At 42.7% G+C, this 71,401-nt stretch overlaps 4 protein-coding genes across 5 annotated transcripts; all 4 read left to right on the top strand.

Moving 5' to 3' along the window:
• Positions 1-473: 473 nt before the first annotated feature.
• On the top strand, positions 474-21,177 carry LOC109422078 (uncharacterized). Its single transcript, XM_062844844.1, has 7 exons — positions 474-1,452; positions 1,515-1,748; positions 1,817-1,887; positions 1,939-2,027; positions 2,085-2,332; positions 2,398-2,751; positions 19,990-21,177. The coding sequence occupies exons 1-7, from the start codon at positions 774-776 to the stop codon at positions 20,598-20,600; spliced, it is 2,286 nt and encodes a 761-aa protein (XP_062700828.1). The 5' UTR covers positions 474-773; the 3' UTR covers positions 20,601-21,177.
• Positions 21,178-36,937: 15,760 nt separating this feature from the next.
• Positions 36,938-40,296, top strand: LOC134288629 (uncharacterized). The gene is made up of 3 exons (XM_062854010.1): positions 36,938-37,760; positions 37,820-38,414; positions 40,098-40,296. The coding sequence occupies exons 1-3, from the start codon at positions 36,938-36,940 to the stop codon at positions 40,294-40,296; spliced, it is 1,617 nt and encodes a 538-aa protein (XP_062709994.1).
• Positions 40,297-41,904: 1,608 nt separating this feature from the next.
• Positions 41,905-61,759, top strand: LOC109422075 (uncharacterized). Its single transcript, XM_062844843.1, has 12 exons — positions 41,905-42,865; positions 42,924-43,157; positions 43,226-43,296; positions 43,348-43,436; positions 43,494-43,762; positions 45,816-46,169; positions 59,145-59,735; positions 59,806-60,018; positions 60,082-60,170; positions 60,232-60,320; positions 60,380-60,615; positions 60,678-61,759. The coding sequence occupies exons 1-12, from the start codon at positions 42,190-42,192 to the stop codon at positions 61,043-61,045; spliced, it is 3,279 nt and encodes a 1,092-aa protein (XP_062700827.1). The 5' UTR covers positions 41,905-42,189; the 3' UTR covers positions 61,046-61,759.
• Positions 61,760-66,022: 4,263 nt separating this feature from the next.
• LOC115256855 (uncharacterized) lies at positions 66,023-70,830 on the top strand. 2 transcript variants are annotated; one of them, XM_029855902.2, is made up of 12 exons: positions 66,023-66,956; positions 67,141-67,374; positions 67,437-67,507; positions 67,559-67,647; positions 67,702-67,952; positions 68,018-68,371; positions 68,688-69,275; positions 69,474-69,683; positions 69,746-69,834; positions 69,889-69,977; positions 70,036-70,271; positions 70,329-70,830. In XM_029855902.2, the coding sequence occupies exons 1-12, from the start codon at positions 66,293-66,295 to the stop codon at positions 70,700-70,702; spliced, it is 3,249 nt and encodes a 1,082-aa protein (XP_029711762.2). In that variant the 5' UTR covers positions 66,023-66,292; the 3' UTR covers positions 70,703-70,830. The 2 variants fall into 2 exon arrangements, with proteins under 2 accessions (XP_029711762.2, XP_029711763.2); XM_029855903.2 differs by having other exon boundaries at positions 66,024-66,956; positions 70,036-70,268.
• The last annotated feature ends 571 nt before the right edge of the window (positions 70,831-71,401 follow it).

The following is a 71,401-nucleotide window of genomic DNA, read 5'->3' as shown; positions in this document are numbered from 1 at the left end:
TAACGATAGCGTAGAAGTTGTGCTGAAGTAGAACTCAAGAAAATTATCAGATATTGAGGACCTACAATGAAGATTTTTTTTGGAACTACACCATAGACTTCCATTTTTTTTCATGAAATCATGCATATTTTATTGGAACTTGACATATGATAACGAATTTATTTGAAGATTTGAATTGTGAGACACCTTGGGCGTTAGCGGGTTAAGTTGGACAGATAATAAAGTGTGCCTAAACACTTCTTCAAGCGGAGTACGTCAAATCGCTTTGTGTGTATGGTGCATACTTCTAAATATCTTGCACCAACAGAAACGAGGTAAACATTTTATCACATTAAATATACCGCATTTAGTTCACCACTGGACTGCGAACTGCGACTTCATAAGTGCGAAAACGTAAATAAAAGTGCGCGATTGCATCAAATCAGGTTGATGTCTTCGGCGCACCATTTCTTCAATCTATGGTAAACAAGTGCTCTGAAGACACCGAGTTGATTTGATGCAATCGCGCACTTTTATTAGCGTTTTCGCACTCGTGAAAACTAGTGCGATAGTCCAGTGGTGAACTAAATGCGCTATATTTAAGTGTTTTACAACTTGTGCAACAGTCCAATTTGGTGCGAAACGTACTGTAGGAACAAATCCTTAGATGCGTGGTTAAAAATGACTCACCAAGGCAATCTTCTGATACGTCGTGGATCGTGCGGAAAGAACCAGTGCGTGTAGAACGTTAGTCGCTTTCTGGTTTTGACGAAGATCTGATCGAGCCGAGAGAGATGAACCAGTTGTTTGTGTGCTTCCTAGTTTTATGTTTTCTGTGTTCGGTTCAGTTTTCCGAAGCATCCTACCAATGTGGAATCAGACAACACGGATTGCGTCCACTGATCAAAGACGGTTGGCCGGTGGAAGAGGGTCAGTGGCCATGGCATGTGGCAGTGTTCAATCGATTGAAGAGTACTGATCGGTTCAAGTATGGCTGCGGGGGCACTTTGGTCAACGAAAAGCACACCCTGACGGCAGCTCATTGCGTCAAACGTTTAGCCCGTGGCCATCGACCACCAGTTTTGTACGAGATTGAGCTTCATTTTGGTCAGCATAATCTGTCGAAGGTAACCGATAACGTTGTGATTCGTGATGTTAGTAAAATACATGTTCACCCGGAATATGAGTCAAATAAGAATGACATCGCTGTGCTGGTAATGCGATTGCCAGTGGAATACTCCGACACAGTCATTCCGATTTGTCTGGATCAGAGGGTGGATCGTGATTTACGAGAGCTAGAAGGTAAATCCGGATGGGTCACAGGGTGGGGAATGACGGAGAACGGAACCATTTCGGATGTGCTTCGTACGGCTTCGCTGCCCGTGGTTAGCTATGTGACGTGTCTGAAGGACGACCCGAATCTCTTCGGTAAAAGTTTGAATGAAAAGGTGTTCTGCGCTGGAAATAAGATTGGTATGTAGTATAAAAGCTCTAGATATTTAGGAGCAATTGAATTGAACTCTGTTTCGATTTAGGAGCCAGTCCTGGACCGGGAGACAGTGGCGGCGGCATGTACATCAGTGACGGCGATCGTTGGCAGCTCAGGGGAATCGTTTCGTTTGGAAAGTTCAACGAATTGAAACAGTCAATTGATGCCTCCAAGTACATCGTATTCGTTAACGTTCAATGGTACTTATCATGGGTTAAAGATATTTTTGCGGAGAGCGAACCTCGTCTGGACAAGAGACAGAAACGAATTAGCGAGCTAGGTAACATACATTTTTTCATTGGGTTGTATATGACATGGATGATTGTTTCTTTCTCAATTCCATTTCAGAGTGCGAACGATTCCAGCGACTCACGAGAAAACGACGCAACGGTGATTGCCTCAATAGATATAGACACGACGTAAGTTTTTCACTACGGTACTCTCATTCTCTACATTTCGATTTTCCTTAGGTGATGATAATTGAACCGAGAGGCCTACAAATGTGCAATGGTGTCCTGGTAGATGAGTCCCATGTCATTACCACTTGCAGCTGCGTTCGGTGAGGTTGAGATATTCAATGTTTTACTCTACATATTTAATGTGTTCCGAATTCTAGACCAGAAGGCAATGCACTATACTTGGAAGTAAAAGTGCGACTCGAGGCGTACGGCGAAGTGGCCATTTCAGAAATGGTATGTCATCCAAGGCATACCGACCATAACATACGCCACGACTTAGCGATTCTTAAACTGAATGCAACGGTTTTCTTCAGTAATACCCTAATCCCAGCGTGTTTGGCGAACAACTGGACGGAGAATCTGTACGACATTCTTGTGCAAACGTCCTTCGTAACTGAATCGATGGGTAATTTGAGAGCAATTTTTAGGAAAATTAAACAACTTTGCTATGTATTGATTGCACTCTTGCAGACGATCACATGACCCTTGCTGAGACGGACGAGAACAGAATATCCCTGTATGAAAAATGCATATCTTTACGTAGACCTGGGTGGTTCAACAGGTCTGACTTCATCGGAGAACTGTGCGTCAACAGTACTGATCAGTTGCTGTACAATGCCTATTATGACTTAAAATTCAGTAAATCATCCGGCGCTGTGCTACAGACGTCCAACAGGCAATCGTGTATGTCCACTGTGGTGGGCCTGAAGGTTCATAATGAAGATAGCAATGAATATCCCAAACAGTATTGGATGGAAATTTATGCTCGAATTGCCTACCATTTGGACTGGATTGAGCAGAGCATCTGGAACGGGCAATCCCAAGGTAAGTGACTCATTCTCATCTAACTCGTCGGAGTTCAAACAAAAGATGGCCAAAAGTACAAATGCCACACAAACGCGTTACAAATAACATGTTTAGAGCTGATGACGATTTCTGGAGATTCAGGACAGGGGGACGAAACCGTGCCTGTTGGGGTAGGAGATATTGGCACTCTTTTGAGCCAGAAACCACACAAGACGTAGAATCCAGAAACGCTAAAAGCTTTATATTTATTTAAGGTTAAATATTTTTCTTTTCCAAAATAACAAAGGTACTTACACTGGTTTGACTATACTCCCTAATTATTCCCAACAAAAGATTTCTGTATCTATTAAATTCCTGCGTGTATCAAACTGTAAAGAAAATCTAATAGTTATCCACAATAATTTCCATTTAATCTATTTCCCTACAATTCAGGCGCTAAACTCTTTATATCACCCCTCAACCTACGATATGCAAATTCTTCCTGCTTTGATGACCGATGATAGATCTAAACAATTCAGACACAACTCTCTGTTACATAAGGCAAAAGTCAAAGCAAAAGATACTACTGCAATACACACCTATATGCATGACAAACAATTCCACACGCCAGTGCCTTCTTTTACCGCCTATGGGATTCGGCACAAGTTACCGCAACAGTTCCCCAGCCCGTAAGGCTGGATGGGAGTTCGGCCCAATCCGGCTTTACTCAAAAACTTTCGGAGCATGTGAACTTTGCTGCCAAACTACATTCAATCGCTTCACCAATCACCGCATACTTCAGCCCGTTTCCACTATTAATTCTCATCTACCTCTCCTACATACCTAATTGGTACTTCTACCACATTGTGTTCTAGACTATCTTATTCTGACTCTAATCTTGGCTATTATACCAACCGGTCTTGATTATATCCGTATACTGTCCAACCTAAACGCGTCTTTGCTGCAATCGGCTCCCCTGGTTGCCCGTCACGAATCTTGAGCGTCGACGTTACGTGTGCATTGTCGTTTCCAATTAAAATTTTGGGAATCGCATTCTTATATTCTTCGATCGGAAGTCCTTTCAGGTACGGAAACCTTCTCGCCAATTCTGAAAATCGCAATGATTGCTTCGGTAGATCTAATTTGCTAAAGGTGCGTGCACCAGACAGAAGATGCCTGGTATCAGCATTGGGTCCACTGATTTCCAAATCGACACATTGAGAGTCATTCTCGACTCTCTTCACATTGGCAGTCCACTGCAAACACAACTTTTGTGGTTTCCCTGCTATGCCTAACTCTTCAATCAACTCCGCATCGATCAAAGTCTTCTCCGATCCATCGTCCAGAAAGGCATAAGCTGATATGGAGCGACCATTTCCGTACAGTGTGATAGGAATAATACGGAAGAGTGTAGTCTTATCCGTACAATGGTGGTTGGTGATCATTCTTGGTGAATCACTGGCTATTTCCTCGTAAGGCATTTGTTTGTTCTCATTCTTGTGGTCACCGACTTCACTATCGTTGACGCTGCCTTGCTGCTCTCTCGAGTCCGGCCACGAATGTAATAATGGGTGGTGACGTTTTTGGCATCCTTCAACGTCGCATTGCTTGCGTATTTTACAAGGTCGTCTGCCATGAGCTCCGAGACATAGTCGGCACAAACCGAGCTGTTGTGTTACTCTCCAACGTTCGCCGGTTGTTTTCTTGTCGAACTCTTTACAATCTTCCACACGATGGTCCGGATCTTTGCATATCAAACAAGACGGACTCGCTGGATAGTTGATTTCTTGATTTTGTTCTTCATCGGATATGCTTGCTGGTGTATCATCCGCCAAGTGAGCACCACAGAAGTTTTTCTCCTTACCAAACTTTTCTTTGGTTGAACGTTGCAGATTTTGGGTTGGGTCGTAGTGCAGAGTAACATCTGTTGCTGCTCGCACCATAGTCTGCATGTACTGCGAAAACGTTCGGAGGTTAACTTCTACAAATCGTTGTTTGTATAGTGACCAATCAAGCTTCATATGCGCTGGTAGCTTCTCTACTAACTCAAATAGCAACATCGGGTTGTTGAGATGAGCTTCTTGTCGCCCAGCTTCCAAGTGGTCGCTTAGATTCTGCACGGCTATGCCAAACGCAATCAGAGTTTCTAACCTGTCTTGCCTTGGTGCCGGTACGTTTCGTACCTTTTGCAACAGTGTGTGGATAATGAGCTCCGGCCTACCGTACAACGTTTCTAGCGTGGCAATAACATGCGGAACACTCGTTGGCAATAACAGTCGGCTTCGCACCGACTCTAAAGCGTGCCCCTTCAAGCACCGTTGCAACCTCACCAGATTTTCGACATCTGAGAAGCCGCACGCCTGTGTGGAGTTGTTGTAAGTGCTGATAAACAATGGCCAGTCTTCGGGATTCCCAGCGAATGGAGGAAGATCTTTAGCCATCACATGCCTAGCAGCTAACTGGCGTGCTGAAGGTCCCTCCCAATCTGCAGCTAGTCCATCCTGCCCTTGTTGTGCATTTGGACGTCGATGCGGTGAGTAATATTGTTGTTGCTCTGATGTTACTAGTGGTGCATTCGTTCTAACAGGTATTCCACCACTAGCTCTCTGTCCTGCTGGTACTCCGGTGGATGTAAACTGATCATCCATCGCACCGATATAACCTCGATTCACGGGAACTCGCAAACCATTCGGCATACTGTGGTGTCCACCAGGCGCATTGACGAACGTACTTCCCACCAGAGGAAGACTGTTGAATGAGCTGATCGGTTCAACACAATTCAGCCCTTGAGAGCCTCTTGTCGTAGCTAACGGAACAGAACCACTAGAATTTGCAGCCTGGAAAACGTTAGAGATGAACGGTTCGGTGGTCTTTCCTATAACAGGTGTCACGGGGTTCCCAGTTCGCCGCACTTGTCCTAACGATGGCTCCAAGTATGACCGTTCCAATGAAATACCTGCTAGCGCTTGTTCCAGAACACCCTGTGTGATGCTAGCCGGATGCTGAATGCCTCCCTGCCCAGCTTGCGTTCTAGTCATAGCCGCTGCTTCGTCATTATTCATGTCCATATCTTTAGCCTTATCCGTTGAAGCTACCACGGTAGAACTTAAAGTTTTCCATTTGTTCACTTTGCTAAAGGAACTCTGCTCGGAGACCACACTTCCGTCGTCGTCTTCATCATCGTCCAAAGCGATAATTTCTCGTAAACGAAACGATTCTTCCATCACCGTCTGCTCCAGCTGCAGTTGTCGCTGTTCCAACTCTATTTCTGTCCTCTGTTTCTCCTGCTCCAGTCTATGCTGCAGTAATATTTCAGCTTCCTTTCGCTGATGGTCCAACAGACGTCCCTGCTCCCGGCGCTCCAGTTCTAGACGTTTCATTGCTAGAGCTTTTTGGGCTTCAAGTTGTTCAAGCTGCAGGCGGGCTTTTCGTGTCCGTGAGCTAGCGCTTGTTGAAATGGAGCTTGCTTTGCTTCCAGCCATACTACCGACCTTATTTCGATTTGCCACTGATACAGCTGTTGGCTTGTGACATTTCGGGCACATAATTGTCTGATCCTGCTCTGCAGCAATGTCGTTAACGCTCATGCAGGTTTTATGCCACAGCAAACCGCACAGACTACAGTTGAACATCTGGTCATTAGCCGGTTCTTTGCATGCTTCGCAGCGCATTTTCGTGTTGCGGCTCCGGGTACTTCTGGTGCTATTAGGCATCCTGATTCGATCACAGTCTTTTAGATTGTTGGGGTAGGAGATATTGGCACTCTTTTGAGCCAGAAACCACACAAGACGTAGAATCCAGAAACGCTAAAAGCTTTATATTTATTTAAGGTTAAATATTTTTCTTTTCCAAAATAACAAAGGTACTTACACTGGTTTGACTATACTCCCTAATTATTCCCAACAAAAGATTTCTGTATCTATTAAATTCCTGCGTGTATCAAACTGTAAAGAAAATCTAATAGTTATCCACAATAATTTCCATTTAATCTATTTCCCTACAATTCAGGCGCTAAACTCTTTATATCACCCCTCAACCTACGATATGCAAATTCTTCCTGCTTTGATGACCGATGATAGATCTAAACAATTCAGACACAACTCTCTGTTACATAAGGCAAAAGTCAAAGCAAAAGATACTACTGCAATACACACCTATATGCATGACAAACAATTCCACACGTCAGTGCCTTCTTTTACCGCCTATGGGATTCGGCACAAGTTACCGCAACAGTGCCCGAACATAGGTTGTACGTGAAAATAATTCAAATGTTATTCAACATTATGCTGAATTAATTCGTCATAATAGTGCCTGTTGAATGAGTGATTGTTAGTTGGGTAGTGGCTACGGTTAGGTTAGCTCAGATCAATCTTCAGCATAAACGAACAGCAACAATTAATCTTTGCAGACTTATGCAAAACGGTGCAGCTCAAGTGGCCTTGGTCCAAGAACCTTACTTCCGTATGGGGAATTTCTATCTAGGAAACTTTGTGAACCCGGTGTTTGCTACTTACAGTAAACATGAAATGGCAAACTTGCGTGTCATGCCTCGAGCCTGTGTGCTTGTCAACAACGCAATAGTTGCTACACTCATCTCTGAACTAACCACCAGAGATGTATGTGCTATCATAATTGATGTATCTGTTGGAAACCTCGACAAGAAATACGTCTATTGTTCGGTTTATTTACCGCATGACTAACCATCCCCTACGGATGCTTTCAAACACGTTATCGCATACTGTACTTCAAAAGGCCTTCCGCTAATTGTTGGCAGTGATGCTAATGCTCACCATATCATCTTGGGCAGCTCAGACAATAATTTGAGAGGCTTCGGTTTGATGGAATACTTAAGTGGTACAGGTTTCGTTCAAATATTACATAACGCTAAGAGGGGAGGAAGGGAGTGCTTCCTTCTACATCCTACATCTTTCTGCCTTCATCCTACGTTCTTCATGCTTTATTCTTCATCATCAGCATCATCATCATCATCATCAGGCCCGGATTGTTGGGGCTCGGGGCCCCACGGATGGATGTGGAGGCCCCTTGGAGCTATAAAAGCGATGAGCAAAAAATATTCTTTGTTTTAAAACAGTATTTGAGCATTTTGACTTTGACGGAGTATTTTTAGGTTTTTTTGGTGCTTAAATTTGTTCGCAAAAGTTCACTATGCAAACACTCGAATGGATGGATAGATGGACTGTATCACTTGGCATTTTATTCTAGACTGAATACATATGTACAATAGCGTGGGTCATCGGAACCGTTTTCTCAGATCAAAGCTTTTTTGGTTCCGTTTCGGGCCCTGAGTATCTGTGCAAAATTTGAGCTCGATCGGTTGCGTCTACACTTTGCGCATTGCAATTGAAATTTGTATGGGATTTTGTATGGGAAAACACACTTTTTTGTATTTTTGTCATAAGTTGAAAATGTTTGTCTGAAACTTTTTAACTGATACTGTAAATTGATAGCCTAGGATGTCCTGAAAAACTTTCATGAAGACCGCAAAGCGATCCGGTGCTTGTGAAAATAGTTATAACCAGCGAACCGCATGCATGTGTTTATGTTTTAACATGTAAAGGAATAACAATAGCAACAAAATCATACTGATTCGTCAAGCAATTCCAACGCTATAACTTTTTTCATAAGCTTCAGATCATTTCGCAGTCTTCGACAAAGTTTTTCAGGACACCCTAGGCTATGTTTTCACTTTATCGGTTACATGGTTTAAAAAAAATCGAGCTTGTCATGAGAGAAATGCATGAAAGTGTGTTTTCCCATGTAAAATCCCATACAAACTTCAAACGCGATGCGCAAAACGTAGATATAACCGATCGTGCCCAAATTTTGCACACTTATTTGGGTCCTGAAATGGGATCAAAAAAGCTTTGATCTGATGGGATACCATTGAATTTTTCATTTTTCCATATAAACGATGGCCCACTCTAATGTACAATGTAACAGAATGACTGCTGACCGTGTGCGATGTTTTCTGGACATCGGTTTTCTACCTGCGGTCGGCTCTATCGACGATCGTGGGCGTAGCCAGAGGGGGGCAGGGGAGGCCGTGCACACCACCCCCTCCTCCCCCCGCCCCCTGGCCACCACATTTTTTTTTAATATTTATTCGAACCAACTCAAAGATTATCAGCAAAACAGAGTTCTAGAAAAATTATCTCAGGAAAAAATCAATTCGAATAATTAAGGTTATTATTCATAATTATCAAATCTTTTTTACTCGAAAATGACAATAAATTTCACCAAATAACCAAATGAATTTCGTGAGTCCATCCAAAGATTCCAACAATAATTCGTCCAGAATTTATTTCAGACACGGACTCATGCGATTTTTTTTCTAGATATTCCTACAGAAATTCTTCAAGGAATTTGTTAAGAAAACTTTCCAGGGATTTTCAAAGGAATTCCTCATGGGATGGCTTCCGGGGTTCCTTATAGGAATTCTTCAGGAATTTCTCCTGGTTTCCCTCGAAAAATTCCTCCAGGGATTCACCCGTGAATTTCTTCTGTCTTCTTTTCATGGACAACTCCAGGGATTGTTTTAAAAATTCCACCAAGGATTCTTCTTGGAACATTATTTAGAAATCCTTCAGGAGTTCCTCTTAGAATTCCTTCAGGAACTCCTCCAGGAATTAAGTGCTTCCTCCAGCAAATGTTTGGGGATTCCCTTAAGAATTCCCCTTGGTATAACGTCCAGGATTCCTTCTGGGGTTTCTTCAGGAATTCCTCCAGGAACTGCTACAGGGATCCCTCAAGGAGTTCCTCCACAAACTTCTCTTAGGTTTCCTTCAGCAGTTCTCCAAGAATTTCATTTATGATTTCTTCAGGGATTCTTCCTGGGATTCCTCCAGGAATTCCTTAAGGGATTCCTCCACGAATTTCTACAGGGTTTCCTTCACGAATTATTTCAGGGATTTCTCTGGAAATTACTGCAATGATTCCTCTAAAAATTCTCCAGGGATTCCTACAAAAATGCATCCAGAGATTCCTCTAGGAATTCCTCCAGAAATTCCTCCAGAAATTCTTCTAGAGATTTCTCCAAGAGTTTCTCCAGAGATTCCTCCGTGAATCCCTGCAGGCATTTCTCTAGTATTCCTCCAGGGAGTTTCTCCAAGAATTTCGGCAGGACTTCACTCGGTAATTCCTTCTGTAATTCTTTCTGGAACAACTTATTTTAAAAATTCCTCCAAAGATTCCCCCTAGAACTCTTCTTAGGATTCCTTCAGGAATTCCTCCTTGTATTCTCTAAGAAACTCCTCCAGGAATTTTTTAGCACTTCTTCCACGAACTGTTTAGACATTCCTTTAGGAATTCCTCTTGAAATTGATACCTTCAGAATTTTTCAAGGAATTCTTTCTGCGATTTTTTCGGGAATTACACCTGGTATTCCCCTTCGAATTTCTCAGGAGATTCCTCCAGAAATTTCATCAGGAATTCATCCAGAAATACTACCCGGAATTCCTCTGGAAGTTCCTGCAGGGATTTCTCGAAAAAATCCCCCAGGAATTCCTCCCGATATTCCACCAGAAATTCCTATAGGAACTCCTCTAGAGATTTCTCCACAAGTTCCTCTGGTGTCTCCCTCAGGAATCCCTAGGGTATCTTCAAGGCATCCCTCCGAGAATTCCTACAGGAATTCTTCTAGAAATTCCTCCAAGAATTCCTCCAGGGATTCTTCCTTGGATTCATGCAGAGATTTCTCAATAAATGCTTTCAGCGATTGCTGCAGGTATTCCACCAGATATTCCTCCAGGAATTGCTTCAGGGACTCCTCCAGGAATTGCTGCAGGAATCCCCCAGGAACTCATTCAGGAATTCTTCCAAGGATTTTTCCAGGAATTCCTCCAAGGATTTTTCCAGAGATTCCTACAGGAATTTCTCCTGAGATATCTCCAGGAATGCTTTCAGAGATTTCTCTTGCTATTCCTTCATATATTCCTCCAGGAATGGCTTCAGGGACTCCTCCAGAATTTCATCCTAGAATTTTCCCAGGTTCTCTTCGAGGAATTCTTCCAGAAATAAACCCGGGAATTTCTGGGGAAAAAAACACCAGCAATTGATCTGGGAATTCCTTCATAAATTCTGTCAGCAATTCATCCACAAATTTCCCCAATAACTCCTTCACGGATTCCTTCAGAAATTCGTCCAATATTTTCTCTAGGAATACCTTCTGGAATTTTTCCAGGGATTCCTCCAGGAATTCTCCCAGAATTTTCTCCAGGAATTGCTGCAGCGATTTCTCCAGGAATCCCACCAGGATTTCCGCTAAGAATTCCTCCAGGAACTTCTGCAGGGATTTTTCCACGGATTTCTCCACGATTTTTTTCCAGGGATTCTTTCAGTAATTCCTTCGAGGATTTTCCAGGAATTCCTCCAGAAATTCCTCTAGAAATACCTTCAGGAATTCTCAAGGGATTTCTTCAGAATTTTCTCCCAGAGGTACTCCAGAGAATCCTCCAGAAATTCATCCACTAATTGTTTCAAGGATTTCTCTGGAGATTCCTCCAGCAATTTCTCCAGGATTTCATTCAGAAATTTCTCCAGGAATTCCTCTATAAATTTCTTTGGGAATTGCTCCTGGACAACCCTCAGAAATTTTGTCATCAACTTCTCCAGCAATCTCTCTAGGAGCTCTAGGAATTTCTTCAGAAATGCTTGCAGGATTTTTTCGGGAATGCCTTCAGGATTGCTTCAGAGATTCCTCCACGAATTTTTTACAGGAATTTTCCTAGGAATCCTTCAAAGATTCCTTCTGGAAATCATCAAGAAATTTCTCCTGGAAATCCTCCAGAAATTCCTCCAAGGATTCTTCCACGAAATCCTCTAGGACTTTCTGCAGATATTGTTCTGAGAAACTCTCCAGGAATATCTTCAGGATTTTTTAGGGATTCCTCCAGGCAGTCCTCCAGGAATTGCTTCAGGGATTTCTCCACAATTTTTTTACACGGATTCTCCCAGGGGTTCCTTCAGGAATTCCGTCGAGGATTTCTCCAGAAATATAGAAATAATAAAAAAAATCTCTCAGAATTCCTCTACAGATTGCTCCAGATATTCATCCAGTAATTCTTTCAAGAATTTTGCTAGAGATTCATTCAGGAATTTCTCTAGGAACTCCTTCAGGAATTACCCCAGGAATTTCTTCAAGAATTCCACCAGGAATTTTCCTGGAATTGTTCCTAGATATCTTCCAGAAATTATGTTAGGAATTTTCTCCAAGAATTTCTCCAGGAAATCCTCTAGGGATTTCCTCAGAGATTTGATTTCTCCAAGTATTCCTCCATGAGTTCCTCCAGGGATTGCTTCAGGGATTCATCCAGAGACTTCTCCACGAATTTCTCCAGGGATTTTACCACAGATTCCTCCAGGAAATCCTTCGAAAATTTCTGCAGGAAATCCTCCAGAAATTTCTCCAAGGATTCTTCCAGGAAATCCTCCTGGAACTATTCAAGGGATTTTAGAAATTGCTCCAGGAATTTCTCCCAGAACTCCTCTGGAGATTACGGCTTGTCACTGAAGTGGTTGAACCGTTTGGGATAGGGTACCCATCTCGACGGTACCGGTAACAGTCTCCCCCCGGTAGCACCTTGTCCACCTATGTCGACTACTGCTACCACCTGGCGAGTTTGTACAAGTGCTTGGCGAATTCGACCATCTGCTCCTTCGAAGATATGCGTAACCTTGCCTCGTATCCACTTACATCGCCGAGCGCCGACTGCGACGAGGACAAGGTCGCCAACCTGCAATGGTCTAGTTTCGTTGAACCATTTCGGCTGTCTTCTTATGACTGGTAGATACTCGACCAGAAAGCGTTGCCAAAACTTGTCCAGCTGACATTGCTCCCCACGTGTCATGTAGGCGGTTTTGCGATTCCTCGATGCCTACACTACTTTGCTTAGCGCCCCCTAGACTCCTCAGAGTCTAACGGCAAGTATGTCAGAGGCCTCGAATTTAAAATGCTCTCTGCTTCAACAACCATCGTCTGCAATCCCTCATCGCTCAGCTTCCCCTCTGCATAAGCATCCTTCAAAGCCGCCTTCACAGACTGTACCAACCTCTACCAAGCACCTCCCATATGTGGAGCTCCAGGAGGAATGAAGCTCGACTTCGTGTTTGAGTTGGTGAACGTCGTTGCAAATTCCGTGTCGATCTGCCTACGCAATATGCGTTCCGCCCCCTGGAAGTTCGTTCCGTTATCGCTGAAGATTTCTATCGGCGATCCTCGGCGACCGATGAAGCGTCGTACACAAGATATGCAAGAGGCCGTAGATAAGCTATACGTTATCTCAAGGTGCACAGCTTGCACGGTGAGGCATGTGAAGAGGGTGATCCACCTTTTCACGTTTGAACGTCCTACTTTTGTTAGGAATGGCCCAAAATAATCCAGGCCAACATAGCTGAACGGACGGACATTTATCGCCAAGCGGGCTGGAGGAAGTGCCGCCATCGGTGGGTTGCAAGGGCGTGCCTTGCGAATCTTGCACAGCTGACAGCTATAAGTGACCTTCTTTACGATTCTCCGTAAGCTCGAAATGGCGTAGTGTTGACGTAGCTCGTTGACAATGGTTTCGTTGTTACCATGCCGGTAGCGGCGATGATAGTCTTCTACCAACAGGTTGACAGCAGGGTGTTTCGCAGGCAGAATTATTGAAAACCGGGTACCGTCTACCCCCGTTGGTTTGAACGACACGTCATGCAAACCAACGGGATTCCTTTTTTAATTTGAACTTCTAGTAACCCTGTGGACATCGAAAAATACACGGATGGTAACTGTTTTTGCTGTTTTGTTTTGATTCTGCGTTCCGTTTCACCCCGTTCCATGAGCAGAATGACGTTTGAACCATTTATAGTTTGAACGATGTGCAGATTAGAGGGGGTCAAATTAAAGGTGTTCAGATTAGATGAGGTCAAACCAACGGGGGCAGACAGTATCATAGGTCACGCAGCAACAATACGGTTACGCTGCCGCAATGATCCGAGTTTGTCAAGAGCAGGCATCTGCTTTAGCAAGTGACTTTTCCGATCTAGGGGTTGTTCCGTCGATTCGGATCTATTCCTCTCCAAGGTAGCAATCTCGTCCGGGTAACTTTCTCGCTGTACGAGCTTCCAAATCGTCCGTTCTGCACTGAGCAACTCAGCTTGTGAAAGCGGACCACAGAGTCTTTGAGCCGATTTTGCGACGTTGGAGATGAAACGCAATGCGTAGGCTACGGTGCGTAGCATCCTATTCCATGACGAAAAACGCTCAAAGTCCAGTGTGGGAACGATTGCGAAATGGAACAATACTGACATTGGCGTAACTAGGATTTTTTCCTGGAGGGGGCCCAGGGGGGGCCTGACTTGAGATGAATTTTAAGCGGGATGGGCGCCCGATATGTGAATATGCAAATCGGTATTGTAGTTTTGAGTAATTATTGTGATTTTACTTTGAAGATGAATTCCAATTTGCTTGAGCTGGTTGGGAATCGCCGTTTAATTTCAAGGGGCGATTCAATGCGTTCTTGTAAAATTATAGACTTTTATGCTATTGCTCTTATTACGTTAAACGACCTCTAGACTGATTCTCTGTAAAATAATATATGAAACACGCATTGAAAAGTTTAATGCTGAACTTTGAAACTAGATTTTTCCATATTTTTTATAACGAAAGCTTTTTATCTCGACGAATTCTTCCGAAAACGCATTGGGGCACCCCTCCGACTATGGTCCTCCATCCTTGCCACTAAAGACACTGTATGCTAAAGACACGAAATCTGATGATTGTTGCTATTGATGATGATGTTGACAGGTCTCCTGCTCGATTGGAATAACATTGACAGCAAATTTGGAATTCCAATTGGAACATTTCTTGAATTTGCATATAGTGTCTTTAGGTTTTCATTCAGGCATTTCTTCTTAGCATTAAGCGAGTCGCACAAATTCGTAGGTGGTACAGTCCTAGACCGCTGTTATGAGGGTTGCCTCCTTCCCGTCCGAACCAAAGCACAAAGATTTGGGACTAATGTCTGACTCTTAGACAAGACTGACGCAATCCTCCAATGATCGAGATCTGTCCTGGCCACGTCCTTGCGACGGCTGAGGAAAGGGAAAGGATGGTTAGTTTTGGACACCTATGAAAGATGTAGCAGGCCTAGGTGTCACAGGAACTTGGGTGTTGTTTGTGGAAGGGTAAACTCCAAAGGATACGCTTGGTAAACGTTCAGGCGCACCGTAGTTGGACTTCTTAAAATCAGTTGTCTGCCCGAATCATCCTGTTTTCCTCGTCATCTTGATGGCATTTGGTTGAATTACTAGATTCTTCGGTTGGTAATCTAAAATATAAAATAATATTAACATCGTACGTCAAATAAGCTACATATTAGTGATACGCTCGCCACAGTTACATATTTTTACAATATGTTTTATATCATGCGATAAATTTACCCGAATCCTACTGAAATAAAATGATAATTAGGAGTACATTGAAACAAAATAAACTACAAAACACAAAAAGTGCATCAATCTATGATCTTGGAATATTTAATTATCAAGATATCAAGATCAAAATTTGATTTGGTAGATCTTACACCGCAACGCACCATTCTAAGGTGATCTACCCACGTTACGGGGTACGTTGCCTTGAAACATAGTAGCCATAATTTCTGTGTGTTATCTTTGGTGCCGTGTGCAGCAATGTTGCCTGCTGGAAAGCTTCACGATCAGTGTTAAAGTTTCTTCAGTTGAATGAAAATCGATATCTAATGAACGAGGCGTCTGATTTGAATGTGGTCTTCGGCAAAGTTGTAGTTGAACCAGAAATTCCTTTCTGAGTTCCTCTAAAAATTTCTCCAGGAATTCCTTCAGAAATTTCTCCATGGATTCCTTCCAGAATTCATCCAGAGATTCTTCCAGGAATTCATTCAGGGATTCCTCAAGGTATTCATTTAGGGATTCCTCCTGGAGTTCTTTCATGAATAGTTCCAAGGAATTTCCCCAAGATTTCTTATAGAGATTTGTCCAGGAATTCTTCCTGAGGTTCTTCCAGAAATTGTTTTAGGGATTCCCCCAGGTTTCTTTCCAAGAATTCCTCCAGGGATTCTTCCAAGTAATTCTATAGAAATTCCTCTAAGGATGCTTCCAGGAATTCCTCAAGAGATTTCTTAAGAATTACTCCAAGAATCCCTTCAGAAAGTCCTCCAGGAATTGATCCAGGAACTCCCATAGGAATTCCTTCAGAAATTACTACCACAATTCCTCCAAGAATTCCTCTTGAAATTCCTCCAAAATTTCCTCTGGGAATTCCTCTAGAAAAATTCTCTTGGAATTTCTTCAGAAATTTCTCTTGGAATTTCTTCGGAAATTTCTCTTGGATTCTCCAGTTATTGCTTCCAAAATTTATCTCGAAATTCCTCCAGGAATTCATTCAAGAATTCCACCAGGAATTCTTCCAGGGATAGTTCCACGGAATTTCCCCAAAAATTCCTTTAAAAATTTATCCAGGAATTCTTCCTGGGATTCCACTAGGAATGTGTCCAGAACTTTTCGCAGGAATTTGTCCAGAACTTTCCAGGCATTCCTCCTGAGGTTCCTCCAGATATTGCTTCAGGGATTCCTCCAGTGATTTTTTCAAGAGTTTTCCCAGGGACTCGTCCAACAATTTCTCTAGAAATTTTTCTAAGCATTCCTCTAGGAGTTTTTCAAGAGATTTCTCCAGAAATTTCTCTTGGGAGTTTCTCCATGGTCTCATCTCGGGATGTTTCTAGTAATTCATCTAGAGATTGCTGCGGGAGTTCTTCTAGAGGTCCCTCCCAGAATTTTTCTAAAACCTCCACCAGGAAGTCATCTAGAAATTTATTCAGAGATTGCTCCAGGCATTAGTCCAGGAATTTCTTCAGAGATTCTTCAAGGAAATTTTACAGGGTTTCCTCCAGGGATTTCTTAAAGAATTTTTCGAGAGATTCCTCCAGGAATTGACACAGGCATGTCTCCAGGAATTCCTCCAGAAGTACCTCCTGAGATTTCTCTAGGAATTCCTTCAAATATTTTTTCAGAAATCCTCCAGGAAATCCTCAAGGGATTCTTTTAAAAAAATTCCCCAGAAATTCTTTCCGGAATATATTCAAGAATTATTCCAGGTACTCCTCCTGGCATTCTTCCAGGATTTCATCCAGGCATTTCTCCAGGGACTCCTCCAGGAGTTCTACCACGAATTTCACCATGAATTACCCCAGGTGTGTCGTCAGGAATATCTCCGGAAATTTATTCAGGAATGGATCCAGGTATTTCTCCAGGAATTTCTTCGGAAATTCGTACAGCAATTCCTTCAGGAATTCTTCCAGGAATTCCTCCAGAAATCTTTCCAGGGTTTCCTCCAAGAATTAATCCAGGAATTTATTCTCCACGGTTTCCTCCACACATTCCTCCAGGAATTATTTCATGGATTCCTCCAGAAATTCCACCGATGATTCCTCCAGTAATTCTTCCAGAAATTCCAAGAATTTATTGAAGGATTCCTCAAAGAAGTGATTAAGGGATTCCTCCTGGAATTCTTCCATGAATAGTTTCATGGAATTCCCCCAAGATTTCCTATAGAGATTTGTCCAGGAATTCCTGCTGGGATTCCGCCTGGAACTTGTCCGGAAGTCCCTCCAGGAATTCCTGCAGGGTTCTTTCCTAGAATTTCTCGGGGAATTTCTGCAGGGGCTTCATAAGAAATTATTTTTACAGGAATTATTCAAAGAATTCCTCCAGGGGTTCCTGCATGAATTCCTCCTGAGATTCCTCTAGGAATTCTTTCGAAGATTTCTTCAGGAATCCTCCAGGAAATCATCCAATGATTCTTTCAGAAATTCCTCAAGAAATTTATCTGGGAATTTATCCAGGAAATAACCCAAGTATTCCTCCAGGATTTGATCCAGGCATTTCTCCAGTGACTCCTCCCGGAATTCCGCCAAGATTTACCCCAGGTATTTCTTCAGAAATTCCTACAGGAATTTCATCAGAAATTGATCCAGGAATCCCTTCAGCATTTTTCGGAAATTCCTTCAGCATTCTTCCAGGAATTTCTGCGGGAAATCCTTCAGAAATTGCTGCAGATATTCTTTCAGGAGATTCTTCAGGAAATTCTATAGGAATTTTTCCAAGGGATTCCTCCGGAAATTCTTGCAGGTTGCCTCCAGGAATTAATCCATGAATTTGAACTCCAGGGATTCCTCTAGAAATTCGTCCAGGAGTTATTTCACGGATTCCTCCAGAAATGCCACCAGGGATTCCTCCAGAAATATACCAGAAATTCCTTCAGGGATTCTTCCGTGAGATTCCTCCAGTAATTCCTCCAAGAATTCCTCCTGGAATTCCACCAGAAATTCCTCGTGGAATTCTTCTAGAAATTTATCTTGGAAATTTGTCAGAAATTTCTCTATTGCTCCAGGCATTACTCCAGGAACTTCTCCAGGGATGCCTCCTTCAGAAATTTCTCCAGGGATTCCGCCAGGAATTTGTCCAGAGAATTATCCAGGATTTCCTCCAGAAATACATCTAGGAATTCCTCCTGTGATTTCTCGAAGAATTCCTCCAGGAATACGTCCAGAAATTCCTCCTAAGAATCATCTACATTTTTTTCTAGTAATTCCTACAGGGATCTCTGATGCGGATTCTTCAGATTTCTTTTCCTGAAATTCCTCGCATAATTGCTCTTCGGATTCCTCAAGGTATACTTTCAGAAATTTCTCCAGGGATTCCTGGAGGTATTGCTCCTAGAATTCCTGTAATGATTTCTTCCGAAATTTCTCTCGGGATTTTTTCAAAAAAAATATTTAGCGGTTGGTTAAAAAATTTCAGTAATCCGTTCATAATTATTTTCAGGGATTCACCCCAAAGTTGTTTTTAGGATTACTTGTAGATGTTTTGAATAATTTGAAGGATTTCTAGAGGAATTCCTCCAGCAATTTTTACTGAAATTCTTTAAGATAATTTTATAGGGACACAGAAGCCAAGAAATCCTTCAGGAGGTCATCCAGGAATTCTTTCACAATTATCTCCGAGAAATCTTTGAGAAGTCCATCATGAATACCTTCAAGATTACCCTTTGCAGCACCAGCCTCTAAACTTCTTCAATGACCATTTTAATTTGTGCATTGATTGACGCACAAATACCCCCGGCCCACGAAATAAAAGAAATTAATAGTGACCCTCTAGAAATCACCTCCAGCATGGTTCTAATGAATACACTCGCGTTTACGCTTCAGCTACATGGATAATTTCTTATTATGTGACATCTATTCTCACTAGGAATTCAAAAACTTTTGCTGGAATTCCATTGCAAATTCAAGCAGATTTTTTTTCCACATGATACTTGAATTCCACAAAGAAGCACTTAACCATATTTTGCAGTAATGCTGCTAGAAAATTGAAAGATTCTTAAAAATACCCATCAAAGAATCCCTGGAAATTATCATTTAGATTTAATTTCTCAGCGATTTAAAAAAGAAGATGTACAAAGCATTACTATTTGTATAATTCAGGGTTATATAATATTTCCAAAAAAAAAATTAACTAATTACATAGACCATATTGAACAATGATCTTGTAAAGAGTGACAAGTTGAGAATAGCCTCCAATAACTGTCAATTTAAACACATATTATTCCAAATAAATGTCAATTATAGATCTATGTTTGTCACCACGACAGAGGTTTTCAGGTTTCTAATTTTCATATAAAACTCATGAAAAATTTCTGGGGGGGGGGCTGGCGGATTCTGGGAGGGGCCAGCCCCCCAGCCCCCCCCCCCCCCCTCTAGCTACGCCAATGAATACTGAAGGTCTGATATCTTCGCTCGTAGACTCGGTGGGACTGGCTCTTCTAGGGTTTTCGCAGGTGAAGGACATTAACTACACCGAGACGTACTCTCCTGTAGTCAGGTATGCCAGTATCCGGCATCTGAACGCTACGGCATCGTGGTTGGATTTGCAGATTCATCAGATGGGCGCAGTCATCGCCTTTTCAAAGGGATCTGTCAGGCGAGGAGATTTTCATGGAACACCCGAGTACATAGTTTGTTCAGAACGATCCACGAAAGGGACGCTGTATGTTCTGAAATAGACCAGTTTTATCTTCAACGAGGAGCTGGACACGGTGTTGAAGCGGGTCGGCTTCAAGCGATCCTTGCGTATACTTTATGACAAACTATAAGCGAATCATCATCATTGTAGTTTAGGACGACCTGTTACTTCCTCTTGATCATCTTAATAGAAACGTCTGCTGTACAACTCTGCTTATGCTTTCAGTGGATCCAGAACTTCCTTTGCTGGGAGTAGATGACAAATGCGGAATCTATTACCATGAAATAGGGGTTGAGGAGTGGCCGTGGAGTGTGGCAATTTTCCATCGGAATCAGAATACCGGTGCGTTCAAACTAATATGTAGCGGTACCCTGATCAGCAGGGAGCACGTTCTGACAACGGCACAGTGCGTACTGAATCACACCACCGGAAGACCTTTGCCAGAGGACTCTTTTGAACTGCACTTCGGACTGAATCGCTTGGATCATCGTAGTATAAACGTGCAAATGCGTAACGTCAGAGAAGTTCATATCTACCCGGACACTTCGGGTCACAACGTAGCGCTTCTGGTGACCAGCTGGCCGGTCAAGAATACACCCTATGTGACGTACATCTGCATTGTCCCGGGCAACGATTCGGAGTATTGGAATTTTAAAACACAATCTGCCTACATCGCTGGCTGGCAAACAATGGAAACTGGAAAATCAAGCAATGAACTAGACTCATCAAACGTCTACATTCTTGAACGCCAGGAGTGCTCCAAAGCCGGACTGAAGCTCTCTTCAAATCAGTATTGTGCCGTCTATCGTAATGGTGAGATCGTTTCTCCTTATTGATTATTGTGTTGTGTGTGTGTGCCGTGTGTGAGTTTATTCGCACCCGCTTGCTTCACGAGTATGAAGCAAAACAAAAACAAAAACACTCATGAATTTTTATTCGCGAAGGACAAGTGGAAATGCGGGAATTGCGTTTTAGTGCGATTTTAATTGCAAAACAAGTAATTATCCATCATATAGTAGTGTTTTGTGCTTTATTGTTCCTGAAAAGTAAATCTGTCGGCCGTGTAAATTCATTTTTTCACAAAATTGAAAAATGTTCAGAGTTGCTTCGCGAATCAATCACGAGTGCGACCAGCTTCGTTAGCTCGCGAGTGAAGGAAGTGCGAATATATTCTGGCTTCTGTTGTTCACGAGTGGGATAGCTTTGCGTTTGTGTCTGCTCAGCTGCATTCCTCACTGTTTTCCATCACTGATGACAGGTTGAATAAGGAGTAGAAAGTAAACAAGCGTGCGGTTAGCCATCAGAGGTCCGAGTAATTACTACAAATTGACGACGAAAATTGGAATAAAGCCACAGTTAAATCTATTTGTTTGATTGTTTTCTTTTATTAATTTGTCAAGGCAAACGAGGTGATTGTTTTTTGTTTGGAAGGAGGAAAAAACTCCATAGTAAATAATCCTCTATTCCACGCTACAGTCCGAAGAAGAAAAGGAAAAAGGGTTGTGTTCGAGTGCACTAAACTAAAGATTCTGCGACAAAACAGCAACGGGGGTAGACAGTAGTTAGATGGAAGATGAATATGTATTGCGTTCTTTTTTCATTGTAGGGGTAGGCGGGGCATAATGAGCAGGTGGGGCATAATGAGCACCCTGTATTTTCACTGCAAATTTCCAAATTTTCAAAACAAATTGCTTGATTGTAGCTTAATTATCTCAAATCCAATAAATTGATGACGAAACATTTGTCAAAAAAGCCGTTTGCTTTAAAAAAATAGTTAAAATGCGTGAAGTGGTCATGTACTGGGGATATATTATAAGAATCAGCTGACCTAAAATAAGGTTTTGGAATCGAAATAAGAATTTAGTGGGTATCTATCAAGTTTCTTGATATTTCCTGGGTCAATGAAATGTATTTGTAACATTTTCAAAATATTCGTATAATTATTTTGTTAAAAAAATATACTTTAAAAAGTTGATAATAGGGTGGGGCAAAATGAGCAACTGGTGGAAAAAATATGAAAATGATTAACATCTTAAACAAACGAATTTCACTTTTTGTTTTCTCCGTTACGATGCATGTAGTAAGGTTTTGTTATGAATTTTCAATTTATTAGCTTGAAAAAATCAAAATCTGTGTATTTTCACCGTTTCAAAATGCATTAATAGTAAATTCCACGGAACCCCGCAGTTCCCTACAAATTAAACCCCATAATCCCCTCAAAATCTCATTGGTTGTTGCCGGTATGCTTTATCATTGACAAGAACTGTCAATCAGCAATTGATTATGTATGTACAAAACAGGGATTGATCATCCTGCCCCACCTAGGGTGCTCATTATGCCCCACCCCCAAAACGCAATCCACGAATTTATACGTTTTTTAAAACATTAAATTTTGCAACATTTATAGCTTTATTTAAAATTTCAACGATTAGTTTTTGTCAGTTAAGGTTCAAATGAGGATTATACGTGAAAATTACACATTGATTGCGCTTAATTTACTGGATTTGGTGGCAAAATGCTTAAGCTGCTCATTATGCCCCACCTACCCCTAATTAAGAAACGGTCATCGATTGAGCTAGCTTAGCTACGGCCTTGGTGGCCATGGTGGACTAGCTCCAACAGGTTATGGGTCCAGGAGCGTGTTCCACGGCACGTATCGATCGGGAGAAGGATCGGCCGCATAAGCCGCGGAGTCGCAGCCAGTCCTGCAAAATATCAGTCTCAGTGCCTGTTTTTCAGCCGAAAATGAATGACTGCGGCGGTCGTTTTCAGTTCCTCGATGTGAGAACTGACAGAGTCCGAGAGCTCCATTCGTGAGCGACCCAACAAGATCAATTCCCAATCATCCGCACACTACTCATGCTGAAAGGCCATTCGTCTCAAGCGGTGGCTTGTGAGAGTGAGTGCCCTATACGTTAGCACGGGTGAAAACACTCAATTACAGAAAATTGAATGAAAATTTAGCCCTGTCAGCTCTCGCTTTCAGCACGCTGCGTGCGAGTGTGAGTACCTATTTCATTTCGCTCCCGTGTTGCTGATCGGAAAGCAACTTTGACAGGAAAACCAAAACGGAGAAAATGAAAAAAGCAAAATATCGCTATCATAAAGGCCTGTCGAAAAATTGCAACACTGGTCGCAGCACAGGATCAGCTCCAACATATTAGCGTGATTCACGAGCGGTACAAGGGGTTTCGGCAATCTTACAAAGGATTTCAGGGGCATTAAAGAAGTTTTTATGGACAGCGTTTTAGGGGATCCTACGAAGTTAAAGATACATACATACATTTATTTGCTCAACATCACATTTAATACAAGGCATAATCAATAATAGTACGCCACAATACTCGTTCTCCAATCTCGCCAGGTCGCGCTCCACCTGGTCCGCCCATCGTGCTCTCTGCGCTCCACGCCTTCTTGTGCTAACCGTAGCAGTTGCAAACACCAGCTTTGCAGGATTGTTGTCCGGCAATATTGCAACATACCCTGCCCACCGTATCCTTCCGGCTTTGGCCACCTTCTGGATGCTGGGTTCACCGTAAAGTGCAGCGAGCTCGTGGTTCATCCTTCTCCGCCACACACCGTTCTCCTGCACACCGCCGAAGATCATACTTAGCACGCGTCGTTCGGAAACACCGAGTGCTTGCAGGTCCTCCTCGACCATGGTCCATGTTTCGTGTCCGTAGAGGACCACCGGTCTTATTAGCGTTTTGTACATGGTGCATTTGGTGCTTGGGTGAATCTTTTCCGACCGCAATTTCTTCTGGAGCCCGTAGTATTGTCGCGCTTATCTTTTATTAGAGTCCTGCGGCGGTCATACGCTCGCAAGGCATACCGCCGCCTCGACCGCCGCATGACAGTCGCAAGGCAAAACAAAAGAAAAAGTGTTCCCGCCAAAAACAAAAGCACGTGGGTTTCGCGAAGTGACAGATGTTTTCGAATGTATTTGTGACGAACGGCAAGAGTAGCTCAGTGGAATGAGTGTTCTTGCTGTCAAACCCCATATAGTGGAATTATATACTTTTAAATCTTGTGACGCTGTTATGATTAGTGACTGTCGCGCTGATATAAGAAGCCAGAGGCAGATAATCGCCATATTCTGATTTTTCTTGAGAGGCATAATAGGCCCGACTTCCGCTGATGATGCGTCTCCGAATTTCAAGGCTCACGTTGTTGTCAACCGTCAGTAAGGATCCGAGGTAGACGAATTCCTCTACCACCTCGAAAGTATCTCCATCTATCGTAACATTACTACACAGACGGATCCGGTCGTGTTCGGTTCCGCCTACCAGCATGTACTTTGTTTTTGAGGCATTCACCACCAGTCCGACCTTTGCTGCTTCGTGTTTCAGGCGGGTGTACAGCTCTGCCACCGTTCCAAATGTTCTGGCAATAATGTCCATGTCGTCCGCAAAGCACACAAATTGTCCGGATTTCGTGAAAATCGTTCCCCGGCTGTTGAGCCCGGCTCGTCGCATCACACCTTCCAGAGCGATGTTGAAGAGTAGGCATGAGAGTCCATCACCTTGTCGCAGTCCCCGGCGAGATTCGAATGAACTGGATAATTCACTTGAAACCCTTGCGCAGTTTTGCACACCGTCCATCGTTGTTTCAATCAGTCTAGTCAGCTTCCCAGGAAAGCCGTTTTCGTCCATGATTCTCCATAGCTCTGCGCGGTCGATACTGTCGTATGCCGCTTTGAAGTCGATGAACAGGTGATGCGTTAGGACCTGGTATTCACGGTATTTCTGGAGGATTTGCCGTACGCTGAAGATCTGGTCCGTTGTCGACCGTACGTCGATTAAGTCGGCTTGATCACTTTCCGCGAACTCATTCGTTTTAGATGACAGACGACGGAAGATGATCTGGGATAGCACTTTGTAGACAGCATTCAAAATAGTGATCGCTCTGAAGTTCTCACATTCCAAATGGTCGCCTTTCTTATGAATGGGGCAGATTACCGCTTCCTTCCACTCCTCCGTTAGCTGTTCGATTTCCCAGTTCCTGACGCCATTCAACTACTGATCGAAGTGCTGCTTCCACCATTCGATTACCTCATGTCAAAAGCCTTCGTCCGTATCCCTGCACATTTCGACTCGCGGCACGAAGCCGTTGCGGGATGCGTTGAGCTTCTGGTAAAACTTCCATGTTTCTTGGGAACGGCACAGCAGTTCCATTTCTTCGCACTCCGCTTTTTCCAGGTGGCGCTTTTTCTTCCGAAAGAGGCGAATCTGTTGTTTCCGCTTCTGTTTGTAACGTTCCACGTTCTGTCGGGTCCCTTGCTGCAGCATTACCGCCCGCGCTGCGTTCTCCTGCTCCAAAACCGTTTTGCACTCTTCGTCGAACTATTCGTTCCGTCGATTCCGTTCCACGTATCCGATGATGCTCTCGGCTACGTCGTTGATGGCTGCTTCACTGTACTTCAGCAGTCCTCTAGAGGGGCCTCATCGAGCTCGCCCTCGTCTGGCAACGCGGCCTCGAGATTCTGTGCGTATGCTGAGGTGACATCCGGTTGTTTCAGTCGCTCTAGGTTGTACCGTGGCGGTCGCCGGTACCGTACATTGTTGATGACGGAGAGTTTTGGGCGCAGTTTGACCATCACCAGATAGTGGTCGGAGTCGATGTTGGCGCCACGTAGTTCCTGACGCCGATAATGTCGGAGAAGTGCCATCCGTCAATCAGAACGTGGTCGATTTGCGATTCCGTCTGCTGTCTGCTGATCTCCAGGTGTAGCGATAGGGGAGGCTGTGTTGGAAAAAGGTGCTACGTATGGCACTATTTTTAGTGACGGTGAAATCAATGAGTCGTAGGTCGTTTTCGTTCGTCTGCTGATGGGCGCTGAACTTACCAATCGTCAGTCTGAATTCCTCCTCCTGGCCTACCTGAGCGTTCAAATCTCCTATAACGATCTTGACGTCCTGGCTTGGACAGCGGTAAAATGCGTCCTTGTCATCATCAGTGCATCCGGAGTGTGGGCTGTACCCCAAGTAACAATTATACTTTTGTGGCAATCCTGAAGTAATTTCTAAGACAGAATAATAAAACTTAGCAGTAAAGCTCTTTGTTCTGGAAATCTGAGATAAAATAGGCATAAAACATCCATAAGACTAATCTGGCTCACTCTTCAAGAGATCTTCAAAGCTGCGTTTGAAGACTGCTTTGAAACTAGTTGTATTTATGTACTTGCACTGATGATTGATTATAAGAACTTCATGAAACTTTAACAAGAATAGCTTGAGGCATGTTGATCTTTTAGCTGGCTTTCTCAAAAGTGTCAACAGTGCACAATAAATGAAATCTTTTACCTAAGCATTCATGCAGATGCAAACAAGTTTTGTTTCATGGATGAAATGTTAATTTAACTGTAAATTAATTTTCATCAAATTGAAATGACTAAAGCATTTAAATTGCCTGACAGATCATTGATGACAGGGAATCAAAATTTTCCGTGCCATACCCACTTTTTCGTTGATATGCCGCCCAAAACATACGAAAATACCAAAGCGCCTCAAAAATAATATCAATCATTAATATACGAAGACATAAATGTCCTATAAAAACAAAAGGCTACGCCACTTTTTCAATTCTATCTAAACATGGCTGCCGTTCCAAGCGAACAAAACTCCATGCAGCCGCCATCAATTGTAATTACTTTTAATCCAAAGCCCCTCAAAACAATGATGGAACCAAGTCACCTTGCATGAAAGCTATAGCCTTTATTAAAGATTGTTTTTACTAGTTATGATCTTAAGGCAGATTCGTTCGTCTTAAATGAAACTTTTTCGTTTTATTCAAGAGTAACAGGCTTTGACAATTGTTTGTTTACGTTTTCAATGCTAGAAAGTTGTCTCTGTACATTTCGCGGTGTTTCACGTCAAGATGTGTCAATTCTATTTTGTTTTCCTGTATTTTTGCAATTAATAATGAAGTGCAACTTACTAAAATTACGCTATTTGGCATGAGCTTGAGCAGAGTCACAGTAAGTACCGTGGTAAGTACCCATTTCATTTTCGATTCGCACAGCTGTGGCATGTGTGAGGAACTGGTTGAAGGCAGGACGACAGCAGCCAACTACTCGCATTTTTGTTTGGCCGTAAAATCATTATTTCGTTGACAAGATTACTTTTTAGCACAAGAATGGCTAAATTATCAGTGAGCAAACATGTTTATATGTTTATATTTGCATGAGAACGTGGTTTTTCTACCAATTTGTTACATTCATTATTTGGATTGAAAAATAGTTCGTTGTCTTATTATTATTTCGCATAGTTCTTGTTCCAGAGTAATGGCTCTACCTCAAGAATAGATGGCTTCAAGAAGTTTTTAAAGGAGGATTAGTCAGATGAAATACACTTGAATAAACGAAGCATAAACTTTAAATGAAATATGTCGGTGTTAAGTGTTGAAAATAACTTCAAATACGCCTTAAAACTTATTATACGATTTAATGCTCTTGAAAATTCAGTTGTTTTATGCGCGATTTTCAAAATTATGGTAAGTTTCCAGTTCCCAAGTAGAGCGCTCAAGTAAAATTCCTCCTTTTTCCGTAAGTAATTTTGACATTTGTTTAACCGACAGCATTTTTACGAAAAGATGCTGTAAGAAGGATGTGAGAAATAGGGCACTGCATACGGCGGTTGCTAGATAAATTGTTCGTTGTTCGTGTGGCGTTTCGTGGCCTTGTTTATGATTTGGACTTAGAGAAATTTCGTTCGTTTCCTCAGGAAGTGTGATTGAAATTAAAATTTAATTTTTGCGCGCGTATGTGGAAAATCCAGATTGTGAGATTTCAACGGAATTCCAAGGGAAATGCTAATGAGAGACATTGCGCTGGGATTCTAAGGGAACTTTTAATGGTATTACAGCGAGAACTATGGTTGGATACTAATTATAAATTCTGCAATATTGGAGTTCGGACTACGGTGGGAGGAATTCTGCTGGGACTCTGACGGTTACCTTGTGGAGTTTTAGACGAAATACGAGGTAGAACAAAGCTTCACGGGGAATTTAATGAAGATTCACGAAAGATTCTTTGTGATGAATCTTTTGGCATTCCGTACGAAGGTTTTTCTTTGGGGTTCCGCAGAAAGTCCTCTTGAAATTCTTCCAGATGTTCCACCGAAAAATCCACCAGAAGTTCGCAGGGGATTCTCATAAAATGTCTCTGAGATTTCAATTAGAAGTTCTACTAAAAATCGCTCCGTGAGTTCCTTCTAATTCAGGATTTATTTATTTATTTTGTTTTTTTTTTGGGGATCTTCTAGGAGTTCCTTCAGGGTTTTCTCCAGAGGTGTTTTCTAAGATTCTACCAGGAGTTTTTTCGAACTATTCTACAATAATTTCATCCGGGATTACTTTAGTATTTTTTATCCGGAGTTCACTCAGATATTTATTCGGAGATTCCCGCAGGAATTCCTTCCGGGATCATTTCAAGAGTTCCTTCTAGGATTTCTACAGGAATTCATTCTTAGATTCATCCTGGAGTTCTTTCAGTGATTCTTCCAGGAGTCCTTTCTAAGATACAACTTTTTGAGATTCCTCTAGCTTTTATCTGGACGTTTCTTATGTGAATCCTCAAAGAATTCCTTTTGTAATTTCTATAGCTTCTTCCGGGATTCCTCCAGGAACTCCTTCTAGGTTTCCTCTAGCAGTAAATTTATGGGTTCCTCTCATAGTTTCTTCTGGTATTTCTCCAGGATTTTCTTCTAAGATTACACCAGGGGTGGCATCCAGAAATTTTACCCGGGATATCTTCCGGGAATTTTTCAAAAGTTCTTTCCGGAATTTCTTCAGAACTTCCAGACTCCTGGAAAATAAGTCAAGGTTTTTCCAGGAGTTCCTTCTAAGATTTGTCCAATAATTCATCCAGGATATCCTTCCGGGATTCCTCCAAGAACTTCTACTGGGATTCCTTGCAGATTACATATGCTGGAATTCATTCTGAAAGTTTCTTAAATTTTGCTCATGGAAATACTCCAGAAGTTTTTTTTTATTCTTTATGGAAGTACTCCAAGACTTGCTCTTGAGTTCCTTATAAAATTCCTCCAACCGCTTCTTAACGAATATCTCCAGCAGTTTTGCAGGGAATATCTACACGAGCTATTTTAGAGATTCTTTCAATAGTTTCTTCCCAGATAAAAATCTGAAGACATTCCAAAAGGTTCTGGAGAAATCCTAAAAAAAGGCGTGAAGGAATCCCTGAAAGAACTTCTAGAATAATTTCATAGGAATCTTCTGGAGGAATCTCTAGAGAATTCCATGAAGGAATTTCTAGAGAATTCCATGAAGGAATCTCTGAAGGAATCCCGTATGGAGTTACAGAAGTAATCCTAGAGAGAACTACTGGAAGTTCTGAACAAATCCTAAACAAATTGCTGGAAGAATCTCTGAGGGAACTCCCTTTGGTATCCCAGAAAGAACTCCTGGAGCAATCCTGAATTTATTTCTAGAGAGATATAGGAAGGAATTTCTGGAGGAATCCCAAGCAGAAATTCTGTGGGAATCTCAGAGCAATTCTCGTAGGGATCTCGGAACGAATTCCTGGAATTCAGAAAGATGTCCTAATAAAATGGTAAATGACTAATTTTTTACCAGGAATAGTGTATTACGTAAAGCTAATACCATACAAATTTCATCAAAATCGGTTGAATATTGGTGGAGATATCGTTGAAACAAGAATTTTGCCATTTGAGAAGTTTGAGCAAACGAATGTTTTAAAAAATATCACTTCTTCACTGTTATAGCTCTAGATCCAAAAATACTGAACCGATTTCAATCTGTTCTGTATGTAAAGTATACATGTAGAAATATTGTGTAAAAATTTCATTCAATTTGATCTAGCCGTAATAATGTTATAGCCGTATATGTGGCACAAAGTCACAATAAGCAAAAATGTTTTTTTTGTATCGTGACATTCAAACAGTTATAACTTGAAAAGTTTTCAAGCAATTTGGCTAAGAATAGTTTTTATAATGGATTTACAAATTCAAATGGTAATAAAAATCGGAACAGTCATGACAGTTGTACAAACAAAATAGTACACACGGAATAAAATGATTAAAAAGTACCTAAAATATGCCTTGAAGCGATTTGATTTTTTTTTATCTGTATTAACGAGATTTTTAGCCCTGGGCTAGTTCATCTCGGGGCCCACGCTTTACTTTCCTTCCGAAGGAAGAACTCACATTTTGCGAGTTTGTCGGGAATGGGATTCGATCCCAGGTCCTCGGCGTGATAGGCATGCGCTTTAACCATCACACGCTCCCTGTAACATTTGATTTGAATTTTGAATACTAGAAACACGTATTGAATTGAACCGATTTTGAGATTTTTTTTCCAGTTTATTGATACTCTGTTAAGAACTTCGAGTCAAATTTTCAGACGTCTTGACGAGTTACATCAAAATTATAGCCTACACAATTTTTAAAACGTGTGAAAAAATTTGCTAAAATCTTATTTTATGATATTAACAATATCTGCGCCTAGATCTGCGCCAATACCAAACTGAATTTGTTGCGATTGTTATGGTATTAGCTACACATTATATATTATTCCTGTTCAAAAAAATATTTGATTTTGTGAACGCAATGAAAAGCTATACCGTAAACCGGGGTCAAATTGATCAACGGGGTGAAATTGATCATTCGGGTACTACATTGTAATTCCATAAGAGGAACTCCTAAGCGTCGTAATGATCTTAAACTCTTACGTCATCTGGTTCGTAGATGTCTAGAGATGAGTGTAGACTTTTATTTTCTAAGGAAAAAGTTTGTTTTACCTTATTTTTTTAAGAATTTGCAATATATTTCTCATTTAGCTGAAATCATTGCTACTAAACAATCGATTGCTAATAGGACTACCCGTAAATTCTCTGATTTAACATTTTTGTGGAGCCTTGGTTGGGAAGTTATCTAGCTAATCAGTACATGAAACAGTTGTAAAATAGTTCATTTTATGATGAAATAGTCATTTATTGTGATAGAAATCACTTATTTCAAATGAAATTGCCTACCTTTAGGCGTTAAAGGGGGAATTTCAAAATTTAATTTTGCATTTAAAGTATGAAATTCACTAGTTGTAAGATTTTAAACGCGTTATTCGGTTTCAGAAGAGCAAAATTAAGCGGCGAAGGAAATTTTCCTTTCCAACCGATGCTCAATTGTATACTGATCAATTTCGCCCCAAAGTGGCATTCCCAATTTTTTGATTTTTGGAGTTATTTAACTTAAAGTTTAAATTTGTTGAACAAAAATCTGTCACATGGTTCCATGGAGATCCACTGGGTACTGGTTTTACAGAAATTCTTTTGGCAATATTTGAATTGCCACTGATGTTATCCGCAAATGTTGTTTTAAAGTGATCAATTTGACCCCGGATTACGGTACATTATTTTCTGTGTCCAAATTTCATCGAATACAGTCTTTACTTCCCTGGTTCTAGTGCACCGTAGAACATTCAACAAACGAAATGAAATGATTATGATGCAACAGTTTTTAGAATCATTGTCTCCTCATCAGCTAAACTCAAATGCTATTTCCTTTTTTAAACTGTCGAACTATTTATAAACAATTCAGTTTTGGGGTGTCTTTATAAATTTTTAAACTACGTAACGGCAAATTATTCAACCTCAAGAAATTCAATCTTGTGTTCTGATGCAGCCATGCTGAGGGACGACGGAGTACACATTATAGTCTATTTTACGAAACGACAACAGTGTTGATATTGATATTAACACTCACGGGCTTGGGCGCAACCTCCTGTCAAATTTTCATTCATGAAATGAGCGATCAGCTGATCCGAAACGTCTCGTAAAATGGCTCATAGAGCGACACGGCTAAATACTAATGCACACTGTGAACGCGCAGGCGCGAAAGAAGAAACACAAAGAAAGAGAAAATGTCCCTTTTACTCACGGAATAATACATCGACATATTATTCCGTACGGAAAATCAACAACATGACTGACAGCATCGCACGACAGTGCCATCTGTTGGCAAATAGCTTTCTGGCTGCGAATTACTTATCAACTGCGAACGCTTAAGTAATTTTGATTTCAGAAGTTTTACGTGAGCATTACTTGTCCTATCCTTTTACACAGTACTTATCAAGTGGAAACTAGCCATTAACTAGAAGACAACTTAAAAACCGCAAACCAGCGAAGATTGTTTTCTCTTGATAAAAACTACAAATTTTCCATGAATTGGTCATGCTGTGATAAAGCTTCCATAAAAACAATCAAATGTAAAAGGAATTGAAATTGTTACTTGGGATACATTTATTATCCTGAAGTTGAAGAATCGGCCCTTGATCCTCAACATGCACATTCTTTTGTCGATCGGCCACCAACCGATCACGCGCCTCTGCATATCACCCATCACTATGAAAGCTGTTCCCAGCTCGCGTGTGTTGCCGCAGCTCTGGTAGATGGCATGATTACCTCTAAATGTTCTGCCGTTTCATTTTCGGAAATGTTTCGACGCAGTGGAGCACCTCCAACTGCTGCATGTACGCCTTCATCCGGAAGCGCCAATTATTAAAGCCCGTACCGTCGAATGGCTTAATCCGCCAGAATTTCACGTCGTCTTCCATCGCGAACAGAAACAAGAACCGAAAAAACGCACTTCTCGACCGATTTTCGACCGTTTTCACGTCGATTGGGACGCTGGGACCATAACCTAACGACCGGACTGTGACGAGAAAAGAAAAACACCGTTTGTAATTGAAGTAGTTGAAGAAATAGGTATTTCCTGTTAACCATCTGATCGTGGTTTATTGAATCTCACTCTTCGATGCAAAACACAATAGTCCATTTTACGGGCTGATTTTAAAAATGAATATGGCGCCTTGTAAGAATAATTTTTGTTTCACACTTTTACCTATTGCGCCTTGCAAGAATAATTTAAGTTTCACACTTTTACCTATCTGTCAGTCAGTTGTGCGCCAGGGTAAATCTCATGTAACGGACAGTGTCCGCATTTGCTTTGCTTGAAACATTTTCGACCGGGAATGTCTCCGTGTGATCAGCCCAAGACTGTGCGCAACAGCTAGAAGCAAATTCAATGAAATTATGATCGATTACATAAATATTTGTTTTGATTTTCGTTCGTTAAAACAAAGTTTAACAGGGACCATAATGATTTAAATCACCCTTCCACGCAAATTTTCAACCACAACAATCAGCCGATGGGAGAGCGTCGCGACGCGTCGATGTTTGTTTTGGTCGCAGACAATGGGAACATGCTCTATGTAGCTTTGGCGCGCAACGGAGGCGTTTGGTTCCTTGATTCTGATTGGCTGCGCGCAACTTAAATGAAGCTGCGCGTAACTGCCCGGCGCGCAAATTGCACGACGAAAGAAAAACTTTACAAAATATTCGCAATATCTGTCAGTCAGTTGTGCGCCAGGTTAAATCTCATGTAACAGTCAGTGTCCGCATTTACTCCGCTTAAAACATTTTCGACCGGGAATGTCTCCGTGTGATCAACACAAGACTGTGCGCAACAGCAAGAAGCAAATTCAATGATAATAAAGAATTCCAAGATAGGTATTTTACCTTAAAACTTCTGCTGCACGTAACTTATGTCGATTCAATCCTGACATCTATTAGCTAGAACAGATCGCGTTACAGCATATCGATATTAGGTATAGATAAAGTATCGATACCAGGTATACATAGTGTATTTCAAATGCAAAACAAAACTATTATCGGATATCGGATCCGATATCGATAAGACAAATCCGATATCGAATTTATATCGATATTCTTCCAAACCGATATCGATATTATCGATAAACACTATCGCGTCACAGCCCTAACCAATACTGTAGTATACTGTATCTTACATAATTTCAATAAAAATATGCGTTTTAAGAAGGTTCTGTGCTACCTTTGGTAGGTATTATGAGCAGCGTGATATTGATATATAGATAGCCTGAAAAAAGGGACCATCAATCCTTTATTTAGGTGAAACGGCATTTACAATGTATAACGATACAAATATTCGATTGTATATGCTACGTTGATACATTTTGAATGAATTGATCAACCCTTTGAAATTTATGAACTGTGGAAACAATGCTTACAGACCAAATGTTTTGATACGTTATGTATAATTTATTGGTTTATTCGATGTTTTTTCGCGTCCTGACAAGCAATAAACGGTCTGTTTGAAAAATAAATTCAACCAAATGAAGCGAAAACTATTGCTTCACAATAGTCCCAAAGACATCAAACAGATTTGAACCATATTTTGAATTCAAAAAATCCATATTCAAAAGCGTCCAAAGTAGCCCCGCATTTCAAAAGTAGCCCCGCACGACGGTATATACTTCTTAATGAATGGTCCAATAAGTAAACAATGTATTGAATGCATATCATTGATTGATTTATTTAAATATTCAACCTTGCCCACAACATCCCGTGAAATCATTTCACCGTTATAATTCCCCACCCAAGAATACATTGAATTGACATATCAGAAGTAGAATGGTTTCGCTAGAAATTCTATTCAGACTACAGATTGTGGCCCGTTTCGTTTTTGCAAACAGCCGACTGGAATAAAACCGTACCATTGTTAAAATCAAATACACAAATGTTTACAAACAAGATTATGGATTCCTAAAAATAGCGGCCTCGCACCCTGGTGGATAAAACGCAAAAGAAATTATTTTTATTGCTGCTAAAATATAAAATTAACAAGACAATAAAACACTAAAATATAAAATTAACAAGACAGAAAAAACGCTGTTAAAGATTAAGATTTGAAACATGATGAAAAGTGAATGTGATGGGTTTCTACATGGTTTCTTATATCACTTTTTCAAGAATAGGGAAAAGTGAGCTGATTATAAAAATACAATATCTCATACATCTAATCGTTTCAGATACACGACAAGAATAATTAACATCAAATTTATTTCAAGAAAGTACTCATGATGAACGACAAAATTAGACGCCAGACTAAATTACGAAATCAAACACATCCAATCAAATGGAAATCATGTAGCATCTCAGTAGCCCAATAGATTCAGATCTAGATAGCCTTGAATAACTGTAGTAATAGATGACAGCTAATAAATAGTCATTACCTTTCAAACCACTAAACGATCAAGTCTAGTTTCTACAGTAAGTCCCACCCTATGATGCAACCCCCGCCAGCCAGCAAGGACAAAAAATACGACAGAGACCGCTAGCAGAAGACAGGATCCGCTCGGGCACCTCGGGACTAGCCTCCCTAGCGGTAAGTCCCACCTCATCCAGGACCGCCATCGAGCATCACCCACCTTCATTTTGCAGTGGAACATGAACGGTTTTTGGAACAACCTCCCCGACCTGGAACTCCTAGTTCACGACCAACTGCCCCTGGTACTGGCACTCCAGGAGGTTCATCGAATTGAGAAAAGCGCCATGGACAATACCCTCAGGCAGCGCTACAAATGGTTCAAAACGGCCACCAATTCCATCTACCACTCCGTAGCGATTGGCGTCTCTGCCGAAACCGCGGCTTCCCGCCTGGACATCGACACCTAGGGGCAAGACACTGTGCAAACGTGAGTAACTCTGAGAAATTCTGAGTAACTCTTTTCACCAATGATCGATGAAATTTGTTGTAAAACACCCCTAAAACTGCAAGAAAGGCGAGATATCGGGCAATATTGTTTTGATTTTGCGATAAATCGGGCAACACCCAAGTAAAAACGAGAGCAATCTGGAGGAATTCTGAGTAACTCTGTGAAGGAAAATGTACTCTCCAGCACAGTGTATTGCCCCAAGATCGACACGGACCTTCCAATTGTCGGTGTCCGACTCGGCCTGCCATTCGCCGTATCCGTCCTGTCGGTCTACCTCCCCAACGGAAAGCTCCCCGATCTGCAAAACCGCCTCCAAGACGTTCTTCAGCAGGTTTCAGAACCGGTCATAATCGTCGGCGACGTTAACGGACATCACCAAGCTTGGGGTGGCAGCAAGAACATCATCCGTGGCAACTGCGTCATGGAGTTTACCTGCGCCAACGACCTCGTTATTCTGAACGATGGTTCGCCAACATTCCCTAGGGGAACGACCGAAACGGCGATAGACATCGCGCTAGCCTCATCGAGCATCTCCGCCCGCCTGCTGTGGCACGCGGTAGAGGACCCCCACGGCAGCGACCACTCACCAATCATCATCACCCTGAATAACAGCAGCCCACCGGAAACAACCCGACGACCCCGGTGGATCTACGAAAAGCCGACTGGGCAGCGTTCCAAGCAGCCGTCGAAGAAGAGATCGGGACCGGAACGCACACCTCAATGGAGGAAATCACCTCAGCGATCATCCTGGCAGCCGGCCAGACCATCCCAAAAACCAGCCCCAAATCGGGGAAGCGCGCACTCCATTGGTGGGACGAAACCACCAAAGCGGCGGTGAAACTCCGAAGGAAGACACTCCGAGCCTTCAAAAGGGCGAAAGACCGGCTCCCGCCGGACCACCCAGACATAGCGCTAGCGAATGAAAACTACAAAAACGCGCGGAACGCCTGTCGCCAGGAAATCCGCGATGCCAAGGAGAAGTCGTGGAAGGAATTTTTGGACTCCATCAACGACCAGCAGTCGTCTGCCGAGCTATGGTAGAAAATAAACGGATTGCAGGGCAAGCGAAGAGTTAAAGGCATGTGCCTAACGGTCAACGGCCAGCCTACTAGAGACCCCCAAATCATCGCGGAAACTCTGGCAGGGTACTTCTACGGACTCTCGTCCATCGAGAACTACCCCATCCCCTTCCTTAAAGCTCACCCATCTCCGCGCACCGCAGTCGCAAGATTCGCCGTCCCCCCTGATCGGAGCCAAAACTTCAACCTCCCGTTCCGCCTTCCCGAGCTGGAATTTGCCCTCAGCAAGGAAAAAGGGAAATCCTCGGGGCCGGACGAGCTTGGTTACCCCATGCTCAGAAATCTACCTCCCAGCTGCAAGCGCAGCCTGCTGCAAGCAGTAAACGACATTTGGGCTTCGGGCGCGCTCCCGGTCGAATGGAAGCACAGCCTGGTGGCCACCTAGACCACCGGCAGCGCGCTTTCCGGGCCGGACGCGGTACCGGCACTTTTCTAGCAGAGCTAGGTCAGACCCTGGACGACGCGCTAGACAGCAACCAGCATATCGAGCTGATTTCCCTCGACCTGGCCAAGGCTTACAACCGGGCATGGCCCCCGACGTCCTGGATAGGTTGGCCCGATGGGGCATCACCGGGAATCTACTCCAGTTCTTGAAGGATTTCCTTGTCGGAAGGACGTTCCAGGTGATCGTCGGGAACAACCGAAGCAGCCCACACGACGAAGAAACCGGAGTCCCACAAGGATCGGTAATTGCGGTCACCAACTTTCTGGTGGCCATGAGCGGAATCTACCAGACCATCCCAAGGGGCGTATTCCTCAAGGTGTACGCCGACGACATCACCTTGATTGTGATCGGAATGCACCCGAAGGCCATAAGGAGGAAAGCCCAAGCAGCCAACACCGCCTTCGGCAAATGGGCCGCCAAAGCCGGATTGGACATCTCCGCCGCCAAGTTTGGGAGGTTGCACATCTGCGCGGAAAACCACCAGCCGCCACGGAAACCCATCACCCTAAACCAGGAGGCCATCCCCACCAAAAAGACTTTGAAGACCCTTGGCGTCACCCTGGACCGGCATCTCACCCTGCAGGCCCACTTCGACCAGGTCAAGAAGAGCTGCAAGAGCCGTTTAAACCTTCTTCGGAGCATCTCGAGCAAAAGAACTTGGAGAGACAGAGCCACCCATCTGAGGGTCGCCAACGCCATCATTGGCAGCCGGATAACGTACGGCATCGAGCTAACCTGCCGAGCTCAAGACCGTTTAATCAGGACGCTAGCACCCATCCACAACAGGGCCATTAGAACCATTTCCGGCCTGCTCCCCTCAAGCCCCGCAGGCGCAGCATGCGCCGAAGCTGGCGTTCTGCCCTTTCGGCACAAAGTCGCGCTGACCACCTGCAACCGAGCCATCGGTTTTTTGAAAAAAAAAAAAAACGGGAGAACGGGCAAGGCTGCTTCCTCGCCGAGCAAGCAAACCTGGCCCTCCAAACCGCGGCCAACGCCACGCTTCCCCCGGTGGCTGGTCTCCACCGGCTTGGGCCGAGAAGCTGGTCGGCCAGGGTACCCGAAGTGGACAACACGATCAAGAAACGTTTCAGACGGCAGGCTCAACCTCAGCAAGTTCAGGCACATTTCCACGAAAGGATTAGGAAACGGTACCACAATTGGGCGATCCGGTACAGCGACGGCTCCAAGGTAGGCGAACGAGTGGGAGTGGGAGTTCACGGTACCGAACCTGAACAACAACACCGACTTCCGGCGGAATGTTCAGTCTTCTCGGCTGAAGCTGCAGGGATTTTCCAAGCAATAACAGCCCCAAGAGACCGACCCGTACTTGTTGTGACTGACTCGCAGAGCGCTATCTCAGCAATCGAGAGCCCAAAAGCGAAACACCCCTTCATTCAGGGCGTCCAGGCAGAATTAGATTCCGCCGAACACCTGACAGCTCTAATGTGGATCCCCGGGCACTGCGGAATTCGCGGAAACGAGCGAGCCGACGAGCTGGCTGGCATCGGCAGGAACAGCCCCCTCCTTACACCGAAAACCCCAGCAGACGACGTGAAAAAGTGGGTCAGGGACACCATATGGCGGTCCTGGTCCGACGAATGGAGGCGGGACAGGATTTTGTTCCTACGAAAATCTAAACCATCCACGGGGCCCGGCGAAGACCTGCCAAACCGGCGGGAACAAACTGTCCTCCCTCGGCTCAGAACGGGACACACTCGGGTGTCACATAGTATCCCTGATAAAAAATATCATAAAAATACGATAAATTTTATTGTTACAACACCATTTTTTCGAAAATTATTTACCATTAAACGTCTTGTAATTTGCACAGCACACTCACCATCACCGCTATTGTGCTATACCATTCGGCGAATGGTAAATGGCACTTTTACAATAAAAAATGGTGGTCGTTATGTATCTTAACCATAAAATTTTGAGAAAATTTTCATACATTTTGTCGCGAAAAACAATAGAATGTATTGTGTTTTTATGAGACATTTTTAGGGCATTTTTCAAAATAAAACAATATATCCTAATGTTTTTTATTGTTCTTACAATACAAATACAATTAATTGAATGACGTCAAAAGAATCGTTGTAACAATAAAAATACAATAATATTTGTTGTTATTTGTAAGCAGTTTTCGCTTTTGAAAATCCATAGAATTTATATTTCCCGTTAATATTTATATCCAGCATTTACGAGAACTAACGGCTGCCAAAATGATATGTACATTATATGATAAGAATCAAACACTCTGATGTCTGTCTGGTATGTATTGCTTGGCAGCTGTTGATAAGATCTATCATCAATCTTTTCAAATAACTGCCAAATATCATAAGTCAGACCTCAGGTCATATGATCCATACCATAAATCGTTCACAATTCATGTGGCCGTTAGTACCTGTAAATGTTGGAGAAAAATGTTACCGAGAAATATGAATGCTATGGTTTTTCAAAGGCGAAATCTGTTGACATAACAACAAATATTATTGCATGTTTATTTTAACATCGGTTCAATTAACCCCATTAAACTTATTGTATTTGTATTGTTATCAATGGTAGTTCACTATTTACTAGATTCCTTTAACTTATTGGAAAACAATACAAAAATCATTGTTCATCTTTTTCTTGTCGTAACGTCCTCACTTGGATAAAACTTGCTTTTCAGCTAGTTTTCTATAAGTACTTCCACAATTATTAATTGAGAGCTTCCTCTGCCAACACGGTTTGACGTCTGTCAGTTGTTGCAGTTAGCGAATAACATTCGAAAACCGAAACATCTACTGTACTCAAATTAAAAACGAAAACTAAAAAAAATATATCAAGTGATTTTGTATTTGATTATACAGAATCAGCATGATCCAAGCAACAATAATATTTATTGTTATTTATTTGTCACGAATTGTTTTCAAGTGTAATTGAGAAATAAACTCTTTTTTTTATAAAAAGTCCATGAGAACGTTACAGGCACTTTTCCAACTGTATAAAAACAACTTAAATTAATTTTTACTTATAGTAACTTTGAATGATTAGAGAACTATTGAAAAACAATCGAATTAATTGGTCACTAATAAAGCTAATGTTCACTTATTGTACGAACTACATGAGCTTGGTTTCTATTGTAAAAAGTAACAATATATCTACTGTGTGTTTTATTGTGAACAATAAAACCAGTCATATGTTAATAATATTTACCATGTAATAAATGGTAATTTTTTATCCGGGATGACCACCAACAGCTCCGGCTTCCACCGACAATGCGAAATCTGTGTCACACCAAACACGGTCGAGCACTTCTTGTGCACCATCCCAGTTTACGAGGCCCTCCGTCAGACGCACCAGGTGACAGACGTCCCCGGGTCACTGGCCAACGACAAAGTCAACGAGCGCCAAGTAATCAACTACCTCAAGGAAGCTGGCCTCTTTGACAACATTTGAGCGATCAGCGTAAGGACCCTGGTCGTGGGCACCTCGGACCTCTCGGACTCCCCGGGATCCGAGTGGTAAGTCCCACTTCAAACAACCCACCCCTCCACCACGACACCACGATCAATCCGTTCGTCAAGGAGGAAAGAATGCCCCCGTCACGGGCACTCACACAACACTACCGTTCAGAACTCCCCGGGTTGGAGCCCCCCCAGACGAAAAACTCTGGGTTTGGGTCCCAACTTTCCACGAGAACGCAAACCATCGAGCGCCTCGGGCTTACCCAAGGATTAATTACCCAGCCGACGAAACCACCCCGACCGTGGGCACCTCGGACCCCCCGGACTTTCCGGGATCCGAGCGGTGAGGCCCACCCCACACGGGTGTCCACATAACTAACACCACCCCACAAGGCCCCCCGGGTTAGGGCCCCCCTCAGACGAAAAACTCTGAGGTTGGGCCCCCACCCCACACAAGAGACAAACCGTTGGACTCTCCGGAGCTCCCATGAACCAAACATTCAAGCGATGAAGCCACCCCTGGTCGTGGGCACCTCGGACCTCCCGGTCTCCCCGGGACCCGAGTGGAAAGTCCCACCTCAAGCGACCCACCCAACTACCATGTCACCGCGACCAAACCGGTCGATCAAGAAGGAAAGGGTACCCAGAAAAACTCTGGGGTTGGGCACCAACCCCCCACGAGAACGCAAACCACGGAGCACCTCGGGCTTCCCCATGGACCTACCACCCAACCAACGAATTCATCCCGGTCGTGGGCACCTTGGACTCTCGGACTCCCCGGGACCCGAGTGGTAAGCCCCACCCCAAGCGACCCAGCCACTCAATCAGCGCACCCCTACGACCAGCCCGGTCGGATACGAGGAAGAAGAGACCCCACTCCGCCGCGGACACCCAGTCATGGCAACCGAGCTAGCGAGGCCCTCGGGCCAAACAACATCGACAGCAACAAACAGCGAGACATACCCCAAAACTATGTAGCAATTTAAACTCTGTATTCTTTCTCTCCCGGTGAGCCCTTATGGCTCACCAGATTTTAGAAAAGAGACGAACCAGCCAAGGGCTGAAAGTCTCTATAATAAAGATAAATCAATCAATTTGGTCGCAGACAAGCTTTGGCGCGCAACGGAGGCGTTTGCTTCTTTGATTCTGATTGGCTGCGCGCAACTTAAATGAAGCTGCGCGTAACTGCCCGGCGCGCAAAAAGCACGACGAAAGAAAAACTTTACAAAATATTCGCAATATTTGACACTACCACGTGAAAATCAATATTGTCATCAACATTGTTGTCGGTTCGTAAAATGGCTCAAATTCAAGTATTTTACAACTTGGGCAACAGTCCAATTTGCTGCGAAATGTACTGTACTAATTGTTAGACGCTCAGATGACTCACTATGACAATATTGTATGTTGCAGGGGGAGCGACACTGGTTTCACCAAGCCAAAAAACTTCAAAAAAAGCTGAAAAATGCCCAAAAAAGTCGCTAAAACCCGCAAAAGTTCTGCGGGTTTTACCGGTTTTTTTTTCGACTTTTTTCGGGGTTTTTCGGCTTGGAAAAACTTGTGTCGCTTCCCACGGTATGCTGCTTTAATAACAAAACGCGCTGCCAACTTCCAGTCGGCATTTCTGAATCATCGCAACGAATCCAGCATCACCTCTGCTGCTGTTTGTGTTAGTGAGATCGGAGAAACGTCAGACTCCCGCCTGCTGATTAGCTGGCGACGACTCTGGCGATGGTTTCACCCGCGACGGATTCAAATCGTCGCGTTCGATAAGGGGAAAAACCGACAATAATCTGAAACGTTGTGGATTCTGTGAAAAGATCGGCTGCGTGTAGAACGTTAGTCGCTTTCTGGTTTTGACGAAGATCTGATCGAGCCAAAAAAGATGAACCAGTTTGTGTGCTTCCTAGTTTTATGTTTTCTGTGTTCGATTAAGTTTTCCGATGCATCCTACCAATGTGGAATCAGACAACACGGACTGCGTCCACTGATCAAAGACGGTTGGCCGGTGGAAGAAGGTCAGTGGCCATGGCACGTGGCAGTGTTCAATCGATTGAAGAGTACCGATCGGTTCAAGTATGGCTGTGGGGGCACTTTGGTCAACGAGAAGCACACCCTGACGGCAGCTCATTGCGTCAAACGTTTAGCCCGTGGCCATCGACCACCAGTTTTGTACGAGATTGAGCTTCATTTTGGTCAGCATAATCTGTCGAAGGTAACCGATAACGTTGTGATTCGTGATGTTAGTAAAATACATGTTCACCCGGAATATGAGTCAAATAAAAATGACATCGCTGTGCTGGTAATGCGATTGCCAGTGGAGTACTCCGACACAGTGATCCCGATTTGTCTGGATCAGAGGGTGGATCGTGATTTACGAGAGCTAGAAGGTAAATCCGGATGGGTCACAGGGTGGGGAATGACGGAGAGCGGAACCATTTCGGATGTGCTTCGTACGGCTGCGTTGTACGTGGTAAGTTATGTGACGTGTCTGAAGGACGACCCGAATCTCTTTGGTAAAAGTTTGAATGAAAAGGTGTTCTGCGCTGGAAATAAGATTGGTAGTATAAAAGCTCTGGATACTTAGGATCAATCGAATTGAACTCTGTTTCGATTTAGGAGCCAGTCCTGGACCGGGAGACAGTGGCGGCGGCATGTACATCAGTGACGGCGATCGTTGGCAGCTCAGGGGAATCGTTTCGTTTGGAAAGTTCAACGAATTGAAACAGTCAATTGATGCCTCCAAGTACATCGTGTTCGTTAACGTTCAATGGTACTTAACGTGGGTTAAGGAAATTTTTGCGCAGAGCGAACCTCGTCTGGACAAGAGACAGAAACGAATTAGTGAGCTAGGTATCATACATTTATTCATGGGGTTGTATATGACATGGATTATTGTTTGCTTATCAATTCTATTTCAGAGTGCGAACGATTCCAGCGACTCACGAAAAAACGACGCAACGGGGATTGCCTCAATAGATATAGGCACGCCGTAAGTTTTTCACTACAGTACTCTCATTCTCTACATTTCGATTTTCCTTAGGTGATGATAATTGAACCGAGAGGCGTACATATGTGCAATGGTGTCCTGGTAGATGAGTCCCATGTCATTACCACTTGCAGCTGCGTTCGGTGAGGTTGAGGAATTCAATGTTTTACTTTACAAATTTAATGTGTTCCAAATTCTAGACCAGAACGCATTGCACTATACTTGGAAGTAAAAGTGCAAATCGAAGCGTACGGCGAAGTGGCCATTTCAGAATTGGTATGTCATCCAAGGCATACCGACCATAGCAAACGCCACGACTTAGCGATTCTTAAACTGAATGCAACGATTTTCTTCAGTAATACCCTAATCCCAGCGTGTTTGGCTAACAAGTGGACGGAAAATCTGTACGACATTCTTGTGCAAACGTCCTTCGTAACTGAAAGGATGGGTGATAGGGTGTCAATGGAATGTATGGGAAAAATTTGACCATCGAATTTCAAAAACGGGTAGTGCTCAAAAGTTTCGTCTCCTCAAAACAAGTCCCCTTGCAAAATTTCAGCTAAATCGCACTTCGCTAAGTGTTCAAAGTTTGGCTGTTTTGAAACACGAAAAATATCCATGTACCTACATGAAAATTTCAAAAACGAAAAAAATTGTTTGATGCCAAATGCCTTAAAAGTGCATGAAACGTCGATATCTGGTGTTATCTCATTTTTTTTTTTTGAAAAAAATTACTTTTTGGAATTTTTTAGTTGGGGGAGTGAAATGTATTTGAAATAGAAGATTTGAATTTAGTTGCTGAAATGTTCATGGCGATAATACTGGAATATGTCTTTTTTTTAAAGACACGGACACTTTCAATGCTTCCAGTGAGCTTTCGCTCTTTGAAGGAAGCACTTATTGCGAATCTTTTCTGAAATCCGCATACTGGCCAACAACTTGTGCGCCGACAGCCCATGCGCTGTACAAAATGTAAATAGGCAAGTGTCAAAATGGTTCGCGCCAAAAGCTCTACACGGAAAAAACAGATTACCTAAAAAAATACGTTAAAAGAACGTAAAAATAAGTAAACCGCTTGAACTTTTTACCCAGCAGTGGGTTGTTTCCTCGCTCTCCCGCTCGCAATGTTGTCAAAAACAAAGCGAGAAGCACCCAACTAACAATTGCAAGTCACAAACAAGCAAGCTTGCTGAATTGTTGCTTAATAATGGTAATGATAGCTGAACCTCGAGCTGAACTAAAATTTTGCTCAGCATATAACTGTTTAAATGATTTCTCAATTGAGAAAATAGTCAATGTTCGACTTTTCTCATCGGTATCAACAATGATAAATTTAAACACTTTTCAAAAGTTTAACAAGAAATTTATTCGACAAGCATTGATTCTTTAACAAAAGAGTTTAACTGCCTGCATCTTATTAAGCTGATGTATCGTTATGCATATGCTCCTGAACAATGTGCTTTTCACTTGTCAAATAAACGCCTTCAGCCCGTCATAGTTTGACTCGGAACTTTGTTCGGATTATGGGATAAATCATGGCTAAAACTGTTTAGACTACCAAGTTATTAAAACCTATGTGCCTAAGCCTCATTTTGCACCCAATCTCAAAACTTCAAAAATCTTATTCTCAGCCGTTTCTCAACGAAAGTTGGTGAAATTTTGGTAGTTGATCACAAAATCCTTCTAGTTTATGTAACCGGTATCATGGTTCCGGATTTTTCCGTTGTTTCGGATTTATGGCCGGGGGTACTGGGGTAACCTCCTTATCAGATAGAAGTGCAACCTATAATTTGCCTTCGAAAACTAGCTTGCAGCATATAAAACTTCATGATTTTGCAAAACAAGAGTATTGGACCTTGTTTCTAGAGATTTCAGATACAAGTCCGGATGTTCCGGACTCAGGTGCCCCCAAGGAAGTGGCCACTTTCTGACCGGTTCTGAAACCTAGCTTACGACATATCAAATTTTATGATTTTGAAAAACAAGAGTATTGGACCATGTTTCCAGAAATTTCGGATACAGTGACCACTTCTCCGGATGTTCCGGAAACCTGGTGCCCCTAGGAGACGGGCTTGGTGGTCTAGTGACTACCGCTTCTGATTTATATGCAAAAGGTCCTGGGTTCAATCCCTGGCCCGTCCCTTTCCTTCTACTTTGTATCTTTCTATATACTTTCTCTCTGCTCTCTACATATACAACTCATGTATATTCACATCGATTATGCTGAATTAATTCGTCATAATGGTGCCTTTTAAATGCGTGATTGTTAGTTGGGATGGATATAATTTTCATCTATACATGAATATTTTTCGTATTTCAAAACAGCCAAACTTTGACCGCTTTGGGGCAACACTTAGCGAAGTCCGATTGAGCTGAAATTTTGTATGGGGACTTATTTTGAGGAGACGAAACTTTTGAGCACTACCCGTTTTTAAAATTCGAAAAGCCGATTTTCATTGGAAATTTGACAATTTTTTTAGGAAAATTAAACAACTTCGTTATAAATGATTGCACTCTTGCAGACGACCACATGATTCTTGCTGAGTTGGACGAGAACAGAATATCCCTGTATGAAAAATGCAAATCACTGCGTAATCCTGAGTGGTTCGACAGGTCTGACCTTGCCAGCGAACTATGCGTCAACAGTACTGATCAAGTGATGTACAATACCTATTATGAATTGCAATACAGAAAAACATCCGGTGCTGCGTTGCAGACGTCCAACAGGCAATCGTGTATGTCAACGGTGGTGGGACTGAAGGTTCACAATGAAGAAAACGGTGAAATCCCCAATCAGTATTGGATGGAAATTTATGCTCGAATGGCCTACCATTTGGACTGGATTGAGCAGAGCATCTGGAACGGGCAATCTCAAGGTAAGTGACTCATTATCATGTAACTCGTCGGAGTTCAAATAAAAGATGGCCAAAAGTACAAATGCCACACAAACGCGTTACAAATAAAATGTTTCGAGCCTATGATGATTTCTGGAAATTCAGGACAGGGGGACGAAACCGTGCCATGATCCAATTTTACGCGTCAACTAATGTTGCAAAAATGCAAAGCAAAACGAACTTTTACAGCCAACTGAATGCTGTCGTGAAGATGAAAATTGGTTCCGACGTCTCGAGACCGTAAAAAATGGACAAGAACGGTGAAATTTAATTTCATCGAACAGCCCTGCGTCTACTCTAAAAAGAAGCAACGCTGCTTGCCGGACCTTAGGCCATATGAATAAAGCTGAGTAAATACTCTTTAGGGGAGACTGGGGAGACTTGATCCCTTTTTCTTAACTTGCCTGTAACTTTAAGAAAAAAAACACAAAACTAGATCCATTTTCGTACAGAATGGCAGGTAACCATCTTTTGCAAGTTTATACACAACAGAAGGACTTTAAATTATTGTTAAAGTTTTCAAAACTGTGTTTTTATGGAGGCATGTTTTATGATGTATTTTTCAAAAATGGGTCAAAATTGATCCCCTTTTGAGCACATGGTTGATTTAAAGGGAAAATAACTCCAGAAGCTTCCCATTCATTTTCTTTTCAAGTTTACTTGCATTTTTTGATGCATACGGAGTATTTGAAATTATAAGATTTCCTTGAATTGTTAAGGATATGCTGTATTTTGAAAATGGGGAGACTTGATCCCCCTTTTCATGGTTTGTACTAAAATTATAATTATCTGACACGTTTTATCATTGAATATACTAGAATTCCGAGTAAATAGAGGCTTCCAAATAGAATTTTATTTTTCACGTGTATAATGTGTGTGTAATCCTCGAGGGATCAAGTCTCCCCATGTCACTGTTGTATACACTAAGCTACATTAATTGAAATATTTATATAACAGCCTTATTTGGATAAATACGTTTGATAGTACCGTCAAATGGGGTAACTTGCAACACTTTTCGACTTTGAAGCAATATCATTAAAAATCTAAGCATTTGTTACATTCTGTAAAGCATCGTGTACGCTAATTACCCCGAGTAGAATACTATGCAGCACTTTATTTACCAAAATACGTTGCCACTTAATCAGGATGTGCAAAATATATGCATGTTGCAAGTTTACCCATTTGTGGGGTAACTTGCAACACATGACATGAGGCTAAGGGGCTGTCCATTAATTACGTAAGGGTTTATGGGGGGAGGGGGGGTTTGAAAAATCTTACGCTCCATACAAAAATATTTGGGTTCTCATACAAAAAATCTTACAAGGGGGGATGGGGGTGTCGAAAAATCGTAAAAATCCCCTTACGTAATAAATGGACAGCCCCTAAGTTAGCTATCATTAAACAGCGATAACATTCCAGTACTTAGTCGTTTTGTAAATTTGTGATGTTCTGCATGAAAAAAAATCTATTGAAAAGATGTACACTAACCAATTGACATATATTTGTTTCTTGAAAGAGTTGATTTGGTAGTTATTGCAAACGACATTATATTGTTTCACAACAGGTCTCACGTCCCTCAAATATAAAATATATAGGGATCTCGTGACTCAGTATTCGTTACAAAATGTCAACAATGATTATTGTCATTTCTTGAAAAGCTAGAGTGAGACATCTTCAAGTAGTTTTCAGTTTGAAGTGGTGTTTGGCGATTTCAGCTAAAATAACATGATTGAAACACACCTGTTCAACTTTGTATATATTAAAGTCACTAATTTGGGTATTCATCTGAAAAAAAAAAAATCTTGGTTCAGAAATGATGTGGGTGAAAGCGTCCATAAACTAAATTAAACTATTAACAAGACGAAACATGAATAAAACTTCAAAATATGGTATATCCTAACAACGTGACCTTCAAACGTGCTAAAAATGTCAAAAATGAGTTGTCATTTGAAAATGAACGCATTATGTAATCAATAAATTATCCATTTCGGTTATTTCTGTCAAAAATATCGTGAAATGAAAATAAATAATAGAAGGTTTTGTCAAATTCAACTGTTGCAAGTTACCCCACAGTGGTTGTTGAATATGATGATGATTTTTTACATTACTTAGTCGATAAGTTTATTAAACTTTTATCGTTGAGCTAAGCTTACTATTAGATACCCTAACTGCAAGCAAGGTCATCAGACTTATCGCGCTTACCATAGGGGAGAGGTGAAGCACGATTTTCATACTTGTTTTATGGCATAAATTGAGCAAACCGTTTTAACAGTGTAGCTAAACCATAAACAAAGAAACAAAACTATTTTTTCCACTAAATCGACCTTTAGTACACATAATCTCTATAACTGAAATAGTAGGGCATACTAGTTTTCATTCTTATTAGAAAACACTTCGCATTTAGTTTATGTCACCATGTTGCAAATAACCCCGTTTGACGATACTTCATTTATGCTATGTGCTGTAAAATTTTGACACGATTTGGTTCAATTTTCACAAAATTATTGAGATTTTTCAGAATCGCCTAAAAGATTTCTGAAAGACTAAAAACAAACCATCAGCCATTAAAAAAAATGCAATACACAATTAAAATCAATTGTAGCCTAAACATTGTCGTCTGTCCAGAAGCAAAGTCGGCATCGGTGGTGTAGTGGTAAGCGTGGTTGCCTCTCACCCCAGTCGGTCGGGGTTCACTTCCCGTCGACGCCGATGGGATTTTCTGAGACATAAAATCCGTGATCACGTCTTCCCTCGGATAGGAAGTAAAGCCGTAGGTCCCGGCCCATGTGTTGATGGGTTCGATATGTAGGGTCCTCAGGTGTGGTGGCTGTCTCCCTCGGGCGTCGGAATTTAAGGCTTAGCTCCTAGACCCAGCCGACGTAAAACACAACTGGCGCCGAACGGTGCTAGTTGGCCTGAAATAAGAAGAAGAAGAAGAAGAAGAAGAAGACGGAAGCAAAACTGTACTCACTTCAATGGGAAGTCCCATTTGTATCTGTCACCGTGTGCGACACAAAGTATGAACAAACGTGTTTTGTCTCGTTTTTTCTCACGTTTGCCATACGACTCCCGCCAGGCGGCAGCACTGCAATGCCGTCAAGGCCTATGGTTTGAGGACGTCTCTATGACAACGCCGCCGTCAGTCCACTCAGTCCATAGTCTATTTTACGAAACGACAACAGTGTTGATATTGATATTAACACTCACGGGCTTGGGCGCAACCTCCTGTCAAATTTTCATTCATGAAATGAGCGATCAGCTGATCCGAAACGTCTCGTAAAATGGTTCATTATCATTGTTTTAGCTATGACATTAGCTTCGCATGAGATATTACCCGTTGCAAGAAAATAGAGAGCGAAAAAGGTGCAAAATCGCTAATAGACCTCCGCTGGTATGTTTAATCGTTATGGTGTCTTCTACAATAAGTGCGCGAATTGGCCAAGGAATACTGCGCCGAAAACACCGAAATTATTTTTCTTACAGGCGGAGATGTATGGGCGCTTGCGCGTACAAATTTTCGCGCAACGCATAATAACTTCGCAACTCTCAAGGAAGCCGCGACTTCGATTTGGTGATGCGAAGATAATACGCTTTTGGTTCACAATTATGCGGTTTTTTTTGTTTTTTTTTTTGTGGCAAGTCGGCCCTACGGAAATATTTGTTTTCCAATTAAATTTACAAAGTCATTTACTTCTCTAGGAAAACCCACTTCCCGCGTGGCACTTTCAATGCCAACATCATGTAGATAACATACACTCCCGAAATCAATGGGATTTCGTGGAAACTTTTGGTGAAACTTGACTTTTTTGCAAGAAGAAATCTTGTTTGGTGCTGCAGCTGGAACTTGAGAGTTTTGTTTATGTTCTCGACGGCGGAACGGGGGGCTCTTCAATGGGTATTGTAGAAATCAATAATGTAATTAAGTCAGTTTTAAAAATTAATATTTTAGTTTTAAATATTTTATCAGTTTACCGAATAAACATGAATATTTTTGTTTCAAACGAACGAAATTTGTCTCCGTGAAAATTTGGATTTCCGCTCAGTTTGGAATGCAGATTCAGAATATGCAATTATCTCAACACCGTTTTGTAGTGTATTGTCGCGCTTATCTTTTATTAGAGTCCTGCGGCGGTCGTACGCTCGCAAGGCATACCGCCGCATGACAGTCGCAAGGCAAAACAAAAGAAAAAGTGATCCCGCCAAAAACAAAACCACGTGGGTTTCGCGAAGTGACAGATGTTTGGCGCCGTCCACAAATTACGTAACGCTCTAGGGGGAGGGGGGAGTACAGCCGAGCGTTACGGCCCATACACAAATTTTAGGATTTTCATACAAAAAAGCGTTACGTAGGGGGGAGGGGGGGTCGAAAAATGTCGATTTTAGCGTTACGTAATAAATGGATGCTGCATTTTTGAATGTATTTGTGACGAACGGCAAGAGTAGCTCAGTGGAATGAGTGTTCTTGCTGTCAAACCCCATATAGTGGAATTATATACTTTTAAATCTGGTGACGGTGTTATGATTAGTGACTGTCGCGCTAATATCAGAAGCCAGAGACAGATAATCGCCATATTCTGATTTCTCTTGAGAGGCATAATATATAGCGTACTATTGCGAATCTTTTCTGAAATCCGCATACTGGCCAACAACTTGTGCGCCGACCAGGGCTGAAAATCGTCGCCGTACGACCAAAAAAGTCGACGACGAGAACGAAAACTAGATCATCAGCGTTGCTCGTTCCACATCGGATGACTCATTCAAGCCAGCGAATCGTCGTGAAGGGCTTGCGTCCTGACGAAAACAAAATCTTCATTCGTTTTGTTTCGCTCTTCGTCCAAGTGCGTCTAGCCGATGGAGTCAATGATGCCACCAGCAACACACAAAAAAATAGTTTTTAATAAAAAAAATAATTGCACCTGGAATCAAACAACGAACCTCTAGATTGCCAATCCAGCACTCTTACCAACAGAGCTAGTGAGGTTTCACACCACCGTAAGTGCCGAAACGCCAATAAAAGCTATTCCCAGCTGGCGTTCGCTTGGCCCGTCGTCGCTCGTTTCCAGGGAACAATGAGGACGACGAAAAAGTTGGTGGGTGACTATTTATGATTGAGCTTCGTCGTGACGCCCACAGTCGGCGACGAAAAGGCTAATCGTCACCGTTGTTCTTTCGGACGACGATTGTTTTTTTGTTATCTTCACGCAGTGGTGACGAGAAGGAAGATTGTCAACCCAGTATAGCTACCTAAGTGATCTTGTCGTGTTTGTTGGTAGATTTGAACTTATACAGTAGTGATCAAAATTTTAGTATCGGAATTTAGCGCAAACACCCGTTATTAAGGGGTTTTCGCAGGTGAAGGACATTGACTATACCGAGACGTACTCTTCTGTAGTCAGATATGCCAGTATCCGGCATCGGAACGCTATAGCGAAGGTTCATTTATTACGTCCATCGTTTTTCGGGATTTCTGGACCCCTCCCCCCTCTGTCACGCCATTTCCCCATATATTGTACACGTACAGTCACACTTTCCTAAACCTCCCCCCCTCCCCCAAATGTTGGACGTAATTTATGAACGTTCCCATAGTGGTTTCGCAGCGTGGCGTCACGAACACTAATGTAAATCTACTGGTTGAAAATATACCCTTTTGATTTTGCCGGGAACAGCTGATTTTTGTTTACTATTTTCAACCAGTAACTCAGGTAGTGTTCGTGTAATGCAACGTGTACGTACACGCAACACCACTATGGCATCGTGGTTGGATTTGCAGATTCATCAGATGGGTGCAATCATCGCCTTTTCAAGGGGATCTGTCAGGCGAGGAGATTTTCATGGAACACCCGAGTAGTTTGTCCACGAAAGGCTAAAGAAAGACGCTGTATGTTCGGAAATAGTCCAGTTTTATCTTGAACGCTGGAGCTGAACAACAAGCCATGGTCGGCTTCAAGCGATTCAGCAACGATCCTTGCGTATAGGGAACTGCACGCCGCGGTTGCTAGGGAAAATTCTTTTAAGTCCTTGACGTTTCGTGGCCTTGTTGTTTACGATTTGGACTTAGAAAAATTTTGCTGGTTTTACTGAGATGCACCCAGGTGGGCAGGGTGGCTTTGATTGAAATTATCAACGAGTGGTTCGTGGGTGGCGGAATGCGCGCGTTCGGGCTCCTACTTGCAAGATTATGAAACCTGACTTGACTACAGTTATGAAGTTCAGCAATTTGTAAGGCATGATTAGCTGATGTCAGGATGAATCATTGACCACATGGTCACTACTGTCCACTCCGGGAACTTCCGGGATGACCCGAAACAACCTGGAGAACCGGTGATAGGGGTCAATTACGTTTATTTAGCAAAACATGATGAAAAACACCACGGCTCTTTTTTTATGATTTTTCGTCAATTCACTTGTGACTGCATAGCAATACTGGCCATGGTTCCCATGTGCCACTTTCGAAACTTCCGGGATGCCCTGAAGAACCGACATTAGAGGATAATCATATTCTAACAGAAAAATGTGTCATGCGACGGATCTTCCTTCATGAATTTTCATAGATATGTTTGAGGTTGTATCGATGCTAGACATGGCCCCCATTATTGGCCACTTCTGGAACATCCAGGTACCCCGACGGAAACGACAACAAAAGCTAATTACGATCATACAACAAAACATGTAATGTGACCATCATGATTTTTAATTCCTATGTATGTGGTCGTATCAAAAGTGGCCACACTCTTGGTTGACCATTTCTGAAACTTTCTGGGGCGCCCTGAGGGAACCGATGGCCAGAATCAATGAATTAACTACATCGGCTGTTTTCCTACTCTCCGCATCGACCGATGTGGCGCTAGCTTCTATGCGCGAAAAATCGCTAAAAGTAAAACGCAAAAATATTGTATGGCGAATAGCATCTAAAGGCAAATTTATCGAAGTGGAATACATTATTCGAAAAAATATTTGGTAGTGGTTGCGCACAATGGTGACTACTATTAAGCCTACCAAATATTTTTTGGGCAAAAGCTTTCTATTTCAAGTAATTCAATTTTAGATGCATTTCACCATACAAAATAAAATGGATTTACTCCTGCTGATCAACTGTGGGTGTGCGCCAAGCGGGTAGTCCATTTGGTTCATTCAGCGACGGTTTCATCATGTTTTTCGAGAATATGCTTGTGGTTACTGCTAAAACTTAGAGAATGCCCTCAAGAGACTGATGGCATATTGAACAAACGCGTTCATATGACAAAATGTGGTGTGTAACGCATCTTGGCTAGGTCCAGAGAAATATCTGACAGGATAAAATAATGCCTGATGGAACTTCCGAAGGATTCCCTGGCGTAATTCCTGGAGGAATCCCTTTCAAAATGTTTGAAGGCATCCTCAACGGAATTTCTTGAGAAACGTCCGTCTGGGAATTCCTCCGGGTTCTCCTCCTCCAATTCCTCCAGGAGTTTCTCTAAGAGTTCATCCTAAATTGTTTCCTTAAGTAAGTATGAGAGTTTCTTCCAAAACTTCTCCGGGAATTTCTTCTGTAATTCCGCACAAAGTCCTTCCTGGAACTCCTCTGGGAGTTTCTTCTTAAGTTCCTCTGGAATTCCCCCCGGCAGTCCCTTTTAAATTACACCAGGAGTTTCACGTAGAATTTCACTGTGAGTTTGTCATAATTTCCCCCGAGAGTTTATGCTGAAATTCTTCCACAGGCAGTTTCTCATGAAATTCCTCCGGGAATTTCCCCAGGAATTCCTACGGAAGATGCTTGTAGAATTTCTTTAGTTCATTCTAGAATATCTCTGGAAGTTCCTTCTGAAATACCTCCGAGAGTTCATCCTGGAATTCTTCCGGGAGTTCACTCTGAAGTTCACGCGGAAACTCCAACGGTAGTTCGACCTAGAATTTATCTGTGAGTTCGCCATAGTATTCCTTCAGAGTACCATCCGGGAGTTTCCTCCTAGAATTCCTCTTGAAATTCCTCATGGAACTTCCTGGATCCCAAAAATGCTTCAGGAGTTTATCACAGAATTGCTCGGATGTTCCTCCTGAAAAACGTCCGGGAGTTCCTTCAGGAAATCTTCCGGAAGTTCCTCTGGAAGTTCGTCCAGCAATTTCTCCTAAAGTTGTTTCTGGAATTCTTTCTGGAAATTCTTCTGGAATCCTTCTAGGAGTATCTCTGGAGTTAATCTGAGAATTCCTCCCAAAATTCCTCCTTTCTTACCGAAATTTCTCTGAAGGGTCACTTTGAAACACCTTCTGAAATTCCCACAGGAGTTGCTCGTGAAATTTCTCATTAAATTTCACAGGGGACTCTACTTTTATTTCTTAGGAGGGTTTGCCTTAGAATATCTCTAGGAGTTTCTCCTAAAACTCTGGGACTTCCTATTGAAATTCCTTCTGGAGTTCCTCCTCCTCTGAGAGTTCACGCTGGAGCCCCTACGAGAGTTCATCCTGAAATCCTCCGGGAGTAAGTCATAGTATTACTTCGGATTCTCCACTTGAATACTCTCCACGAGTATCCTCCTGGTACCTCTATGAGAGTTCCTCGTAGATCCTGGAATTCCTCTATGAGTTCGTTATATTATGTCTTCGGATGTTCCTCTTGAATACCCTCCTGGAATTCCTTCGAGAGTTCCTCATGAAATGTTACCAGGAGTCCCTTCTGAAATTTCCCTAGGAATTCCTTCTGGCAGATCCTCCTGGAAATCATCAGATAGTTCCTCCTAGAATTCCTGCGGAAATCCTTTCGGTAGTTCCTCCTGAAACTACTTCGTGAGTTCATCCTAGAATTTCACAGGGAGTTTCTCATGATATTCCTGCGAGAGTTTATGCTGGAATTTCTTCGGAAGTTCCTTCTTGAGTTTCTTAGGTTATCCTTTTGAAATTCCTTCATTCCTTTGAAATGCCTGATGGAACTTCCGGAGGATTCCCTGGCGTAATTCCTGGAGGAATCCCTTTCAAAATGTTTGAAGGCATCCTCAACGGAATTTCTTGAGAAACGTCTGGCAAAATGTTTGAGGAATCTCTGACTAATATATTGAGGAAATCTCTGTTGGAATTGTTGAATAAATATCTGGCAGAGATAATCCAGATGCAGTGCATTGCCCTTGCGGAACTCCTAGATAAATCTCTTAAAAAAAAAACCCAGATGGAATTCAAGAGCAGTAATTTGCGTAAATTTTAGAGGAGTCCTTAGCGGAGTTCCTGTATGAATTTCTTAGCGGAGTTCCTGTATGGCGGAATTTCTAAAGAAATTTTGAGAGGAATTGCAGCAGTAATCACCTGCAGTACTCTTTTTTTTTACCCCCGCTGTTGGGGGAATGAAGCAGCACTCTAAGAGCAACCCCTGATGGATTTCCAGGAAAAATCCCTGATAAACACCACGAAGAATACCCTCCGGAACTGTTGGAGAAATTTCTGGAAGAACTTCTAGCTGAACTTCTGGAGCAGTCAGTGGTGGAATTCAAGATAAATTACTAGTGAATCTTCAGAAAAATCCCTGGTGAAACACTACGCACAATCCTTTACGAAACTCATGGAATGATACATGGTGGAGCTTCTGGAAAAATAACTGGCACAGCATCTGTCAGAAATCACTAGCGCCACAAATTATTTTTAACGACTTTTGATAGGGATTTCTCCAGGAACAAGACCAGGGAATCTCCCAGAAGTTCCTTAACTTTGGTGTAGCTAGAGCGGCCACCAGGATCCGAACAATCAGAGGAACATTTGAAGAAATACTCTTACGAACTCTCGATGGTATTACAGGAAGGACTACCGAAGGAATTCTAGGAGAAATCGCCATAGGAATTTTGGGAGGAAATCCCAGGGGAACTTCTACGGAAATTCCAGGTCAAACTCCCGTGGGAATTTCAGGAGAAACTTCCGTTGACTTTCTAGGAGAAATTCCACGAGCAGCTCCCGCAGGAATTCCTCGAGGAAATCCTGAAGGAATTTCAAAAAAATAACCTAAGAAACTCAAGAAGGAACTTCCGAAGAAATTCCAGCATAAACTCTCGCAGGAATATCATGAGAAACTCCCTGTGAAATTCTAGGATGAACTCACGAAGTAGTTTCAGGAGGAACTACCGAAAGGATTTCCGCAGGAATTCTAGGAGGAACTATCTGATGATTTCCAGGAGGATCTGCCAGAAGGAATTCCTAGAGAAATTTCAGAAGGGACTCCTGGTAACATTTCATGAGGAACTCTCGAAGGAATTCCAGGAGGGTATTCAAGAGGAACATCCGAAGACATAATATAACGAACTCATAGAGGAATTCCAGGATCTACGAGGAACTCTCATAGAGGTACCAGGAATACTCGTGGAGAGTATTCAAGTGGAGAATCCGAAGTAATACTATGACTTACTCCCGGAGGATTTCAGGATGAACTCTCGTAGGGGCTCCAGCGTGAACTCTCAGAGGAGGAGGAACTCCAGAAGGAATTTCAATAGGAAGTCCCAGAGTTTTAGGAGAAACTCCTAGAGATATTCTAAGGCAAACCCTCCTAAGAAATAAAAGTAGAGTCCCCTGTGAAATTTAATGAGAAATTTCACGAGCAACTCCTGTGGGAATTTCAGAAGGTGTTTCAAAGTGACCCTTCAGAGAAATTTCGATAAGAAAGGAGGAATTTTGGGAGGAATTCTCAGATTAACTCCAGAGATACTCCTAGAAGGATTCCAGAAGAATTTCCAGAAAGAATTCCAGAAACAACTTTAGGAGAAATTGCAGGACGAACTTCCAGAGGAACTTCCGGAAGATTTCCTGAAGGAACTCCCGGACGTTTTTCAGGAGGAACATCCGAGCAATTCTGTGATAAACTCCTGAAGCATTTTTGGGATCCAGGAAGTTCCATGAGGAATTTCAAGAGGAATTCTAGGAGGAAACTCCCGGATGGTACTCTGAAGGAATACTATGGCGAACTCACAGATAAATTCTAGGTCGAACTACCGTTGGAGTTTCCGCGTGAACTTCAGAGTGAACTCCCGGAAGAATTCCAGGATGAACTCTCGGAGGAATTTCAGAAGGAACTTCCAGAGATATTCTAGAATGAACTAAAGAAATTCTACAAGCATCTTCCGTAGGAATTCCTGGGGAAATTCCCGGAGGAATTTCATGAGAAACTGCCTGTGGAAGAATTTCAGCATAAACTCTCGGGGGAAATTATGACAAACTCACAGTGAATTTCTACGTGAAACTCCTGGTGTAATTTAAAAGGGACTGCCGGGGGGAATTCCAGAGGAACTTAAAAAGAAACTCCCAGAGGAGTTCCAGGAAGGACTTTGTGCGGAATTACAGAAGAAATTCCCGGAGAAGTTTTGGAAGAAACTCTCATACTTACTTAAGGAAACAATTTAGGATGAACTCTTAGAGAAACTCCTGGAGGAATTGGAGGAGGAGAACCCGGAGGAATTCCCAGACGGACGTTTCTCAAGAAATTCCGTTGAGGATGCCTTCAAACATTTTGAAAGGGATTCCTCCAGGAATTACGCCAGGGAATCCTTCGGAAGTTCCATCAGGCATTATTTTATCCTGTCAGATATTTCTCTGGACCTAGCCAAGATGCGTTACACACCACATTTTGTCATATGAACGCGTTTGTTCAATATGCCATCAGTCTCTTGAGGGCATTCTCTAAGTTTTAGCAGTAACCACAAGCATATTCTCGAAAAACACGATGAAACCGTCGCTGAATGAACCAAATGGACTACCCGCTTGGCGCACACCCACAGTTGATCAGCAGGAGTAAATCCATTTTATTTTGTATGGTGAAATGCATCTAAAATTGAATTACTTGAAATAGAAAGCTTTTGCCCAAAAAATATTTGGTAGGCTTAATAGTAGTCACCATTGTGCGCAACCACTACCAAATATTTTTTCGAATAATGTATTCCACTTCGATAAATTTGCCTTTAGATGCTATTCGCCATACAATATTTTTGCGTTTTACTTTTAGCGATTTTTCGCGCATAGAAGCTAGCGCCACATCGGTCGATGCGGAGAGTAGGAAAACAGCCGATGTAGTTAATTCATTGATTCTGGCCATCGGTTCCCTCAGGGCGCCCCAGAAAGTTTCAGAAATGGTCAACCAAGAGTGTGGCCACTTTTGATACGACCACATACATAGGAATTAAAAATCATGATGGTCACATTACATGTTTTGTTGTATGATCGTAATTAGCTTTTGTTGTCGTTTCCGTCGGGGTACCTGGATGTTCCAGAAGTGGCCAATAATGGGGGCCATGTCTAGCATCGATACAACCTCAAACATATCTATGAAAATTCATGAAGGAAGATCCGTCGCATGACACATTTTTCTGTTAGAATATGATTATCCTCTAATGTCGGTTCTTCAGGGCATCCCGGAAGTTTCGAAAGTGGCACATGGGAACCATGGCCAGTATTGCTATGCAGTCACAAGTGAATTGACGAAAAATCATAAAAAAAGAGCCGTGGTGTTTTTCATCATGTTTTGCTAAATAAACGTAATTGACCCCTATCACCGGTTCTCCAGGTTGTTTCGGGTCATCCCGGAAGTTCCCGGAGTGGACAGTAGTGACCATGTGGTCAATGATTCATCCTGACATCAGCTAATCATGCCTTACAAATTGCTGAACTTCATAACTGTAGTCAAGTCAGGTTTCATAATCTTGCAAGTAGGAGCCCGAACGCGCGCATTCCGCCACCCACGAACCACGCGTTGATAATTTCAATCAAAGCCACCCTGCCCACCTGGGTGCACCTCAGTAAAACCAGCAAAATTTTTCTAAGTCCAAATCGTAAACAACAAGGCCACGAAACGTCAAGGACTTAAAAGAATTTTCCCTAGCAACCGCGGCGTGCAGTTCCCTATACTTTATGACAAATTATAAGCGAATCATAATTATTGCAGTTTACGTTGACGACCTGTTGCTTCCTGTTGATTATCTTAATAGAACGTCTTCTGTACAACTCTGCTTATGCTTTCAGTCGATCCAGAGCTTCCTTTGCTGGGAGTAGATGACAAATGCGGATTCTATTACCATGAAATAGAAGTTTATGAAGAGTGGCCGTGGAGTGTGGCAATTTTTCATCGGAATCAGAGCACCGGTGCGTTCGAACTAATATGTAGTGGTACCTTGATCAGCAAGGAGCGCGTTTTGACAACGGCACAGTGTGTCATGGATCACGCCACGGGAAAACCGTTGCCACAGGACAGTTTTGAACTTTACTTCGGATTGAATCGCTTGGAGCATCGTAGTATAAACGTGCAAATGCGATACGTCAGAGAAGTTCATATCCACCCGGACACTTCGGGTCACAACGTAGCGCTTCTGGTGACCAGCTGGCCGGTCAAGAATACACGCTATGTGACGTACATCTGCATTGTCCCGGGCAACAATTCGGAGTTTTGGAATTTCAAAAGACAATCTGCCTACATCGCTGGCTGGCAAACAATGGCAACTGGAAAATCAAGCAATGAACTAGACTCATCAAACGTCTACATTCTTGAACGCCAGGAGTGCTCCAAAGCCGGACTGAAGCTCTCTTCAAATCAGTATTGTGCCGTCTATCGTAATGGTGAGATCGTTTCTACTTATTGATTATTGAGTTGACTATTATTGTTTTTTTTTGTTCGTTTTCGAGGTAGAGAAAAAACAGAGCATCGCTGACCGTGGATCGGGACTGTATCACAACAACGATGTCGATTTACTTGGGACATGGGTTTTGTCGGGAATCGTGTCATCCGAGATGGAAGGTAACGCAGCAGAAAGATACACCATATTGATTAGTCTTCAGCCGTATATCACGTGGATCGAAGGAATTATGCCAAGAAAAAAAATTGGAAGAATCAGTGAAAGAGGTAGTGACGGTCAGCACGATTGTCACTTGAATTGCAATACTAATTTACTTATTATTCATTCAGAATGCGAGCGTTTCGTCAGACTGACTCAGAAAAGCGGCGGAGTCTGTGCAAATTCGTGGGACCCTACGTTAGAACATCCCCCGCATGTGGTGAGTTATGTCGTAATGCGGTAATGCCTAAATTCGCAGCAATCGATCTCCTATTTGACAGGTCTCGCTCCATGATGATCTTCTAAACATCATTTGCCTTGGTGTACTTGTTACAGAAAATTACATATTGTCTTCGTGCCAATGCATACGGTAAGCTGAATATTTGGATCCAAAACATACACCTCTAAGTCCTTATCATTTTCAATAAGGCACCATCGTCGTCTCAAAACAGCTAAGATTAGCTATCATGACATGGTCAACATTTCGGACATGATGTGCCATTCCGACTTTAATTCCACCAACTTTCAACATGATATCGGAGTTCTGAGGTTATCCACTGCCGTTGCACTAACTAGTCAACTGGTTCCAGCCTGTTTGACGAACAGCTTGTCGCATAACCTCAAGGATGCCACGTTACAAACAAAGCTTTTGAGAAATTTGGAGCGTGAGTTTTTGTCATTGATTTCGAAGTCACAACTCTTATAATCTGTTTTACCTAAACTCTAGTCACGCTTGAGCCAAAATCGACATATGATTACATCGGTACGAAGGACGAATGCGTTAAGGTGATCCAAAAACCACATCGCCTGTACCCCGGCCAGGCTTGCGTGATCAATCCAAGCTTGGAAACGGACAAATTCAACGGAAGTATTGTGCAGATGGTAGATAGTCGGACCTGTCGCTTCACGGTGATCGGAATAGGGAGCACTGCGTTTGAAAACCCGCATATCAGTCCAGCCCCCAGAATTGGAATTGTTAATCGTATTGATCACCATCTGGATTGGATCGAGCAGATCGTATGGAAGAGAAGCTTCCAATGCGGAAAAGCTAGACCTCTGGTTGCCACCAGGTTATTAAAAGTTAGTTGCGTTTGATAATGAACAATTTTCGCGCTTAGTACGGGCGTATCTACAAAGATCGATTTCTATGCCACGATACATATTTGAACGACTATAAACAATTTAACGATTACTTATTTCGTTTTCGGTTATTTATGTTGGCGCAGTGTAGATGGGGGTGACATTTTTCACTACGCCGCCCCTGCGCTGCAGAGCTACCAACTACAATGATCGAGAGAGAAGAAGTGACAACACATTTTCATTCCAATGTATACTTTCGCGCAATAAACATCTTTCAACCACGTACGTCCTGTAGTTCGGGTTTTACTTTCACTCCGCGCTAATCCCAAGGTGATTCCGTTCCGTCGTCTCGCTGATTGGGCTGTCCACTGCGTGTCCTTTTGGGTGTCGGGTGCCGGTATTTCCCACAATTTTAGAGCGAATCTATTTTTGCTCTGGATCCTCCCAATTTGCTGTCAAAACGTTTGTTTACTTTCACTAGAGACGAACCAGCCAAGGGCTGAAAGTCTCTCAAATAAAGATAAATCAATCAATTCGTTTATTTTCATAATAATGGCCCCGGAATGATGCGTCTTTCCTGCAACAACAGTTGGAAATTTTCGCTCGATGGTGCCGTGTCAACCGAATGTCGCTAAATGTGTCAAAATGCTCGGTAATTTCGTTCGGCCGTAAACGCTCCCTATTACACTTTGATTATTCCCTGGTGGAAACCCGATTGAAGCGTGAAACTACAGTGAAGGATTTGGGTATTCTCTTGGATGTTCAGCTGACCTTCAAAGCCCATGTGGCGTACATCGTTTCAAAAGCCTCGTCACAGCTGGGATTTCTGTTTCGCTTCTGCAAAAAGTTCACGGACGTATACTGCCTGAAAGCTTTGTATTGTTCTATTGTGCGTCCAGTACTAGAATACTCATCCGTCGTATGGCCACCGTACTACAGGAACGAAATTCAACGAATTGAGGCCGTCCAGCGTAAATTCATTCGTTTCGCCCTTCGTCACCTCAGTTGGAGGCACCCGTTAAACTTGCCAAGCTACGAAAGCCGCTGCAAACTGATATGCCTGGAGCTACTCGAGCCGAGGCGCGATGTGGCAAAAGCGTGTTTTATAGGGGATCTTTTATAAGGCAATATTGATTGTCCGCAGCTCCTCAGCATGCTGGATATCAACATACACTACCGGAATCTTCGCCAAAATGCTTACTTACTTACCTTACCGGTCAGGCTAAGGCCGGGGTGGCCTCTGCTGTACATAGTAGCCGCCTCCATTCCACTCGGTCCATGGCTGTTTGTCTCCAGTTCCGCACTCTGCGTAGGGTCCGCAGATCGTCCTCCACTTGGTCGACCCACCTAGCTCGCTGCGCTCCACGTCTTCTTGTTCCGGTCGGATGACTCTCGAGAACCATTTTAGTCGGGTTGCTATCCGACATCCTGATGACGTGACCCGCCCACCGTTGCCTCCCGATTTTCGCGGTATGGACGATGGATGGTTCTCTTAGCAGCTGATGCAGCTCGTGGTTCATTCGCCTTCTCCAAGTCCCGTCTTCCATCTGCACTCCGCCGTAGATGGTACGCAACACCTTCCGTTCGAAAACTCCAAGGGCGCGTTGATCCTCTGCACGTAGAGTCCATGTTTCGTGCCCATAGAGGACGACCGGTCTAATCAGTGTTTTGCAGATAGTTAACTTCGTGTTACGGCGAACATTATTCGATCGTAGAGTTTTGCGGAGTCCAAAGTAAGCACGATTTCCTGCCACAATGCGCCTCTGAATTTCTCTGCTGATGTCGTTGTCGGCGGTCACCAGTGAGCCCAAGCACACGAATTCTTCAACCGCCTCGATTTCATCACCGTCGATATAAATTCGGGGCGGCGGGCGCGGTGATTCCTCCCTGGAGCCCTTTGCCATAATGTACTTTGTCTTCGACACATTAATGACGTCGTGGCTTGGGCAGCGGTAAAATGCGTCCTTGTCATCATCAGTGCTTCCGGAGTGTGGGCCGTACACATTTATTATGCTGAAGTTGAAGAATCGGCCCTTGAACCCCAACCTACACATTCTTTCGTCGATCGGCCACCAACCGATCACGCGCCTCTGCATATCGTCCATCACGATGGAAGCAGTTCCCAGCTCGCGTGTGTTGCCGCAGCTCTGGTAGATGGCATGATTACCTCTAAATGTTCTGCCGTTTCATTTTCGGGAACGTTCCAGAAGTCCTCCTCCTCGGCAGCCCTTTCGACGCAGTGGAGCACCTCCAACTGCTGCATGTACGCCTTCATCCGAAAGCACCAATTATTAACCTTCACATCCCGACCCCCGACAACTCATTTTCAAAATGCTGGCATTTCGAAAATTTTCATCCGATTTTTTTGAAGTCGCTCTTGATTGATCATAAATTGGTGCAAGTTTATTACACTCAAGTGGTCATGTAATATCCGGAACCATTCCGGAGATATTTCGGATTGTACTGTGGTCAGGGGATGTGGGAGGGGTCTGTTTTGCCAAATGACTAAAAGGGATTATTTCGTGTGTTATTGTGTTTGAGAGGCCCCCGCGGAACCTGTTCAGGTGTTCCGGAGCGGCCATACCAGTTGCTACATACTTCAGTCATTTTTTTCTGCTCCATTCTCTTCAAATCATGAAGTTTGATACGTCGCACGGCATGTTTTAACTGCAAACCAGAAATGTCCCCGATGTCACCCCCGTGAAACCTATGCTAGATGTTCCGGGTTGGCCATATTAGTTGATATAGACTTCAGGGTATCGTTTCTGTCTCAGTCATTTGAAATCATGAAGTTTGATATGTCGCACGACATGTTTTGGATGAAAACCAGAAGCTGTCTCCTCTCTCTCAGCTCGGCATCATTCAAATTAGACTCTGGTACGCTGTTGTGAATCTGCTTAACGCTGCCCTTGTTGGACAACGAGAACAAACAATCATAGTAGTCGGGAACCATCTAGGAAGGAAGAATTGGCTGAGACGTGGTGATATTAGACGCTGTTTCAGAGCGCAAGTAATTGAAGAAATAGGTATTTCCTGTTAATCATCTGATCGTGGTTTATTGAATCTTACTCTTCGATGAAAAACTCAATAGTCCATTTCACGGGCTGATTTTAAAAATGAATATGGCGCCTCATCGAGCCTCTGTACGAATTTGCCCTGTCCTGCTCACTCCCACAGAAAATTTGAAAACACCGCGCACAGTCACATTTGACTTTTACTGTGCGAACTGTTTTCAAATTTTCTGTGGGAGTGAGCACTACGCCAGATTCGTGCAGAGGCTCATGGGCGAGCGTCGCGACGCGTCGATGTATGTTTTGGTCGCAGACAAGCTTTGGCGCGCAACGGAGGCGTTTGGTTCTTTGATTCTGATTGGCTGCGCGCAACTTAAATGAAGCTGCGCGTCACTGTCCGGCGCGCAAATTGCACGACGAAAGAAAAACTTCACAAAATATTCGCAGTATTTGACAAGAGGTAGTGTCACTACCACGTGAAAATAATTATTATCACCAACATTGTTGTCGGTTCGTAAAATGGCTCATATTCAAGTATTTTACAACTTGGACAACAGTCCAATTGTATTGTTGCAGGGGAAGCGACACTAGTTTCACCAAGCCAAAAAAACCTCAAAAAAAGCTGAAAAATGCCCAAAAAGTCGCTAAAACCCGCAAAAGTTCTACGGGGTTTGTCGACTTTTTCCGGGTGTTTTCGGCTTGGAAAAACTTGTGTCGCTCCCCACGGTATGTTGCTTTAATACACTGAAAAAAATCGACACGATCGATTAATGTGTTTTGGCTTGTGAGCTGAGTCAAAAGCGTCCACGTTAGTCTGATGTTGTTTTTCAATGGATTGTGTGTATTTTACACGTTAGAATAATCTGATTCATAACATGGATCTCGCAGCAAAGCTTACATCACTGAATCAAATGTAACTCACTTCAAGATAATTTGTGTTGCACTTGGAGTTCAAGTAGCACTACCTTTAACTGAATCCATCAGCCAAGACATTCAAATCTCATATGTAATATGATTGAAAATGAAGTAATTTATCAATCGAATTTGCGCTACTGTTTTTCCCAAATGCATATCATAAATGGTGACACATGAGCCATGAAAAAACCGTCAAACTTCAACGGTTTTTCATAATGGCCAATCAACTGGTGGAGAATTCAGCTGAGTTGCAGCTCATCCTCGTAAGTAAAAAACATTCCTACAAAATTAAATTGAAAGCTTCAATTTATACAGAACCAATTCGATTAATTTGCATCCAAATTATCGTTTTTACAGGCATTGCGTGTAGAATCCGTGATGCAATATTGATGTTGGCAACCCACGAGGTGAAATGGCGTCTAACAGCAAAGGATTTTTGTGCCTAACCAAACTGGTCACGTCGCCGGAAGAACGACAGGCGAAAATTCTTCAGTAGAGAACCTAGGAGAGGTCAGTGGCTCCGCGGGGCAGGATGCGCATAAGATGACTTATTACGGTTTAGATGGACCTAACCGCATTCATTGTTCGGGGTACTCGAAGTGATTGGCCTAAAACCGGGTCTAGTGGGATGCTTCATTCGGCGGAGATTCAACAAAGCGATTTCAAGTATCCAAGTGAGTAATGCTTAAAATGTATGAACTAATAAACAAATTCTTATAACAATTACAATTTTTGAGTGTTAATTAATAGCTTGCGTGAAATAAGTAACTAAGTGTAATTATTGCCTGGAGGAGTACATGAGCGGCATAACATAAAATTCGTATGCTTCATAACACGTAATTTATGTTCAGCATAATATGACATTTATGTGTATACAAGTTGCAATGCATATGTATTTAATTCATATTTTGTGTGAGTTACATATTAGAATCATGTGGATTGTCCATTGATCAAAGCAAAAATTATGTTAGCGATTCTATATGTGCCACACGTGGCATTCGTGGGTTTTACAATTTGCGCAAATCTATATGTAAAACACATTACTCGGACGTGTAATTTTTTTTGAGTGTAACAAAACGCGCTGATGCCAACTTCCAGTCGGCATTTCTGAATCATCGCAACAAATCCAGCATCACCTCTGCTGCTGTTTGTGTTAGTGAGATCGGAGAAACGACTCTGGCGATGGTTTCACCCGCGATGGATTCAAATCGTCACGTTCGATAAGGGGGAAAACCGACAATAATCTGCTACGTTGTGGATTCTGCGGAAAGATCAGCTGCGTGTAGAACGTTAGTCGCGTTCTGGTTTTGACGAAGATCTGATCGAGTCAAGAGAGATGAATCAGTTTGTGTGCTTCCTAGTTTTATGTTTTCTGTGTTCGATTCAGTTTTCCGAAGCATCCTACCAATGTGGAATCAGACAACACGGATTGGTTCCACTGATCAAAGATGGTTGGCAAGTGGAAGAGGGTCAGTGGCCATGGCATGTGGCAGTGTTCAATCGATTGAAGAGTACCGATCGGTTCAAGTATGGCTGTGGGGGCACTTTGGTCAACGAAAAGCACACCCTAACAGCAGCTCATTGCGTCAAACGAAAACGGTCACATGTTTTGTATGAGATTGAGCTTCATTTTGGTCAGCATAATCTGTCGAAGTGGACAGATAACGTTGTGATTCGCGACGTTAGTAAAATACATGTGCACCCGGAATATGAGCCAAATAAGAATGACATCGCTGTGCTGGTGATGCGATTGCCAGTGGAGTACTCCGACACAGTGATCCCGATTTGTCTGGACCAGAAAGTGCACCGTGATTTGCGCGAGTTGGAAGGTAAATCCGGATGGGTCACAGGGTGGGGAATGACGGAGAACGGGACCATTTCAGATGTGCTTCGGACGACATCACTGTCCGTGGTTAGTTATGTGACGTGTCTGAAGGACGACCCGAATCTGTATGGTAAAAGCTTGAACGAAAAAGTCTTCTGTGCTGGAAATAACACAGGTAGTACAAAAGCCCTAGATACTTAATATCTCAGCCCAGTAAACAGGGTCAAATGATTATCGAAATGCTCAAACATCTTGTTTGCCTCCATCAAATTTTCATTAGTGTCAAACAGATGTTATTTCTTGAGTTCTTTCCTTATCAAATATTTGACCCTGTTGAATTGAGTAATGTTTCGAATTAGGAAGCAGTCCTGGACAGGGAGACAGTGGCGGCGGCATGTACATCAGTGATGGCGATCGTTGGCAGCTCAGGGGAATTATTTCCTTTGGAAAGTTCAACGAATTGATGCAATCAATTGATGCCTCCAAGTACATCGTGTTCGCTAACGTTGAATGGTACTTAACATGGATTAAGGAAATTTTTGCCGCGAATGAACCTCGACAGGACAAGAGGCAGAAACGAATTAGTGAGCTAGGTATTCACTTCAGGGAGTTACACATGACGTGGAAGATTGCTTGCTTCTCCATTCCATTTCAGAGTGCGAACGATTCCAAAGACTGACGAGAAAACGACGCAACGGTGATTGTTTCAACAGATATAGGCACAACGTAAGTTTTTCACTACTGTATTGTCATTCTCTATATTTCGATTTTCCTTAGGTGATGGTAATTGATTCGAGAGGCATGCTTATGTGCAATGGTGTCCTGGTAGATGAGTCCCATGTCATTACCACTTGCAATTGCGTTCGGTGAGGTTGAGATATTCAATGTTCTGCTTTACAAATTTAATTTGTTTGAAGTAGTAGTTTTAAATCAGATGCACGATACTTGCAAGCAAAATTGCGAATCGAAACATACGGAGAAGTGGCCGTTTCGGAAATGGCATGTCATCCGAAGCATACCGACCGAAGCCAACGCTACGATATGGCCATTCTTAAATTGAATGCATCGGTATTGTTCAGCAATACCCTGATTCCAGCTTGCTTGGCCAACAACTGGACGGAAAATCTATACGACATCCTCGTCCAAACGGCTTTCGTCACTGAAACGATTGGTAATGTGGGAGTTATTTTTAAGAATATCAAACAACTTCCTTTGATAATTATTGCGCACTTGTAGATAATCACATGACCCTGGTCGAGTCGGACGAGAATAGAATATCCCTATATGAAAAATGCAAATCACTGCGTAGACCCGAGTGGTTCAACAGGTCTGGCCTCATCGAGGAACTATGTGTCAACAATACAGATCAATTGATGTACAATGCCTATCCTGAATTGACGATGAGTAAATCATCCGGTGCAGTGCTACAGACGTCCAACAGGCAATCGTGTATATCCACTGTCGTTGGCCTGAAGGTTCATAATGAAGGAAGCAATGAATATCCCAAACAGTATTGGATGGAAATTTATGCTCGAATTGCTTACCATTTGGACTGGATTGAGCAGAGCATCTGGAATGGACAATCCCAAGGTAAGTGACGCGTTATCATGTTACTCGTCGGAGCTCACACGATTTCTGAAGATTCAGAACACGGGATCGACTCGAAACCATGTCATGAACCAATGTTACGTGTCAACCAATGTTGCCGAAATGCAAGGCAAAACACTGATGGTTACCTGATTTGCTGTTTTGTTTTGATTCTACGTTCCATTTCACCTACAGCCACTTTATATACATATATAAAATCCTAAGAACTGACAACTGGAGTTGCATCACAGCTTGTTATGATTTTCTACTCCAGCCACAGTTAAATAATCACCTTAATCGACTCTGCTTATGCTTTTAGTGGATGCAGAACTTCCTCTGCTGGGGGTAGATGACAAATGCGGAATCTACCACCATGATAGAGGAGTTGAGGAGTGGCCATGGAGTACGGCAATTTTCCACCGGAATCCGAATACCAGCGTGTTCGAACTAATTTGCAGCGGAACCCTTATCAGCAAGAAGCACGTTTTGACAACGGCACAGTGCGTACTGAATCACACCACCGGAAGACCTTTGCCAGAGGACTCTTTTGAACTGCACTTCGGACTGAATCGCTTGGATCAACGTAGCGTAAACGTGCAAATGCGATACGTCAGAGAAGTTCATATTCACCCGGACACTTCGGGTCACAACGTAGCGGTACTGGTGACCAGCTGGCCGATCAAGAATACACCGTTTGTGACGTACATCTGCACTGTGCCGAGCAACGATTCGGAGTTTTGGAACTTGGAAGGACAACCTGCCTACATCACTGGCTGGCAAACAATTGAAACGGGGAAATCAAGCAATGATTTGAAGTCATCTAACGTTTACTTCCTTGATCGCCAGGAGTGCTTCGAAGGCGGACTGCAGCTCTCTTCAAACCAGTATTGTTCCGACTATCCTTATGGTGAGATTGTTTATATTAGTCCTGTTCAACGACATAGGCTGAACTTGCTCGAAGTTACTGCTTCTCGTTCTTACCCGTTCGTTGACAAATGGGTCAGAGCAGGATGCACCCACTTAGAGCAAGTTGAACCTGCGTCGTTGAACAGGACTATTAATTCTTGAGTTGAACTATTATTGTTTTTATTTGTGTTCGAGGTAGAAAGACAGAGCGTCGCTGACCGCGGATCGGGACTGTATCACAAAAGCCTCGACAATTTGCTAGGGTCATGGGCTTTGGCGGGAATCGTGTCATCCGAGATGGAAGGAAACGGCGCAGAAAGATACACCATTTTGACTAGTCTTCAGCCGTATATCACGTGGATTGAAGGAATCATGTCAAGCAAAAAATCTAGAAGAATCAGTCAAAGAGGTAGCGCCGGTTAACAGGAATATGAGTTGATTTGCAAGACTAATTTACTTATTGAAATTCAGAATGCGAGCGTTTCGGCAGCCTGACTCAGAAAAGCAACGGAGTTTGTGAAAATTCGTGGGGCCCTTCGCTAGGATATCCACCACATGTGGTGAGTAATGCGGTTATGTCTAAATTTGCAGCAATTGATTTCCTCTCTTGACAGGTCTCGCTCCATGACGACCTCTTGAACATCATTTGCCTTGGTGTACTTGTGACAGAAAATTACATATTGGCTTCGTGTCAATGCATACGGTAAGCTGAACACTACGATCCGAATTCATCCCTCTGAATCCATGTGAGTTTTATTCAGGCACCACCGTCGTCTCAAAACAGCCAAGATTAGCTATCATGGCATGGTCAACATTTCGGACATGATGTGCCATGCCGACTATAATTCCACCAACTTTCAACATGATGTCGGTGTTCTGAGGCTATCCACTGCCGTTGCACTATCCAGTCAACTGGTTCCGGCCTGTTTAGGAAGCAGTTTGTCGGAGAACCTCAAGGATGCCATGTTACAAACAACGCTTTTCAGCGATTTGAGTAGTGAGTTTATTGTCATTGATTTTCACACTCTCATAATCTGTTCTATCTCAACTCTAGAGAACGTAAGGCGTTGGCCACACTCAACATATTACTACATCGGTAAGAAGGACGAATGCGACAAGTTGATCCAAGAATCACATCGCTTGAACCCCGGCCAGACGTGTGTGATCAACCCAAGCTTGGAAACCGACAAATTCAACGGAAGTATTGTGCAGATGGTAGATAGTCGAACCTGTCGCTTCACGGTGATCGGTATAGGGAGCACTGAGTTTGAAAACCCTCATATCAGTCCAGCCCCCAGAATTGGAATTGTTCATCGTATTGATCACTATCTGGATTGGATCGAGCAGATCGTATGGAAGAGGAGCTTCCAATGCGGAAAAGCTAGACCACTGGTTGCCACCAGGTTATTTAAAGTTAGTTGTGTTTGACATTGAACAATTGTTAAATACTTTTATGCAATTCAGTGTCATTATTTCCATTTTATACTACTCATTTTAGTATCATAATGACCAACTTTTCCGTACCGGTTCATAATGCAACTGAAATGAGTTGCATAATGGGGAATAGTTACATAATGTTCATAATGCAACTCATTTGAGTTGCATTATGACCATTATGCAACTCAAATGAGTTACATTATGAAAAAATCATTGCATAAAATTTTGTATGAAGCTCGTTGCAAAACTCGATTTTTTCAGCACTCTTCGTATTTATCCAACTCGGCAAGCCTCGTTGGATAAATGTACGACTCGTGCTGAAAAAATCAACTTTTTGCAACTCGTCACATAAATAACTATTGTTATTAACGTTATTGTAAATTCTGGTAAGCTTAAAGTGTTAGAGGTACGGGGGATTGTAACCGTCGGTTCCAAATCATACTTGTAGCTTCGCCACAATATAAAATTTTAAATTCCTTTTCCCGAGATTTGTGCGGGCGGACAATCGACCGACGGAACCAAACTAGGGGAAAACGGGAAAATCCGGAGTGAAATAAAAACGTGCGACCGCGTACAACTACAACGTGTTTTATTCTAGAAAGATCTCATCGCTCAACTGTCAAAGGTACATTATGTTTTTGTTGTCTCTCTCATCAGGGGTGGATTCGCGTATGCGCCTAGCGTAACATC

The sequence above is a fragment of the Aedes albopictus genome, chromosome 1, assembly GCF_035046485.1.
Source record: "Aedes albopictus strain Foshan chromosome 1, AalbF5, whole genome shotgun sequence".
Lineage (NCBI taxonomy): Eukaryota > Metazoa > Arthropoda > Insecta > Diptera > Culicidae > Aedes > Aedes albopictus.
Note: the sequence above shows the minus strand (reverse complement) of the source record. Positions and strands in the feature narration are given on the sequence as shown.

Excerpts from the sequence above, each read along its gene's own strand:
- LOC115256855 (XM_029855902.2), top strand. The coding sequence starts at position 66,293 with ATGAATCAGTTTGTGTGCTTCCTAGTTTTATGTTTTCTGTGTTCGATT. Across the intron at positions 66,957-67,140 it reads CTGTGCTGGAAATAACACAG|GAAGCAGTCCTGGACAGGGA; the intron begins GTAGTACAAAAG and ends GTTTCGAATTAG. Across the intron at positions 67,375-67,436 it reads GAAACGAATTAGTGAGCTAG|AGTGCGAACGATTCCAAAGA; the intron begins GTATTCACTTCA and ends ATTCCATTTCAG.
- LOC134288629 (XM_062854010.1), top strand. The coding sequence starts at position 36,938 with ATGGCCCCCGACGTCCTGGATAGGTTGGCCCGATGGGGCATCACCGGG. Across the intron at positions 37,761-37,819 it reads CACCTGCAACCGAGCCATCG|CAAACCTGGCCCTCCAAACC; the intron begins GTTTTTTGAAAA and ends TCGCCGAGCAAG. Across the intron at positions 38,415-40,097 it reads CCAGCAGACGACGTGAAAAA|CTCCGGCTTCCACCGACAAT; the intron begins GTGGGTCAGGGA and ends GACCACCAACAG.
- LOC109422078 (XM_062844844.1), top strand. The coding sequence starts at position 774 with ATGAACCAGTTGTTTGTGTGCTTCCTAGTTTTATGTTTTCTGTGTTCG. Across the intron at positions 1,453-1,514 it reads CTGCGCTGGAAATAAGATTG|GAGCCAGTCCTGGACCGGGA; the intron begins GTATGTAGTATA and ends GTTTCGATTTAG. Across the intron at positions 1,888-1,938 it reads TCAATAGATATAGACACGAC|GTGATGATAATTGAACCGAG; the intron begins GTAAGTTTTTCA and ends GATTTTCCTTAG.
- LOC109422075 (XM_062844843.1), top strand. The coding sequence starts at position 42,190 with ATGAACCAGTTTGTGTGCTTCCTAGTTTTATGTTTTCTGTGTTCGATT. Across the intron at positions 43,297-43,347 it reads TCAATAGATATAGGCACGCC|GTGATGATAATTGAACCGAG; the intron begins GTAAGTTTTTCA and ends GATTTTCCTTAG. Across the intron at positions 59,736-59,805 it reads TTGTGCCGTCTATCGTAATG|AGAAAAAACAGAGCATCGCT; the intron begins GTGAGATCGTTT and ends TTTTCGAGGTAG.